Below are 72,089 nucleotides of genomic sequence, written 5' to 3' on the forward strand. Positions count from 1 at the left end.
AACCAGCTGGGATCTGCTGGTGACAACGCAGGGAGCCTGATCCGTGTGCCGGTCCTGGTCAACGGGCAGCCCGTCCACGCCCTGGTGAACACCGCGGCGAGCCACTCCTACATCACCGCACACCTGGTATCTGAGACGGATCTGGAGCCGGGGGAGGAGGATGTCCTCCTGGCCACTCGTGGGACCCGCGCGCTCATGTCTGGGCGCGCCCAGGTAACGATCACCATAAGAGACATGATCAGTCAGACCACCGCCCTGGTAATGCGGGAGTTGAGGGACGACCTAATCCTGGGGCTCCCGTGGCTCATCCAGGAGGACGCGTCCATCGACGTCAAAGACAGTAAGGTGCATGTGCATCGGTGGGGACAGGCCACTCGTGACCACACCAGCCATCACTGTAGGGGAATTGCGCAACGAGGTCCCTGCAGAACACGTGGACAGGTTCAACAAGGTTCAGGCACAACATCCCCAGGTGTTCGCGGCCGTCGACATGTTACGTCGCACCACGGTGACACAACACACGATTCCTACTCGCCCCCATGAACCTAAGTTTGTAAAACCTTTTATTTTCGGACCCTAATAACGTGAGGCCATCCAGGTACAAATATCAGAAATGTTACGTGACGGGGTAATATAGCCGAGCGAGTCGCCCTGCAACTGCCTAGTGGTGATGGCAAAGAAAAAGGATGGCTCGCTCAGGTTTTGCTTCAACTTCAAACCCATTAACTCCGTCACCATTCCAGCACCACCACCTCTCATTAATATAACGGATGCTCTGGCAAGACTAGGGGACGCCTGCATCTTCACATCATTAGACCTTAAGTCAGGGTATTGGCAGGTCCCAGTATGCCCGGAGGACAGACACAAGACCGCATTCACCGCTCCCGATGGCCGCAGGTTTCAGTTCTGGGCCATGCCGTTCGGGCTGATGGACGCCCCCGCTACCTTCCAGACCATGATGGTCCGCGTCCTGGATGGGTTCGTGGGCAAGCTTGCCGCGGCCTACCTGGACGACGTGATCGTCTGGTCGCGGACGTGGGAGGAACATGCGCAGCACTTTGCAATGGTCCTCGAGTGGCTGGCCAGACATGGGCCGACCTGCGCACCCCACAAATGTCACGTCGGTGCCACGGAGCTAGAATACCTGGGTCACGTGAGTGTGGACGGATACCGACCCCTGCCAGCGCAACTTGACCTGATTGAATCTAAGACCACACCGCGTACCCGCAAACAACTACAACAGCTCATAGGCCTACTCAATTGGCTGAGGGGCTTCATCCCCCACTTCGCTACAGTCACGGCACCAATGACAGCCCTTCTCTCCCCTAAGAACAGGTTCAGGTGGACAGATGAGGCAGACCGTGCGCTGGCTGACGTGAAGCGCTTGTTCTGGGAGTGCCACACGCTCGCCCGCCTCCGCCCCGAGGAGCACATGTTCTTGCAAACTGACGCCAGTCAGGAGGGGATGGGGACGGTGTTGTACCAAGTAGGTCCAGAGGGGGAACGGCGCGTAGTGGAATACGCGAGTGCCAAGTTCAGTCCAGCAGCGCGCCGCTATCACGTAAATGAACAGGCGTGCCTCGCGGTCGTGTGGGCAGTAGGGCGCTACAGACACCACCTGGAGGGTAGGCCCTTTACCCTTCGTACCGATAGCCAGTGTCTCAAGTGACTCGACTCGGTACAGGGCCGCAAGTCGAAATTCACGCGGTGGGCCCTGACACTCCAAAGCTTTGACTTCCACGTCGAGCACGTTCCAGGGCGCGAGAACCAACTGGCTGACGAACTATCACGACACCCCGATCCTAACACCGAATACCACGACGAGGGCAGCTGGGAGGAACTGCTACCACCAGTGGGGCACACAGCATACACTCCGGGGCCAGGCGAACCCGCGGTCCTATACGCCACTGTTTCCAACGCGAGTCCAAACACGTCTCTCCCCGACACGCTCATGGCCCTACATTGTGTTGTGCTGGAGGCGCAGCACGACGACGAGTCAGTAAGGGGGTGGGTGGCCAGATGCGGGGAACAGGTGCAGCCGTACCACAGATGTGTTGACGGGGAGCTGCAGACACGGGTACCGGGGAACGTGGAAACCTGGAGGACGTACGTACCCGTAACTGCCCGTTCAGCTGTCCTGAGCTTTTACCACGACCACGACCTGGCCGGCTACCCGGGCGCGGAGCATAATCAAGGGACGCTGCGTCTCGAGTTCCATTGGCCTGGTGTTCCTAGGGACGTCCGCGACTATGTGCGGAGGTGCCAACTGTGTCAGCAGTGCAAGTCACGGCGGGCCGACGGGGTAGAGCCACAGCGGCCCCGCAGACCAAACGAACCTTTTCACACACTAGCTTTAGACATCATGGGACCGTACCCCCGCACAACACGCGGGAAAAGGTTTTTAGTCGTCATAACCGACCTTTTAACCCGCTGGGTCGAAGCCTTTGCAGTCTCCAATGTCACTCCTAGAAACTGAGGTCTACCCACGATTCGGCTTCCCAAAGATACTGCTAACAGACAATGGATGCCAGTTCACCGGGGGGCGCTGGCGGGCCGGATGCCGTCGGTGGGAAATTTCCAATCACACCACACCCACATACCATCCCCGGGTGAATCCCACGAAACGAAGGAACCAGGAGATAAAGTTTCAGCTCCACCTCCGTCTCGGGGAGGACCATTCAAAGTGGGACATACACCTGCCCAAATTATTGTATTGTCTGCGCCGACGCACCATTGTATTCACGGGCCACTCTCTGGCCGAACTGCTCCTGGGACAGAACCTGGCCCTCCCTGGGGAATGTCGGGTAGCCGCGGCGGCCACCGAGGACCTATGGGGGGAGGAAATCGCAGCCATGAGGGAGCAGGCACGCGCTCAACAAGAACAACGGGCGACCGGCCAAGGTACACCGGGACGACTTGCGCCTCGCAGTCCACGACCTGACCCCAACAGGGGCAGGACCCCCGGGTGATAGGCCACCAGGCACACCTCCGAGCCCGACTCCGGGCTCGCCCGAACCGGACGTGGCTGGCCCGCACAGACACTACGATGCCCACGCGACTACCCCATCACCTACACAAATGTTAGATACTGTTTGTTCCGTGCCATGGACTCCACCCGAGTCCACAAATATCATTGATTACCCAGTTCCCGACTGCCCCTCACCCAACATCCTTCCTCTTGCAGCGGACCCTATTTTGCCAAAGACCAACCTAACACCGACCTCTCTGGCTGAGGAGGAGACGGCTCACCTTGTCTGACAGCCGGACGATGGGGACTCGAACAATGTAGAGGACGATGTCGACGAGCCCTGGTGACCGCTGGATGTCAGCTTGAGCGAGTCCACTTTCACCATGTCCATTGAGGAGCCTACATCAGAGGGGGAGGGGGAAACAGCGCAGAGGCGGTATCTGCAGAGGCGGCGGCAGCTAATGACCCGCACGTGCTGCTCACAGCCACGGCCGAAAGCTGACTGCTCGACAGGCCCTGGGGAAGGGCGCGCAGCTAATAACACCGGGGACATGGGTGAGGGGGAGAACAAAGCCATTCTAGATATCAATGCTGGTGCTAACACCATCCCTTTCAGACGGGCATGGCACCCTCCGGTCCATTTGCGGGATTAAGTCACCGGAAACATCCAGAATCAGGGGAACACGAACGTCCAGGGGGTGACCAGTTCGCACCGGGAAGGGCGACTTATGCAGGCAGCACCAATAATGCATCCTATCAGAGTATTACACCACGTTCCACAGGTACCAACACATTTAAGGGACTACTTTCTGGGTCGAATCTCGATGGCGGATTCCCAAGGGATGAAGGGGCTGTCTTTGACTCCGGAAGGGAGGACCCACCCCCATTTTTCAATCCATTCGTAGGCTCGCAGTCGAGTACAAGTCAAAGCCCACAACACTCACTAGTTATGCCCTCCAGATGGGTCATGCCAGAACCACCATTAATTCAATTGTAGAAACACCTTTACTAAGTATGCCACGCCCAGGGGCCCCACCACACTTTAACCCCTTAGTGCGACGAACCAGTGCACCACTTCCATGCGTGTGAAGTGTAGTGTTGTTGAGCATAGCGGCCTCGTTGGAGGGGGGCCATTTGACGCCAACCGCCTGTGCTCCCTCTGGTTCGCACAGGCCCTTATGTCACAATAACACTTACTCTTAAGTGCATCGAACACGCCCGAGCGTTATGTCTGCCGAGTGAGTGTAAGTGCACCGCGACGAACACCAAGTCGATTACAGTGCTCGGCCGGGTGTGGCAATGCTCTAAACTAAATCATTAATTATGCTTTCAAATAAAAAACAACCAATTTAATAACAATTTAAAAGATAATTATTTCAAGGGAAATTATGTACAATTGTCCAAAAACCATTTATTGTGAAATATGTCTTTTAAGTCCAAAACTGGTCGGAGCTGTTTTCCCGCGCTTCACGTGCCTTGGCGCGGAGGCGCGCGGCACGTCCGCGCGAAGTTACCATCGGGAGCACTCAGGGGTCGGTCGCTTCGCGAACGCAGAGCCTTCAACTTTCGCGTTACATCTAAGTCTCAGCAATAGTGTAAGTTCTTCAAATCCTTTTTACCAGCTCTGCGCCGACCCCACTCAGTCGCACGATATTTCGTGCGACTCTTTAACTAATTATTTTATCCCAACAGGGAGCTTTGCATTTATTACGTAATTTCATGTCCAGAGTTTAAGGACAGCGTAATTGAGTTACGCAGTTTTCGGCTCAAAGTCAAGTAATCGTTATCGTCGAAGACTCTTAGCAACGTGTGTCGAGTTCTTACTCGTTAATTTACGTCTCTTAACTTTCATCGTATATAAATGTGTAACTTGTAACGTGCAATCTAACCGAGTAATAACTGATTAATAAGTGACTGTAACGTGTATGTTTTCATCTTACCGTGTCTACGTACTTTTCGGGACTTTAATATTTTGCCACAGGTTAAATTTCAAATAACTTTAGAACATTCGTTTCTATGTGCCGTTTTCCATGTTAACATAATTGCCTGCATAAGCTGTTGCAGCACAGTAGCTCCGCGACTATCCACCGCATCTTTCACGTTGATAATCGGCCACTGTATAAGTCCGTGCATACCACTTTGCAACCTATCCTGGTCGCGCGCACCGTTTACGCATAGAGACTCGCGTGCCGCAGTGGTCAGACAACAGACGTGGCCAGTACTGGGACCAGTGAGTGTAACGGCTCTGAATAAAGTGCAGTGTCGTGTCAAACAGTTTACCATTTATTTATAAGGTGTCCTGGGTGGCCTGAACAGCCCGGGTAGGTTTCGAACCTCGACGCGCTCCTGCCTGCAGCCACGAGGCCGAACCCCTGTTAAAATCCTTGAGATAACTTTCCAAATTAATAATTACTGCCGTCAGCCGCGGTCTCGCGTTCGAGATCGGGCGCAGGTCCTAGCGGGGTGGCTGGCTTTCTTAGCGTTTTCTGCTCCGGGAGGGCGCCAGGCTAGCTCAGTGTCTAACCGTGTGATGGTCGTGGGTTCGTTGCCCCAGCGTGGTCCGCTAGAACCGTCGGCGGTGGTGAAATTTGTTTCCTAATTTGGTTGGATTTTTTAAGTTAATTTACATACACTGTTTTGGTTGTTCTACGGGTCGCACGTCGCGCACGGGGAGTGCGGGGTGGACTTTTATTGTTCACAATTGACACTGGTTCATTACATTGGGCGCGAGGTTTACTCGGCGGTACATGACTGCCAATGGGGCGTCGGAACACGTAGAAGTTTTGATTACACTATGATTACAATTACACTTGATAAAACGGCACTCTGTGGTGCTTTTAAGTACACGACTACACTGCACACGTTATCTGAGAGGGGCACCTGCGTGCCTCTACGTGCGTTTACTTAAGTCCTCACGCCAGTTGCAGTCGAGGGAGAGCGTTCAATTAGCATCGGCTAATTTCGTAATCTGTAATTGGCGACGCGTGGGCCCACCTGTGCGGACTGCAGCTCGCTACTAAATTAAAACACGTTTAATCTTGAAGGTAGCCTGTGCCTGTGCACTAGGCGATTAAATAAAGTTCTGGGGTGGCGGGAGACGGCCCGTACCGAATACTGCACGGCCCCACGTAATGCTTTGTGTGGGGCGTGTTAAATTGATGCGGCTGGGTTAGGCCCTACACCGGAGAAAGGACGGGGCGCACACGGGGAGTATTAAAAAAAGGTTTTGGTGGTGACTATAATTACCAGATGGACGTTCGGTGAAACAAAGAGATGCTGGCTCCCCGTGGGACGTGCGTCCGTCCCGGTCCGCGAGTCGCGCTGTACTGGCGTGCAGCCCTGGGCTTGAGGGGAGGGGTGAGCTCCCTGTCGCACCAGAGTTTCTAAAGTTCCGTTATTCGTAAAAATGTATATAATTAACTAATTTTAAGTGGCTCTAAATTCACATAATAAAACATAATGATTAATCTAATATCTATATATGTTATAGAAATGACATTTAATAAGTTTGTCTAAAATAAGTTTGAATATTAGAGTCAAGCTGGAGACTGTCTGTTTCTTGAAAACTACTCCAGTGGCGAACGATAATGCTAATTTGGGGTGGTTTGAATTACGTCACACGTTTCACTACTGAAATTAGGCTGAAGGCCGCAAGGGTTGCACTCACAGCTGTTTTAGCGGAAAACTACACGTGAGTGAGCCGGGCACTCCTACGTCGCACTTTATTAATTAGGGGCTTTTGTTTGTTTTTGATTACGTTATTATTACGTGGGGAATTTTGTAGGCACGGTGAGTGCATTGCATGTGTAAGTAGAAATGGTTCGCTATTCTCTACCTTGGGGCTGCGGTCCGCTCACTTGACTTGGGTGGGTCATGGCTAGGGGCGCTTTCCGTTAGCGGAGCCGAGTACTGGCGGGTGCAGGTCGGGCTTTGGAGCGGCCTTCGGCCGTACGATGTCATTACTTAAAAAACTTAGACAGGCAGCGGGAGTGGCGTCAGATTTATTATTCTATGTCTATTTATTTTATTGTACAGGTTATACCGACATACTGAATTAAAAACAGCAATCATCATATACAACAGGATCAAGCAATCAGAATCATGCCATCAAGCATCATGTACCACAGGGTCAAGCAAATAATATCATGACATCAGGATTTGGCCTTCAGGATCCAGGGATAGACTTCAATAATATATAAGATAGAATAAGCGAATTATTAAATTTCCTAAGTTGGCTACTGTTTTGCTAAAAAGGAAATAAACAAATGCAAGTAAACAGTGACTTGCATCTGCAGTTTGAAAACAAAGGTTAGATTTTTATTTGATTTTGTATTTCATTCAATAGACCATACATAATGGTATATAATAATATAATGGTATTGTAATGTAGGCTTTAAAATGTTATTTTTCACGAACCAGTAGGAATCTAAGAAACCATCTTTTTAGGGTACGTTTAGGGACGTGTCTAGTGTGTGAAAAATATGTTTTCTAATCTTTTCTATCCGTTCTAAAAAGCCGCGATGTCCGATAATTACTCTCCATTTACCCTGTAAACTGTGTTTCTTAATTCCTACTGGTTTCTGAAAAATTACAGTTTTTATTTGTACATATTTGATAGCCTATGCAGTGAAGCGACCGCCGATAATGTGGTTTTCCATAAGTACGTGTATATTTTTTATTAGGATATTGTACCGCAATGTAACGAAAATAATAACAAAAAAATTATGAGTCCCCACTATGCATTTAAACCCAGGCATCAACCTTTATCTAACAGTGTTTTTGTTTTAGCAGTATGAAGGGTAAATATTTACTTGGGCGGTATTTCCGAAAAAAAAATGTTAAAAATCCGAAAATACCTTTATTTAATGCTCTTCAACTTCCTCTTTTCATTAAAAGCGGCGGAGATTAGAAATTCCAAATACTTTAGGAGATATCGAATTTTTAAATTTCTTCATATGTAGTTGAGCGGTATTTGCGAAAAAAAATGTTAAAAATCCGAAAATACCTTTATTATATGCTCTTCAACTTCCTCTTTTCATTAAAAGCGGCGGAGATTAGAAATTCCAAATACTTTAGGAGATATCGAATTTTTAATTTTCAGCACAAAACCAGCGCATTCCTGTGGCGTGCGTGCACCATTGTTTCTTGTTTACGTACGAGTATCTGTTTTTTTATTGGATAATGATGTCACGTGATTGTTCGTGATAGGCCAGAATTCAAATGAACTACTTAATACGTGATTATTTAGTTCAATTATTGTTTAAAACGGTGTTTAATTACCGCCTCCAACTTAGGTGAGTTTTTAACGTTTCTAATTTTAAAGTCTTATTTGTTATTTTGATATTGTTGCGCAAGTAATAAGTAACAAAAAAAATTACGTGAGTTGTTACTGTACATTCTTTGTTACGGGTGTGTTAGGTAAGGTCAGTTACATTATAAATAATTTAAGACTAAAGAATAATTAAAATTAATTCACATTATTTTTAATATCACCTTAGTTTGAAAGTATTTATAATGTAACTGACCTGACCTAATCGACCATTTTAGTTTACTGTTCACCCTCTGTCCGGGTTTGTTTGGTCAGGTCAGTTACATTATAAATATTTTAAAACTAAACAGCCATTAAAATTAATTCACAAAATAATTTTTAATGTCGGCTTAGTTTGAAAGTATTAATAATGTAACTGACCTGACCTAATCAACCATTTATATTAATTACGCATTCACGATTCACGTATTCACGAACACACGGCAAAATAACAAAAATGGCGCCGCTCGAATGGTTCCACAGGTCTTGTATTGCAAAATTAAAAATTTGATATCTCCTAAAGTATTTGGAATTTCTTATCTCCGCCGCTTTTAATGAAAAGAGGAAGTTGAAGAGCATATGATAAAGGTATATTCGGATTTTTAACATTTTTTTTTGCAAATACCGCTCAACTACATATGATGAAATTTAAAAATTCGATATCTCCTAAAGTATTTGGAATTTCTTACCTCCGCCACTTTTAATGAAAAGAGGAAGTTGAAGAGCGTCTAATAAAGGTATTTTCGGATTTTTAACATTTTTTTTCGGAAATACCGCCCAAGTAAATATTTACCGTATGAAGGTGCGAATCGCCAACTTATGTGCATTAGCACGTATCCTGTCGTATAAAAGGAATTATTACGTTTTATACACTCAATGACAATTCATTTTATATGTCAGGTTAAGGCCCGTTATACAATGACACGGAAATGGAGATGGATCATGTAAACGGAGACGGATCTCATGGAACAGAGTTTTTACATTAGCACGCAGACGGAGACGGACCCATACGGATTAGTTCGGCCTTGCAGAGCTCTTCGTTTATATTGCTCCTTACGACCAATATTTGGCTGCGGTGGTAGCTTTGTTTGTTTTATGTTCTAAATACATTAAAAATGGTTTGAAGTACAAGCATACCTAGTGTTATATTTTGACTTTGTGGTTTATCATCATAATATATTTAAATTCTGTCCATGTTATGGTCTTGAAGCATAATGTATTTTTTAGTAAAATTAATATTTTGTAACCTTGAAATGCAGTCTCATTAGTTGCCATTTTTATGTTTCTGTACATTGTCGAAGCAACAGACATGCAATAGTAAAATGTTCTGGGAAATCTGTCTCCATTTATATGATCCGTCTCCATATCATTGTAGAACGAGCCTACGTGCTACCATGCTTCGCACCTCCATACTGCTAAAAAAAATCCCTTTTAAGGTTGACGCTTGGGTTTGGATGCACAGTAGGGACTATCGTAATTTTTTTAAAGTTATTATTTACGTTTCATTGCGTTACAACATCCAAATCAAAAATATATACGTTCTTATGTATGAAAAACCATAGGATCGGCAACACAATTAAAGCACAACATGGCGGCGGCCGCTTCACTGCATATGTGAAGTATAAACAGTAATTTCTAAGAAACCAGTAGGAATTAAGAAACACTGTTTACAGGGTAAATAGAGGAACGACTTTAGTGTTTGAGAAAGATATTTTCCGAATTTTATTATTTTATTTACGGAAAAACCGTGATGAGAGAAAATCACCTAAAACACTTTACACAATGAACTAACATGATAAAATAAAAATAAAAAGAATTTTAGGTGCAGTACTTGTAGTGTTGGGTTGGGCAAGTCAGGTTCAGTGTGTGTAGAGCAAGGGGGAGGGCACGTGGGTTACTTGGCAGGACCCTGTGTATAGCATAGAGGAGGGTAAGGGAAAAGGCATACTCCATGTTGGTAAGGCCAATGATGAAGTATGCAGCTGTGATGTGGGATCCTTAGCCAGTGACTGAGGTAAGGGAGTTGGAGAAGGTGCAACGTAGAGTAGCGAGGTGGGTGATTGGTATAAGGGCTGGGCCAGGGGTGGGAAATGTACATTCTGTGGGAAATTACTGAGTTGGGGTAGGAAACTTTTAAGTGGAAAGGTTAGTCAGTCTGCTTAAGGTGATATTGGTTGAGGGGGGAGGGATGGTGACAGCTGGGAACTGGGTGGGTATAGAGGGCAGAGAGATCATGGGTGTAAGCACCAGAGGATATACGGAAAGAAGGAGGTACGCCTTCTTTGTGAGGGAGTGGGATGGGCTGGAGGAAGGAATGCTAGGGGTGAGAGATGCAAGGGATCTGTGGAGGTGACGAGGGGGGGAGGGGGGGTAGTCATTCAAGCAACCAAAGTTATAAGTAGCCAAAGTGGCCACTGCAATCACTTTGCTTATGCTTTAGGAAAGCAAACTGGTAAAGTTTTGTACGATATATTATTTACATTCAAAGTTTTCTCTACTTTTATATTTCGTAGAAAAGTTAATTTACAGTGGTTTTGGATAATATTTCCTTTGATGTAATGGAATTTCACGAGCAATGTTTTTATATTTAATTTGCTACTAAAAAATATTTTTTTTAGGCATTTTATGTTGTTTTCAATGTATTTTAAATGTGGCTGACCTCTGTTAATAACACTCAATCTTTATTTACATGGACAACAGCATGGGAAACCTACCCATGTCTACACTTATGTAGCCAACCCATTAAATATCAAGAACAATGTTGACCTAGACTTTGTCAAGAATATCTATAAATTACAGCAGTGCACAAAAACACAAGGAGAAAAAATTTCACATATTTCTGAGGTTCTGTAAATCCTTAGCATGGATTGTGCTTGTATTTCTTTGAATTCAGTGAAATATTCAAATAATTATGCAATATCATGCTAATTTACATGGTCACTACTTCATAAAATCAGTACAAATTTTATATTTATGAACAAAATAAAAAATGGTATGGGCAGTTAATGGCCACTATATTCAAAAGACTGATTATGGATAAAAGTAAACGTTCAAGGATCCATAACTTACGCATACACCCATATCTACCCCTCTAGGATTCATAATCTCCTCCCCCACCATAAAAAAAAAGCTGAAAAGTCATTGTTTCTATAGCCAGCAGTAATTGCAAAATCTCTAAAGTTGCATTAACGTGATTATGAGATTATTGGCAAGTGCAAAAGCTGTGATAATCAAACTTCACATCCTCAGCTTTACTCACCCCTGTATGGATGTAAAAGAGCTGCTTAACCGTACAATTACAGCCAGAAAAAAAAATTGCAAATGTTCCAGATCTGTTTTGAGATCAAAATCACTGATTGGAAAAATATTATTACTATTTGTCATAGTTATCCCTAAACCTGTGACAAGTCACAATTGTGCTTGGCGAAGATGACGATCATTCCATGCACATACAGAAAACTCTTTTAAAACGTTGCATCGGGTTTGCTGGTAGTTGGGGGTAAAGTTCTGTCTTATGATTATTAATTTACTCAAAACTGTTGATGATTGTTTTCAAATAAAAGAGTTTCAAATTAATTTTCTCCTGATAACTACATGTCTGACACATGATTTGGCTGAAAGAGAACACTCGCGTACTTCTGCAGATCGCTCATCAAGTTCTGTGCTTTAACGAAAAACTTTCCCTCAGCAATTTCGTTACCTAGGTACTGGAGGAAGGGGAACCGAGCCTGAGTTTGGACGTGTGCCTCGCGTCGGGGGCCTATTTCTTAATAAATGTCTGGAAACCCCATATGTGAAAATGTCCTTCTCTTAGCACTCATAATATTTTATGGTAAGCCACCAAATGTGCGTCCTATCGACTTTAGCGCTCGAACAATGACTGATGAGGCTACACAACCACACAGGGAAGTGGCAGCTGTGTGATCTCACTGACCAATCACAACACCGCTTCTCTGTAGAGGACACAAAAGGATAAAAATTACCTTACACTTGCATCAAGGCTTTTCTGTAAAAAAAACATACATGAAAATTCACAAAGCTCTTTCTGATTGACTAGCACAGAACCCTGGTAAATTTTACCTTCTCCTGTGAGAGTTAAAACCAGCCGATTTTCCCGTCATAAGAATACATAGAGAAAGCACCAGAACTTCTCTGTAACTGATAAAATGGCTAGAAAATAGGCGCAGAAGTGTCATGCACCGGTCTTGACCTTCCTTTTCCCAAAACAATACACAATGTTTTAGAAACATAACAAAAGCTTCTAATAAACCCAAACGTAATCTGTAAGTAAATACAATACTGAAAATAATGAACTCTGCAGAGATAAAGCAACATGTTGGCTCAAGAGAGGGTGGCTATAGTATTTGAAGGCTTGTAAACAAGTATTTTTTCTATAGTATTACACCTAAGGTTGGCTGATTTAACCACAATGGTTTAAACCACAGTTTAAACCTTGGTTTAAATCAAGTGGTTGTTTTTAAAAGTAAAAATAAATAAATTTAATATTTTAAAAAAATCCTATTTTGTGGAAATTCCCTGACTGTACTTTAAATCCCCTTTCTCTGGGAAACACCCATCCTATGGAGAATTCTTCTTATGTGGGGAAATACCCTTTCTGTGGTTAACTTCCAGTCAGATGTGCAGGTTTGCTGGGCTTCAGTTCTTTGATATTATAACTTTTCTGGTTTAAAATGAGTGGCAGAAAGCGGGATGTTGTATGGCTTTCATTTGTTTATGCTGAGAACCAAAATAACTGGTGTAATAAAAAACCAGTGGTGTAAACAAAAAACAGATTGTTTCATTTAAAAAAAAAAAAAAAACTTTTTTTAACCCTTATTACATCATAAAATTGGTATTATTTCGACAGTGTTTACATCAACAGTAAAGGTACATACACATACATATACACATACACATGTATACATATACATACACATCCATACACACATACACACACACACACACACACACACACACTGAAACACTTTTAAGTTGGGATTTCCGGAAATAAAGAAGTAACAAATTATTAATGAAGTATTAAATTTACTTGGACTGATTGCATTAGGTTATTAAACTTCATGTACACTGCAGTATAAATTAACTAGTTACTATATGCCCAAGCCAACTGTGGTCCCGAGGAGGGGAGTGACGGGAGCGCTAGTGTCGCAGTGAGAGAGGGGTGGGGAATGAGGAGAGGTTGGCAGTAGGGGAATACCGTTTGCTGCGGAAGCAAGGAGTATACACATGCATTCATAAGTGTACGCAACATGTAAGGATGATTACCTGGTTGAATCGATGGCCATGAAGCGCAGTCGTGCAGTAAGAAATGTTGTGATAACCTGAAGGTACATCTAGAGACACTTCTGAGATAAAACAATATTTATCGATTTTATTTTAACTGCAGCCAATATCTATTCAAAATCTAGTTTAATAGTAAATTGATGTAATAACTATCAAGTTTTTTTTACATTGTTATAAAATTTCTTTCGTACGTCGATAAAGAAGTATCACTTTAAATTATAAATAAACCAAACTAAAAAGTAGAAAATAAATAATAGTATAAAAAACTAAAAAATACGCTTTATATATAAAACCAAACTAAAAAATAGAAAATAAATTTTAATAAATTTGAATTAAGAATAGTGTAAAAACTTTTAATAAATATAAATTAATAATAGTGTATACAAGAAAATAATGTATTTTATTTAAAAAAAGCTTGGGGTGCATGGTGTCAATAGTTATAAATATTTTATTGACATATATGAGTAGAAGGATGATCATTTCAATAATATCTATAAAAAAAAGCACACCTTGCTTTTTTTTTTAAAAATAAAATACATTTTTTTCTTATATACACTATTATTAATTTATATTTATTAAAAATTTTACACTATTCTTAATTCAAATTTATTAAAATTTATTAAAATTTATTTTTTATTTTTTAGTTTGGTTTTATATATAAAGCGTGTTTATTAGTTTTTTAAACTATTATTTATTTTCTTTTCACCAGCCTGCTCATTTGCTTTCATTCGACGTAAATATTTTCCCCTACAAGCAACAATTTCATTGCATTCCATTAATATTTTCCTTTTATTCTTGCATTTTGTGAACCGGAAACCCAATTTATGGAGGATTTTTCTCAAATTTTCTTTTTGTCCAGGGAAATTGATTTCTTCTTGTAACACTGTAAGAAGCTTATTAAGTATTGGAACCTCTTCTTTCACCGTATAAAATTGTTGTACGGTGCGCCGTATTACCCTAAGGTCAAACTCATCAACTGTTATCTTGTTACTACTTGCTTTTCTTTTCTTTTCTTTCCTGTTGTGCGCAAAATTCCCCCACTGATAGCGGCTTCTTTACTTTCTTTTCTAATTTTGCATATTGTTCCTTTCAATTTCCCTGTCGCTGCGGCCACACGCTTTGTTGCATTACATAATGGATGGGTAAGTTTGCCTGATGCCTTCTCCTGATCACAAAATGCAATCACATTGCTAATCACTTCCCTGCACTGGATATGTATAGTTTTGTGTTTTGTTGTACTGCCCGATGCCATTTGTCAATACATGTTATATTACAGTCACGCACGCTTCGAAAGCTTGCTCCGCTTTCAAAGGATCCGTGAAATACTTGAACACCGATACGCCCGTGTCCGCGCACTGTGTCGTGACTTATGGTAACAACTCTACTTGCCGTCCCACCCGTGACATGACGTGCTTCGACCATTGAGGTGGACTAGGGAAAGGGAGGAGACAGTGTGGCGGAAGGGATGACGGCGGAGGGAGGGGTCCGTCTGACCTTGGGTAGTTCACATTTTTCCCGGGACCACAGTTGGCTTGGGCATGTAGTACCTATGTAATTACTGTTATTATAGATACAAATTCGAGTAGATTAAGCCTAATGGGCAAAGTTGCATATAGTTTATGGTTTTAAGAGGGTAGGATCTGGACCCCGTTCTTGTCTTTATTTGCCTTTCTTATAATAAAATTAAATAATTTAAGTGACCAATACTGAACACAGTAAAGAAAGTCTTACCTAACACATGCCAAGCTTACCAGCTTATTGGGTCATATGTTTACAATGCTGTATGAAATGTAAAATTCTTAAGGTCGTAGAAAGATTTTTTTTTTAATATTGCAAAAGTATTTAAATCAGTAGAATGCATGATTGAATGCATTATGGTCAAACATCTTGTTAACATAATCATTAGAGGAGATGAGGGCATGGGTGGTTGGGGGGGGGACCCTGATGCCCGGCCGAGCATCAGGGGGGAGCCGGTTGAGTTCCGAAATATTTCTTTATGCTTGTGTTTACCCTGATAGTCTTGCAAAAATTTTAATTCTATGGCTAACAAAATTCATTCGAAACCTTACAAGTTATGCAATTTTTTCCCAGATCACTTTTTCAGCTATGGCCATGGTACCTTTTTAGTCTTAAAAAAAATTTTTTTACTGTGGAGTTTGAAAATTTGTACATTAGGTGATGGGGAAGGGGGCCGACAAAATGTTTTGCCCTGGGTCCTTAGTTTCCTAGATATGCTTGGATGAGGGGGGATGAAAGATGGTGGATCATTCGCGGAGTGAAAGGGTGGAGGAAATGTGAGTACCCCAAGAAAACCCAGTCACCATGTGGGTGTGAGGTGTGACCTCACCGGACATTGAATCTAGACAGCTGTGGTGGAAGCTGGATGATGTGACTTTTCAAAACTAACTTGAAGTCTGTAGTGACGTGACCCTGGTTGCTTGTGCTGTTGCAGGCTACAGCTCGTGAAAGACCCATACTAGACCACTACTAGGGATGGCGTCAAGTTCCAAGTTGGACGTGGTGGTCTTTGGAGCCAGCGGAGTCACTGGCGGGTTTGCCGTGGAAAAATTGCTGGAGTTTAGCCAAGAGGTTGGCAACCTGAAATGGGGGGTTGCCGGTAGGAACGTGGATAAACTGAGTGCTGTCCTGTCTAAATTATCGAAGAAGACAGGTAAGCAGCTTCTGTAAAGATTCCTCTACAATCGACATAGCATTAAAAAAATGTTTGAAAAATAGTTCAATCTAGCTCATTAAAATCTGTGTACAACTAAAGCCAGTGACAAAAGGCTAAGCTGATCTGGCCATTTAAATAAGGGATAAAACTACCACATAATAGACGTGAATGACTTATACTTAAATCATTTGTGGTTTATTCTTAAAATCAACATTTGTAGCAATTTACAACTGAGTTGTATAGTTCCAAAAGAGCCCTTTCTCCACATTATGGGTTTTCATGATATTTGCAACAAAAAAATGTTTAAAAACTTTGGCACATTTGAAATGTTAAAAAGTAGGCTTTCTTTGAAAGTTTATTATTATTGGATTGTACCGGACATCATTAAAATAATCTTCTGTCAGTATCTTATAAAATAGTACATTCATTTCAAAAATGGATAAGGTCTATTTTGGAACACTCTATTGCCATAGGAAAGTTTTGGAACACTCACCTGTGTACAAGTTCACTAATGGAACAACCAGAGACTTGAATTATTGTGTATTAACAAAACATTTAAGGAACAGACATAAGTTAATTCAATACAAGCAGTTACATATATTATTTGGTAAAATTAAAGTGCAGTTATAATATGACAACAATATAATAATGCCTGAACAAAATATTGTACAATTGTGGCTCACCTTTTCACAATGGGCGATAGCACACGTCCCACATGGACAGCATTTCAACATCATAATTGTTATATTTAACTTTTTTGCAAAAATAATAAAATACCATTATCCCTATTTATATTTACGTTATCCTTCAGTGTATGAGCAACAAAATTTATTGATTTTTTACTTTTATTTACTTTCCAAAACTTTAGGCAGAAACGTCTAAGGAAAATTGCATGTAGGTGATTGCCAAAAAAACGGGGTAGAAACGATGTCCTTCTGATTTTATGATGTCAAAATCAAAAACATTTCCTGATAAAATTACCTACAGTAGTAGTTAATTATGTAAGGAATTGCATTAATCCTATATTTTATTAAAAACAAATAGTATTTACTTGAGAACACATGAGAAAAACGTTTTGATTGTCCACTCCTTGGCCTGTCCCCTGTATAATCTTTCAAAGTGTATTGAATTTTATTTAAAATATGTGAAGCTATAGAGTAACTTTCTTATTTTTATTGATAATACTGAATATCAGATATCTTATGAAAATTTCAATACTTCTATTTTATAACAATGGTAACACAAAAATAAAATCAATTGTCCGCCAGTATATATTGGTAACACCATTGACTGAGCTACCAAGTTATTTGTCTGCCACTAGATAGCAGCACTGATGCCATAAAGCTGCCGGAAGTTCAAATGGAAGCCATATTACTGTTTTAGTATGGTTTGTTGGATATGCTGTTATGATTTAGCTAGCTATTACACTTTATGTTTGTGACTTTGACCCTCTGTTATATGGTCATTTGACCACTATCCACACTTTCCACTTGTCACTTGTCACTTGTCACCTGTTTCTCTGTACGTATGTGTCGTGTCCATAAGTATGTGTTGTGTACACCACAAAAGCCTCCGGCTATTGGTGGGCATGTTACAAATGTAAAATAAAATTATATTAAATATGTTCTTGCTCTTTTGTGTATTGTAATGAAATTTATAGCAAGTGGTATCTCTGACAACTACATCACACTTTTCTTCCTCAACATATTAAGTAGTTTGTGTTTTCTTTCAGGGGTTGATCTGAGCAAGATACCCATATCTGTCGCAGATGTGAAGGATGACGAGTCCCTGAGGAAGATGGCCGGCCAGGTCCGTGTTGTGATCAACTGTGTCGGGCCGTACGTCTTCCACGGAGAGGCAGTTGTGAAGGCGTGCGTTGATGCGGGTGCACATTACGTGGATGTCACCGGGGAACCACAGGTGAGATCCATGTTTGCGTTTCTTGTGTTTTATCTGGCCATTCGAGAAAAGTTTTGCCATTTAATCTTCATTTTATGTGCTATCTTGTAAAGTTTGGCTCCACATGTTACTTGGTCCATTTGAACAACAATTTAATGTGTACACCATGCACAAATTTTGGGTTGCTCTTAGTTCAATTGTACTTGTCACATCATCGTTTCTGGCATATAAGACATCAGCTTTTCAGTAGTATCAGTGTATCTATTCTGGTCACAAAAAAGTCACAAACTGCACATATGTAGAGCTGGATGTAAAATATGCAGTAATTTTATTGATAACTTCCTAATATTTTTGAACACCTCACTTAAGTAGGTTCACATTAAAAATAAATAGTTGAGACTTCTTAAATCATATTGTTACGAACGCAAGCAGGGCCGCGGTGCGTGAAGGTTCGGAACTGGCTGGCGGCCCCACATGGCCTCTGACGTCAAGTGGCCGCAGCTAACGTGAGACATGCCACGCGCACCTGGCGGATTACAAGGGTCATCGCTACCCCCCTCCTCCCCTCCGATCCCCGTGCGGTGCCCAACCTCAGCGCCGCTACCTGTCACCTGGCAGTAATTGGGAATCCCGCGCGAGCTGCCGATGCTTTTCTCAATGCTTCGGGCGTCGGGTCGGCGCGGGATAATGCGGCTGGCCCCAGCCGCGCTCGTGACTTCTGTAAGGGTGTGGGGCTCTATATAAGCCCGGGACGCCGGCCTCCGCGACAGTTCTGGGGTGATAGTCTGGGTGGCGATAGACCCGCGGTGTGGCGGAGTCTGGGCGACAGGCTGGGCGAGAGAGTTTCTCGGCGATATTTGGGTGGCGATAGTGCCGCGGGTGCGACGAGAGTTCCGAGCGAAGCGTCGAGCAGAACCTCGGCGAAGGGAAGTGCGTCGGCGGTGAGAGTCCCGCGACGGAGGTCCACGAAGTGTGCTGCGGCGAGAGTTGCGCCGGAGGTGCGGTCCAGCGAGGTGTGCAGTGTGTAAAAACCGAGTGACTGGGGAGTAAACATTTTTAAGTGTAATTGATTATTAGGCATTCTAGAAGATAATTTGTTAGTGATGTAAATGTTGGTAATCAATAAAACTGTGTAGTAAAAACTTTAATTGGGTTATCCATTTACGAACTCAGTAGTTTTCCCACAACAATTATATTTAATAATCGTTTCAATATGAATGAAAATCATCTCTTAAAAAATTTTAGCTTTCTAACATAACAATTGTTACATTCTTGTAAAGATATAGCTCATTTAATACGTCATAACTCAAGAACAGCCAGTTTTGAGTTATTTGTACCAGTGTAGTAGTTCTTGATGCTCTTTTAACTGGTAGAATATCAAAATTTGAAGTTCTACTACGCAGCAAGATAGAGCAGCTGTATCGTTCTTACCACTATTTATTTTGTTTCTTGCGCACGCAGCATCATAGTACGATTTGAGTTGAGGCCATGGCTCTGTATGGAGTGCATGTTGTTGTGATTATTCAAGAGTGACATAATTTGAGTTGTGACCCCCTTGTTGTGATGAAAGTAATTATATTATGTCATAGAATATTTCATGCATAATGTATTAATTAGACATAATGTAATATGTACTGAAAATCCACTCAGGTTGTGTAGGTATTATTATTATTTTTATTAGTCTTGCCCCGGGAAGTTATTTTTTTATTTGTTCTGTTTCAACTTGTGATGTTATTGCTACAAATGACAGACATCATTGGATTTTGAAATTTTGTACTAAATGCTGTTATATCACTCTTGCCACAAAGAATCTCTCTTTTTTTTTTTTTTTTTTTCAAACAAAAGTAATTCAATTATTTTTAGTTGTGCCATTATTGTTGGAATAAGTTCTACCCAATGCTGGGATAAGTAAGATAGTAATTCATGTAATCTTGAATGAAGCACTTCTTTTTTTTTTATCTCTGTAGTCCATAACATCTTTCCATGGTAAAGTGTTAGTGAAGCTAGCCCTGGCTGATATAAAATTTACTGAAACAAAGGAGGCTGTTGTAAAGGAACCAGTTGGGACAAAGCAATATAATGGATAATGAGTCTGCAGTTTCAATGTCTTTAAGAGGAACCATAGCTCTTAATAAGCAGCATCTTCATACAGGGTTGCTATGGTCAGGGAAACCTGGAAAATCTGGAAAAGTCAGGGAATCCCATGTACCCTGGAAAGGTCAGAGAAGTCAATTATATTTTTGGAATTATTATACATACTTATGAAACAACATACTTTCTCATTCATTTTTTTGGCAAATTTTGACCATTAATTTATTTGTTCTGCTTGAAGTATAAATGCATATAGTTAAAACACTCATTAAAAAGAGTACTTAAACTGACTCTTTGCTAAGAGATTAACTTTCTGAAAGGACATCTCCTCTACAAATTATCAGATAGTCATGCTGCAAATATACCGGAACAAAATTGCAGTTTAGATTTTTCCAAAATAAGTTACCAAGTACGATTACAATCATGTACAGTCTGGAATATTTTCCATATTGACTGAAAAACCTGGAATTGTCTGGGAATTTTGTATTCCAAACAATGTAGCAGCCCTGTTCATAGTTATAGTGCAGTGTTAAAAATGTGAAAGTTATTTGTTAAAAAACTTTTTAAAAATTAGTTCTGTTATTCCTTTCTCTGTTCTGATCCAGGACATTTGAGTTGTCTGATTCCTGTGTCTGAAGCTTCTACAAGGTATTCAAGTTCTAGAACTTAAAGTGTTGTCACATACCAGATCTTCATCTACCAGTTCTTCATCAAATACGAGAGGGACCCAAAAAAAAAAAGAATGAGAGTGCGCTACCATTTGAAGACGTAGTAGAGAGTTCTCCCGCTAGATGGGGTTAGTAGATACCTTCAGCAGCTGCCCAGACGGTGTCAGTTTGTAGGTTAACATTCGATCATAGTATTGTTTTTCTCTTACTGTTCTCATGTTCCGCCTGTGAAATTGTTATGGCAGATTTAAAAGAACAAAAAGTGTTTTTGAAATTTTGTTTCCTGCTTGAGAAATCGGCAACGGAAGCTTACCAAATGCTTCAACAGACTTTCAAGGAGGATGCTATGAGCCGCACACAAGTTTTTGAGTGGTTTGGGTACTTTAAACATTGTGAGATGAGTGTTGAAGACCATGCTCGTTCTGGGCGCCCTTCAACATCTCGAAACAATGAACACGTTGAAAATATCCGCTAAAAAATCGAGGATCGTCGTTTCACAATCAACAAAATTTCAGAAAGACAGGAGTGAGTTGGAGCTCGTGCTAGCGGATTTTGACTGAGGATTTGTAAATGAGAACTGTTGCCGCTAAATTTGTTCTTAGCCTTCTCAAACAGGATCAAAAAACATTCAATTGAATTTGAGCCAAGACTTGAAAAAAGAGGTTGAAAGTGATCCAAACTTTTTGACCAAAGTCATTACAGGTGATGAGAGGTGGTTTTACTGACCCAGAAACCAAGCAAGCGGCAAGCCAGTGGAAGGAAGACTCGTAACTCCTCCAGACCAAAAAAAAAGCAAGACAAGTGAGGTCAAATGTAAAGACGATGATCGTTGTCTTTTTTGATGTTAGTGAAATTGTGCACTGGGAATTTGTTCCCCCCTGGCCAGACTGTTAACCAGCACTTTTATTTGGAATTTTAAAGACGTTCACGAGAGGATGCAAGGAGGAAACGCCCGGAACTTTGGCGATCAGGTGACTGGTTCCTTCATCATGAAAACGCCCCCCCCCCCCCCCCCCCCCCCCACACACACACACACACACACACGGCCTTACAATTGAACCGCTATTTGGCCTGTCAGGGGTGGTCTGTCATTCCCCACTCTCCATATTCGCCAGACCTAGCCCCGTGTGACTTTTTCCTGTTCCCGAGAATGAAGAAAAATCTAAAAGGGAAGCATTTTGATGATGTGGCGGTGGTAAAAAACAGTTTCGCATAGGGCACTGGAGAATATCAAAGTTGAATAGTTCCAGAGGTGCCTCAAACAGTGGTTAAAAAGACTTGACAATAACATCACATATAATGGAGAGTACTTTGAAGGTGATTGAAGGAATTTTGTAATTAAAGGTAATATATAAATTTTTTATGACAAAAATCTGTTGTTTTTTTTTGTTCCCTCCTCGTACATATGTAGCGCTTCTTCTGAAGACTGTGAAACTTACTTTATGTCAAAACATATTCTCCCAAAGTTGATGGTGGAACTAATGGTGAGGACAGTTCAGACACTGCTATTTCTGGTGCAACCGGAAATTTACGTGAAACCCCTGAGAAAACCCCTACACCAACTAAATTATCTCCAGTAGCAAATAGTACTTTCTTTTTCACTGTCAATATCAATAGTTGTATAGCCAGCATACAGAATACAATTGCCTGCAATTAGTGAGTCCAAAGAATGGTGTGAGATGGCGGAGAAATGTTGCAAAATGGAAGGAATCTTTTATTAAAAACTGTTACTGTTCAAAATTAAATTGTAAGTCCATTCTTGATAATACTGGCATTAGAATTCCCCAATTTAACAGCCGTTTAACTTCTACCTTATGTACATACCATAAAAAGAATGATATAATTTTTCGACTCATTTCTAATTTCAATAAAATTGATCATCTTAATCTGTGAAAGTGTAGCTAGGTAATACTGTAATGTCTATGTTTTGTATTTCTTTCTTTTTATGCATTTTATATTTTGATGTTTATTTTTAATAGTTATACTCATTTTAACTTTACTTGTTTGTTTGTATTTTGTTTGTATTGTTTATATGTTGTCCTTGTATATATGTGTTGTGCCCACCGCTAAAGCCCTCGGCTGTTGGTGGGCATGTTACAATATTAAATAAATAAATAAAAATAAATAATTGACAGCAATCTGAAACCTATTCATAAAGGTACGGCCCCAGAGGCACATGAAGGATGTAAAGAAAACTGCAAGCTTCAAAGCTCATTTAAGTTCAGTAATGAGCATAGACTGTAACTGTTTTCAGCTTACTGGTCATTAGGTGATACAGATCTCCAGAGGCAATTCATTCCCAGTTCAATGAAGCCTATTGTTCTTAGGTATTGCTATACTTGTGTTGGAGGCAGCAGACCTCCATGGAAACGTACATAGTAATGCATTTTATTTTTGCATTAATGTGAAGAAGTTCCGATTTTGCGAAACATTTTTTTTAAAAACACCTTGATATTAATGATTGACCAACCCGAATGTTAATGGAAAAAACGTAAAAAGGTCGCGGAGACTCTACTTGAGCCAGATCAAAGAGGAAAACACTGGATCCATGTGTATGTGCAGGTATTCGGCAGCATGCTGAAGCTATTCCTAAAATTGAAAGCAGTTACACGAGGGCTAATACTTCAAGACAGTTTATAGACAGGAAGCAGGTCACTTGCTGATATTCATAGGGATTATATTGCCATCTGCGAAGGAAAAAAAAAGGAACCACAGTGTTTCATCATAGGTTCACTCAAGAGCGCAACATATCTTTCTTTGTACCTAGGAAGGATTTATGTTTAAAATACTGATTATTAAGAAAAGGAACATCTGAAAGCAAAATATAATAAACATTTGGTTGTTAAAAATTCTCCAGGCCAGAAAAGAGATAACTTCAACTTAACTTATTAAGAAAAGGAACATCTGAAAGCAAAATATAATAAACATTTGGTTGTTAAAAATTCTCCAGGCCAGAAAAGAGATAACTTCAACGGTAGAGTGGCAGTACATGACCTTCATGCTGTTCTACAGATACCAAAGGGTGGCATTTCTGCATTTTATTAATAAAAATGAAGTTTCTTAAACTTGACTATTTATGACCTCAAGACAAATGCATGTGATTGCTATTTGTGGGATGAGTCAAATGGTCATCAGGAAATGAATTAATTGGGCTGATGCTTGTTAATGTAGTTAAATCAGAAAGCTAACACAACAGATGGTGAAGTTATCATCTACTCTAATAACTGCGCTGACCAGCAAAAACATAAATTTGTGGTTGGCCTGTATTTTTATGCTGTTGGTTCTCTTGGAATAAAATCCATAACCCACAAATATCTGATCAAAGGCCACACCCAGAGTGAAGAAGAATCCATGTGTTCGGTGATTGAAAGGCAGCTGAAATGCCAACTGAGAGGTGGACCTATTCATACCACTGAAGGGTTTATAGCTGCAATTCGAGCTACAAAGAAACAGACTGAATCGATTGATTTTGTGGTTAGGCCTTGTAATCTGACAGCAGTGAAACTGATGGATGTAAAGACATCAATGTTAAAGAGTGATTCTCCATATTCTATATTTTTTAAGAAGTTGTACAGAGAGGATTTTCAAGGAGTAACTGAAATTAAAAAAATGAGATAATTGGATACCTGCCCTAAAGCCAGCATTTATTTTTAAACCAGGCCTAACTCCTAAAGAAGACCGACGAACTTCACAATTTACTGGCAAAGAATATTATTCCAAAGGCTTGCACACACTTTTATGTCTGTAATCTGAGTGATAGTAAACCAGACATGGGTAAACTTTTTAAGGAAAGGGCAATATAAAATAAAAAATTATCTAGGCGGGCCGGAAAAAGAAAATTGAACAAACCACAATTTTATAAGTGATAATTTTGATTTTTGATTTTTACATCACACACAACTTATATTATATGCAACAATATAACTGGCATCTGCAGTTAGTGTTTGAGAAAAGCTTTGTTTTTTTAAAATATTTTGCTGACCTGACAGTTTTTTATGTAGAGCTCCTGCTTTTTGCTTCCGTTCTTCGGTCATTGTTTCGTTAGTGGCGTTATGTTTTTTCATGAAGTGTCGTGAGAGGTTTTATTCCTTGAATACAGCTACAGCTTCATTGCAAATGAGGCACACAGGTTTATCCTTAATAGGCGTGAAAAAGTATTTCCAGGTCCACTCATCTTTAAAAACACAACATTCTGAATCAACTTTGCATTTTTTACTTGCCATTGTAACAATCAAAAATTAAAAAAAAAAAACACTACCAACAAAGCAAAACTATAGAAACACAAGGAAGACACAGCCGCAGAGGTGACTTGACACTGACTATGTAACTGTCCGAACTACACTGACCTTGAGAACAGACGAAACGAAAATGGTATCGCCCTATTTGTTCCGAACTTAGCCGAGCGACACAGGTGCGCTCTACAGGCAAGGCACTGTGAATACACCAGTGTGAACACTGCCACACGCATTGTACTCCACTTCGCCATGCTACCCATCTACAGACATCTACTGCAGCACTACGCCTACGCGAGGTTGTGTGCAGACTCAGGTAATATTAGATGCGATAATACCGTACTTAAAACGCAATGAGAAGAAAACTGTTATTCTGTTCTAGCTACGCAGAAAATAAGTACATTTTGTCTTATGTGTAATGGTAGGAGTTTTCAAAACCATGTCGCGGGCCGGACTGACTAGCCTGAAGGGCCGGACTTGGCCCGCGGGCCGTACTTAGCCCGTGTAAACAATCACAGAAATCATCTTCAGTTTAGTTATGCTGACCCACAGATGACACCTGTGTTTTGTTGTACTGCAAGATACTATTTCACTATTTGGGGAGAGATGGACACCTGCAGGGCCGCAACTAGAGTCTCTGGCACCCGGGGCATGAATGGATTCATGCGCCCCCCCCCCCCCTCTTTTTTTCCACATACCACACCAATAAAGCGGGGGGTCCGGGGGCCCTCCCACGGAAAAATGGTGCTATTTAAGCATTTTCCATACCTACATGTAACAGTTTCTGTGCTACTGTACCTTCTTCCATGCATGAACCCACTATGTCCATAAAGTAGTCCGTATAATCACTAGACTTGTTCATTAAATATGTTGAGACGTTATATTGTAAATCAGATTAGACATTCCTGGCATGCAAGTTAAAAAAACTTTTTACCAGTTACCAGTTGTAGTAGGAATTACAGTGCAAGCGATTTCGGCGCCCCCAACAGCTTTGCGCCCGGGGCGTATGCCCCGCTTGCCCCCCCCCCCCCCCCCTAGTTGCGGCCCTGGACACCTGTGACATAACTATCACCAATATGATTATAATTTCTGTCAAGAATGTCACATTTTGATTTGTGTCATACTTTAAGCATAATTTTTGTAGTAACAAGACATAAGTGTGCATGAAGGTTACTTTGAGGCTCATAATATATATTTTTGTTAATAGCTAAAATAAGTTTGGTACACTCGTAACTGCTGCAATGGTTTGTAACTACTGCAATGGTTTATTTTTTAAAATATGGTGTGTGGAAGTGGTTGAAGTGGTAGTGGTAGTGTTGAAGTGGTAGTAGCCCTTTAAAACTTTCAGATGCTTCCCCTGAAAAATAACAGTTTTGAGTCATGCTGTATTTAATAAGCGATACATATATTTTGTATTATGTTTAATTTATATGTGTGTGTATGTATGTGTATGTGTGTGTGTGTGTGTGTGTGTGTATATATATATATATATATATATATATATATATATATCTTCCATGTGATATAAAAAAAATTTGTAAGGAAGTTTAATTAAAAGGTCCCCAAAAAGCTAGGTTATTGGTTCACCAGTTATTTTTAGACACCTGAATAATATGTATGACATGACAGGATGTCTACCAGGTTTAACAGCAAAAATCGGTAACTTTTTGGTGACTTTTGGGGACCGCTTTACGACCTGAAATTTTAAGAATTGTGCATTAAATTAAATTTTCAATGTTTTAAATATTGTCTTAAATATTTTACATTAGGTTAATTACTAGCACTAAAAACATTTTATACTCTTATATTGAGTTTTTTCAATTCCATCACTATAATAATTCTCCTTTTTTCTCTTCGAGCAATTTTTTTCTTTTTCATTTTGAGTAATTTGATTTTGTGTGTTGATTTTTTTCTTGTATTTAACACCTCATCCTGTTAATTCATTTTCATTCTTAGGTAGGTTTTCCTCCCTTCTTGCTGAGGCATTGCGAAATTACAAAATCAGTTTTTTTTTGTTATTTGATGAGCGAGAGAAGAAACTCCATCTAAAAAACCAAATGGACCAATACACAAAATAGAATGTACTGCGATATTACACAAACTGCATTGTAAGTACTATCACTCTAGTCCAAAACACATTATGTAGTCTAAAATTAAAATACTCACCTGTAAGTGAAAATATGTGGTCTAGAACCAATCTTGGAGCTACAAGAGATTTCTCTTTAAGATTTTCAACCAAAAAATCTTTGTTGAAAGAGAAACTTCTCTCTTAAGAAGTGCTGGAAGAATAGGATTAACTGTTTATGTGCATCTTGCATCAATGAGCTGACGAAATTAAAAATGAACCTGTCAAAGCTTTCTCTTCTTCATTATTTTATTTTATTTTTTCAATTAAAAGATTTTGCACCTTTCAACACCTCGGGATGTTCACAAAACTTAGTGAACTCTCTAAGAATAATCTCTCCGTCAGCAGGTGCCAACTGATTGTGTAAGATAGGTTACTGAATGGCAAGCTTAACTCTAAGAGCTCTAACCGAGTCTCTAACCATCACTGAAGGAGACAAGTAAGTTGAGCCCAACACCAATTCTTTTTCTCAGAGGACTCTTTTCATCAAGTTTGGCAAATAAAGATAACAGAAATTTCCTGCAGTCAGCCTTAAATTTCAGGGAGTTAAGCTTCTTCACCTTTTTGAGACTGGAAGTGGCACCAAAATCAATCTCTATGGAAACAGTATGTCGTAAGATATTCTCATTCTTGATTTCCAGACACTTCAACCGAGATTTGAAATATTATCCTTACATTTTGCTTGAAAACCCTTCTTCCTATGTTTTTCATCAAAAGAATCAACTGTTGGTGAATGAAAGGAAGAAGAGGATCATTTCTCTGGAAGTTTGTCAGAAATTCTTCCAACTCCTCAGCAATCATAGCATAAAAATGCAGTTTTGCTTCCAGAACTGATTCTTCTAACAAAGCCTTTTTTACAGTGTCAAGGTTCTGGGTGTTGGGAGGGTTTTTCTCAAGCTCTTTGTCTGCGAGGTATTTTTTTCAGAAATGGAATCATTTATTAGAATTTTTTTTTATTATTGATGAGTTTTAAGTCCACCGCACAGCACAAAATTTTTTTTTTGGAAAAACTCTGGAACCAGTAATCTGAGATTAAACAGCAGGTCGAGTTGGATAATTCTTAAAAAGTTGATACAATTCTCCAAGAAAATGATTAAGTTGACAACCAACCTTTGTGTGTGCACTTTGTATGAACCATTGATAATGTGCAATGAACAAGTACCAATATCCGAAGGTTCCTTTTCCGTATCAAGCGTAACTTGTAACTTTTGAGATCAGAAATCAACTTCAGATTTACATTTGGTCCATCAGTAGATAGTTGAATTAAATATTCTAGGGAAAGGTTGGCTTCACTAACACACACTAGCACTTTTTCAAGCAAATCTACAGCCGTACAACGCTTAAGAAAAGCAGACGTTAAGTATCAAGTACATGATATACTGTTTTCTGAATCCCAATATTTAACAACAATATCCATTTGCTGTTTTTGGCAAATATAATTCAGACTTTCATCAACAGATAGTGCAAAAAAAAGGGGGGGGGGGGGGGCTTTTCTGTGCGCTATCAGACAATAATAATGCAAAATGAGGCCCAAGACCATATTTGACACTATATGCTACTTTGTCCTTGTGTAATTTTATTTTTGAAGCTATAGTACTATCTGGAAACATAAGTGGAAAAATTTCCACTGCAGCTGCTCCTAAGCGGGTTGAAGCATTCATAGACGCAATGAACAGCCCACACTATCTTTGCTTTGGTTGCACAATTATCTCTAACAAGGAAAGTGAAGAGCTTTTGTTCTAGATGTGTCTCTCCTGGAATAGTACTATAAGATGTATGCTGTTAACTGGGGCTAGGTGTAGGCTGAGATGAATAATAGCTTTGATTGTGGGCCCAAGCTCTGATGAACTAGTTGTGGGCCTAACAAGGGTCACAGGTACCCGCCAGTTGTCAACATAACACTTCACTACCCGTCATGCCACACATAACAAGACACTTGCATTACAAAACATATTTCATATTTACTTTGTTTGATTAAAGTATTTGTTTACATCCCAGTAGGTTAGTTTTCGCTGAGAAGTTAAAAAAATAATAATATAAAAAAAAAGCTGTAACGTATGATACAAAAGCCTATGTGTTGCTGACAAGCACTCACAGTTGTAGATTGAAAATAATTTCTCACACTGTAATGAGAAAAAAACTGTGACCAATATGGGAACTTCCGTGACTTATCTGTGACCATGAGTTCAATATCGTGACTTTTTCGTGACTTCTGTGACCGGTAGACACTTCACATAGGGCCACTTGTTCTTGGGCATAGAAGTGGCACAGCCTTGCTCATCCACATGCAATATGTAAAATGTTTTCCTTTGTCTCTTTACATTTCAAATAAAAATCTACAGGTAAATCTGTCAGTCAATATATCAGTTCTCTTCTTTTTTCTTTTTTTTGATTAGCTTGTATTGTAAGATTTTTCATCATGCAGTTAGTAGGTATTAATGTTAGGCTAGAATCTTATTATTGTGCCATGTTTTTTTTTAAAAATATATGGCAATATTTATGTCTGATGGTTATGATTGCATACATGTACATTGTGATTAATCTGCTTATCCATGCAGAATGCACTGCTGGTATTTGGAGTGTTCTATTGTGATACTTTTTTTTTTAAGTTATGAATTGAACATTTCTGGGAAGGATGCTAAAGCATTGCATTGGTACCTTAAATACCTTTAAGTAATATGAGGAATCTAATTATGTAGGTATATAACTATGCACAGCATAAATCATGTTGTTTATATTTACAGTTTATGGAAAAAATGCAGCTCCAATATCATGAGCTGGCAAAACAGAACGGTGTTTATATTGTCAGCTCATGTGGCTATGACAGTATCCCGGCAGACCTGGGGACCGTATTCCTTACTAACAACTTTCAAGGTTGGTAGACCATTTTATTTTACAACAGGAATGGTTTAAAATTTAATCCTGCATAATTATTCTCTTTTTAACAGCTCTTGAAATAATATGTTGTTACCCTAATATGCGTGTTTGTACAGTAAGTATACTGACAGTAGGTAACTGCTCCCTGATGATGGCGAATGCAATGTCAACCGAAACGTCGGTGAATTATTCGCCAAGGACACGGCTACAACCCAGAAGCCAAATTACTTTATATCGACATTCTCTGTGTCTTGAACTTAAGTCTAATATCACTACATCTCTGGTGTGTCAATCGCAACTGCAAGTACGTGTGTGTATTTGTTAGTAGGCCTACTGTTTTAGTGTATCTTTGTTTATGTTTATCTTTTAAGGGTTTCATGTATTCAATTTTATTAATAATATTGACTTGTTATTCTAATAATAACATTCAAATAGTTCAGCCTTAAATATCTTTTTATTTAATGTTGGCCCCTCTGCTATGGAGCTCTCCACCTCAAGTGGTGACGTTTGGGTCTCAGTGACTGTCTCAGTGCAAGACACTCTTGGTACCGGAAGTGTGGCCAATGTCAGGACAGCCACGGGTGCATAGAAAGTTTGCCTGCTTTGGACAACTTTTCACATTGTTTTACTATGGAAATGTTTACGCTCAAGATCTGGCTTGTCAGGATATTGCCTGAGAGGTCTCATGAGATATAAGCATTGAGAGCACATCTACACTTTGGCTGCTGCTTCTGCAGTGCCAAGTGATTAAGGAGAACAGACAGGAGCGAGGAATGGCCTAGGACTGTTCTGCAGCAGTCTCTGTACGTGCCGGTCACTTAATTCTGCAGAAATGCATCTGGAAGAACACAGAGGGAACTCTGGAAACAAACGGGAAGCAGCAAGCCAAAGAATCATAAAAAAAAAGACATTCATCCTGTTGAATAAGTGGCATGCGGTGGTGGTGTATGTGGGTTCTTGCAGCTAAAGGTTGTAGTTGGCTTTAAGTAGGGGCCCCGACACCACACCAACATGTACCCTGGTGCTGATCCACACAGTGTGCTCTGTTCTCTTCCTCTGCAGCCGGACCACATGCGTGACCTTGGCCTCTCGTCGAAGCAGGGTACAAGCTCTGTGTCTAGTGTAGTGTTTGAGTGGAAAACTAAGTACGTAAAGTTTAATTGTATTGTCATCTTAAAGTACAAGGAAGTGTGCGCGAGTGAAGGCAGGTGAGATGCCTTAAGAACCCACTAGTCTGTGGTGTGTTGTAATGGTCTTTGTGCAAAGTTTTGGGTTTCGAACAGCATTAGGAGAAAGTGAGGTAAATCAACATGAATGATGCCAGGCCCTGAGAGAGTCACCAGCCAGAAGAGGCACCCACTTAAATTTACGACTGAACGTACACTTTCTCACTACACCCCATTGTCAAATTGGGTGTACTAGTCCCGTCATGCGATGAGCATCAAGTTACACTTGGTCAAAGGGCAGAGAATACCTTTTATAAAAAATATATATTAGTACTTAAATCACTGCAAATTAATGTTCTGAATGCATAATGATTTCAAGTGACATACTGTATATATTTTATTTTCCTAGAGTGTCACCAAACTAGGTTTGTTATTGGAAACCTACTTAACTTAAATATTTGAAACCAAAAGGACACTACTAAAATCAATTATTCACGCAGTAGTACTTGCTAGTAAAAAATATTCTACCTAAGTACTTGAATTAATCACTTCCTACATTTGTGTATACATGTTGTAGGTTTTATTCATAATTTTTTTTTCTTTCAGGGGAAGTTAACTCCATTGAAGCATATATGAAGTTTACCATGAAGAAATTTAAATGGGTGAGCTTTACATTTTATTACATTTTAATTTTTGGGACTACATGCAACAAATTTTTAACAGCTGGGCAATGAAAATACAAAATAGGTACCAAGTTGTTTTAAATCCCGTCGTTATTACAATCTTTATATAGCCAAGCTTTATTCTGGCACAAATTTTGATTAGATTTGTCTTTTATTTAGAAGAGTTGCTTAGTATTATATTCAAAACTAAAATTAATGAAAGAATAAATTAATTTTATAATAAATAGTGATTCTGGTCAAAAAAACTAAGACAAACAAAAACATAAAAAACAGAAACTGAAAAACAACAATGCAAGAGTACAGAAATGTGTATCCTAAGAAAGATGACACAACCAAAATTAGCAAATGAAACAAAGTAGGGCAGAAACCACAACATGAGACTTTTCAGTGTTATGGGGCCTGGAATCTATTCTCTTCTTCAGGGCAAACACTGAACGCAAAAGATAATTCCAGTATGTTAGTAGTAACACATCATACCTTCAGTTCAAGAGGTATTATCTTACTTCCTTTTAGACAAATTCTCATGCTTTTTTTACAGCTCATCCCACCTTTGACAAGTAGAGCACTATGTAAGTCCTCGCTGATGTGTGGCACTTCTAAACAGTTTTCTAAGAACTCAACTATGAAAACAATCTTTCAGCTATTAAGACAATCACTAGAAGATTGGAAAACAGTCCTTTAATTAATTTGGAAAGCTTCATGGACCATGTGAAAAATATGGTTTGATTTTCAATAGGCAATTTGGCAGCAAGCATCATTTGCAACTAGAATTTTTATTGAAGCGACGGCTGCTTTCGGAGAGAGAGAATAAAAAGGGTTAGGAAATTAAGAAGCTAGTATTTTAAGGACTATGTCAAGTTTATTTGCATGAAATATTGGCTACATCCTAGGTGTTGTATTATTGCCACTGAAACTTTTCCATATATTGTAGTCCAAAATGATGTGTGGTAGTAAGAGAGGCGATTATGTTCATTAGGTCAAGCGATCTATAAAATTTTTTCAAATATCCATAACATCAGAAAGCACCAATTTTGCATGTAATAAGATGGTGTTACCCAATTTTATTTTTAAGAATAGAAGGGAATTTTGGTAAAAAATTTTGTTAATATGATGAAAAAAAAGGTGTTAACAATCCAGACCTTCATAACAATATATTTTTTCTTTAACGATTAATCATAAACAAAATAAAAGGAAAATTAAGATCAATGGGAATTCACACCAATAATTATTTCTTTAACACAGAGAATTAGTGAACCTCCCTTGAAATTAATACCGGGCATTATCCCATGTAGTCTGCTTTCTATTTTGTCTTCTATCAATTTATTCCATGAACATGGATATTTCCCTACTTCTTCAATAAAATTGTTTGTCGACATGCTTTGGTTTATCTGCCCATGCACAAAGTCAGTGAAATTTTATAAACATAGCAGAGAATCAAACACCTGGCAATTTCACCAACATAGCAAACATAGCGAACACAGCTTTGTGTGGCCAGTGACACCTGAGATGCAGCTGACTATATTTTACTTGCATAGCGAATATCGCGAACATAACGAGCATAGCGCCCTGTGGCTGTAGCTTAAGGGAAAGTTTTTTTTATTGTAAACTGTAAACTTTTTACTGTAAACAAAATAACCTTGTGATGGGCAGGAAAGTCACACATTGAGCTGTACCCCCAAAATACGTCCAGTGATTTTTGTTCTAATATTTATATTTTTACTTGGCAGGAATACATTTTCAAACAACAGGTACATCTTCTTCATTACTCTTCCTTTTTCTGCTTCTACTAACTGAGGACAGGTGAGAGCATTAAGTATATGAACTCTACATTTTGAATAATGCTTTGAAAAGACCAAATAAAATAAACATGATAAAAGATAAAACACTTAGTCTGTCGTAACTTCAGAATTAATGATTTGGTATCACATATTTTACATTTTCTTACAATTTTGATTTAACCATTCAAAATATTGTTTCCTTTCAAAACAATTGCTGTCAAGAATTTTTTATGTCTTGTTAAGATATGAATGGCATGGTTTAAGATTATAGTGCTTGCTTGTGAACAGTATTTTGTAACAAATTTGAAAATTAAATATTCTGACTGGCTGCTGTCATTCCACTCATAGACCTGTCATTTCCTGCTTTCCCATTCCTTGTAAGTTGTAAATAATTTCAGGTTGTGCATGGATTGTGGATTATATTGCATAGAATTAAAAATTCTGTGGTAGCAATTTTATAAGTGTTATTGTATCCTTGGTGTTAATGATGTTTTTCAGAATTTTTTTTGTCTTGAAAATTTTATCCATCATATTTTTACAGCATAGCTCTGTCACTTGTATCTTTTGTACAATACCCTTGCTTGCACATCTCTGTACAGTTGTCGAAGACAATTGTTAAAACATTAATGAGGCTTTATCTGTAGGACTAACTTAATTGTTTCAGGGACCGAGTGTTAACTATGGAACACTACACTCTGCTGTGTATCTGCTGAGTGAAGTGCATTCTTTGAAGGAGATACGGCAGAAACTCTTTCAAGAGCAACTGCCACGTCACGCACTACCCCTCAAACACAAGTACGTATATAGGGTTCCTGAAAAGGAGAATCTGGAAGACAAAGAAAACTCAGGGAACGGAGGAGGTTTCTTCTAAACCTGGAAAATACAAAAAAAAAAAAAAATTATAATATATTAGTTACAACACAGTGTTAGTAATTTTTGTGTAGTATGTAGTATCATTATGTCTTAAAACCTGTATGCATTTTAATCGTGAATTTGTGTCTTCATTAACAATCCGCATCACTGCCGCTCATTAAACATAAGTGATGTATTAATTTGAGGTACAATCAAGTTTTTAGTCATTTGTCTAATTACAGTTAAAGTATTGTTTTAAAGTTTGATCAAACAAATACAGTGCAGACTGTATATTGTGCAAGAAATCATTTCTAGTTGACTGCATGTTTTATATGTTGAGTATTTTGTATTCATGCTGTCTTGCGAGATTGGCCTAAAAATAAAACCACAAAATCTTGACTCAACTAATCAGTTTCAGTTTTAAAACAATGAATTTTGGTATTATTGTTTTAATATTTTATGAATTCGGTTTATTCATAATGATAGCATATTATTCAACAGATATAACACTTAAATGTTTCATATTATTTATTTCACCCAAAACAGTGTCATTTTGACTAATAAATTAGGCAAAAAATAAAATAAAGTATTTCTGTGTTTCGAAATTCTACCAAGGTCATAATGAGTTAATTACAAGTTGCAAGATAAAAAAAAAGTACATCTTTTTCCAATCTCTTTACAAACTTAATGATAAATAAATTACATTCATTGAATTTAAAACAATATTAAAAGATTATGTTTTTGTCATTCAAGTGAAGTATTGGCTAAAAATATTGATTAATTTCGTGATTTGGTATGCATTTCAGTGCTTTATAGTGCATTTATTAACTTACATTTCATGGTATATTGTATTTTCACATCATTTACTGTGTTATTTTGGTTTTATCGTGATTCACCATATAATCTTGTCCCTATTGATCAACAAACCACACAGATCAGAGATGTTGGAGAAGGAATCCACAATGATAGCAAGGAACCCTCCAGCATTTGCCTGAAGTGATTCAGGAAACCATGTAAAAACCACAGTCAGGATGGTCCGGAATTGGAGCCCAGGTTCTGTGGAATGTACTACCTGTATGTCACTTCACTCCATAGGGAACATGGGGGAAAGAGCTAGCTAGTAGCCACTAGGGATCATGTTAACTATGTAAGTTACTATATAGTTGCAGGCGTCACCAGATTCACATGTGTGGTTATTTAAAGTCTTAAATGTTTTAAAAATGAAGTAGTCAATCAAGGTCGGCAGTTGTGAACTGGCTAGAGTTGAAGACGCTGAAGATGGGAACAGTTGCCAGCTCAAAATGTTTCACATTCTCATTAGAGAAATCTGTATGTGCTGTCTTAATTAAATTGCCCTAACTCAGTGCATACACTTTCCTGTATCTGTTGTGTTAGTCTGTGTTGTCTTCATTGAGTATAGCTTGTCAATACTGTACTCAATTGTTTGTTTTTATAATTTTTTAGCATTCATTTTTCCATTTTTCTTGTCTTTTTTTTATAAACTACTCCACCTTCCAAATAACAAACATGTGTACTAGTCAACCATTCTATTTATGTCCGTTCCATTTGTTGAGCTCTAGCTTTTCTGTAACAACAAAAGCAATGCAATGCATGAGACCATTCATTTATGACCTATCTATGAGTCATACTATTAATTGCAAGAATCAGTATAAGATCAGATGATTCCAATTTATTTTAACGACTTGTGAAAATAAGTTTTAATTTTTGTTTTTCTCATATTTTTTTTAATGTTTACATAATGCTAATATTTTATAAATGTGTTAATATATTATTTATTTTAAGTTTTTTGTCTGATGTTTTTTTTTGCTCATAAAATTTGCCTATGGCTGATCTGCAGCTGTCTTTCAGCATGTAAGTATTCTGTTTAAAATAAATATATTATTCAAAATAAATATTATAATGCATACTGTTTGAAGGTGGTTTGTACATCGAAATGAAGATGTTGGAGGCTGGAGCGTACCGTTCCCAGGTCCCGACCGATCTGTGGTGCATCGATCCCAGAGGTACTTCTACCAGAATGAAAAGCAGAGACCCGTGCAGATGTGCACTTACATTACATTCCCATGGCTTTTGGTCGCTTTGACTATGTGGCTGTTCGGAGGTTTGTTCCTGTTACTGATCAAGACTTCCTTTGGAAGAAACCTAGTTCTTAAGGTAATTTTTTGAATGTTAGTTTAGTTTTCTTTACAATGCAGATTTTACATTCAAGCAATTTTTTTTGCACATACAGTAAACTCTCGATTATCTGTGTAAATTGGGCCTTACCACTGTTCGGATAATTGAAATCTTGTAAAAAATCGGCATAATCCGGACCGCCCTTGAATTTGGGTCTCACCATATCTATTTGTCTTCAGTAGAATTGTAAGCTTAAGTGAAGTCTTTATGTACGATGTCTCATCTGATTGGGATGTAAATAATATGGCATGTGTCGCCATGCAGTCTTTCTCCGTCTGCTGAAGAGGCTGCAGTCACCCACCCTCTCCCCCCTCCTTCCTTGTATTTAATTTTCCTACCCCTCAGTGGCAAGTTATTCTTCCTTCTCAGTTCCTTGTCCTTTCATAAAACTGGTGCACAGATAAACTTGTGCCAGGCTGGAGAAATATATAAATAGCACTTAAATAAACCAATTCTCAGAGGCGTAGACATGGACCTAGCTTACGAAAGTTTGTATAAATCAAATATGGTTCCAGTAAAACATGCACATCTTGCGGAGCCATTCTGCAGTGCTAAATAGCATAAAAAAATGATGTTGTTGTCGTCACAAAAACTTGTCGTGATAGACACGCGATGATTGCCTTCATGTACATTGCTAGTTCACTGTCATTTACAACAGCCAAAGAGGGAAAGGTAACTCAACACTGCTCAAGATAAGATCGGCAAACTGTGCTTACAAATTGTGGCTAGTTTTTTTTTTCTTTTGGAAAAACTTCTTCCAGCCGAATGCCAGCCAGTCACATCACTCCCCGGGCCTTGCCAGGCGGAAAGTAGCATAACGGCACGTTAAAAACAAACAGTACATTCCGCTCTGGTTTAAAGTGTGATAAATGTGATATCTTAGAGGGTGCGCGACACTGTAACAGAGTGGTTAAAAATATAAAACGGCCAAATGAAGGAGTGTACCGAAACAATGCCATTTTTTTACAGATTCTAAATATCACAAATTAATAATTTAACTAACTTTAGAGCACAGATAACCCAAGAAACCGGTAATCCGGACCGGGATAATTGAGAGTTTACTACAGTAGAATCCCGCCGATGTGACCCCCCTCTGATGTGTTGATTCCGTTTATACGACCGTTTTTGACAAACCGTGAAAAATTTGAGCAGAGAAAGTCGAAAATTTGAGTAATATCTGCTGAAAAACAAGTCGGTTACACTTTGTTGAGCGCTATGTGTTCACGCTTATCTTGGCGAGCACTGTACTGTAAGCAGTCAGGCATACAAAAGACGGCTAAAAATAGATACCACCCCTCTAGACTGTCCACGCTAGCCAATACCGGTAAACTGTGCGCATCACCTGATAGCATCTACGCGCACGTCTATTACCGTCCCGGTCCCGTGCCGACGTATTAGGTGCTTCAAGTGTGCGTGAGAGATAAGATAAAGAAGGTGAAGAGGGCGAGACCTGCCAGCCAATATATTTGTGGGAGAGGGAGACAGAGATAAAAGAGAGCGAGCCCTGCAGTTAGCGGAAGTGGTCAAGGTCGACATTTACTGCCACACTCTCGCTAGCTAACAATGCTGCTGGTCGCCAGCCTCTCACACACACACACACATGTACTGCAAATATTTATAAATTTTATAATACCTTTTAAGCAAAATTAAAGAATGCTGCAAAAACATATCCGCAGAGGTTAACACCAGTTCTAAGAATGCTAACTGTGCTGAAGTTAGTTCTATCCTCTGGATCTATGTACCGCCTGGGTGCGTCATTGTACAGAGAGTTTGGGACAACAGCCTAAGAGATTACATGCAAATAAGGCAAATTCTGTCCTGGTTTTTACATGAAAATGTGCAATGATGTAGATAGACCTAAGGGACTTCCTACAGGTGTCTACTACCATTAAAAAATAAAATTCAAGAGGCAAACACTTTACAGGTTGCACCAGAGTCTCCTGAGGGTCTCCAATGTGTGGTTTTCATGGTAACTTAAAAGGTAATTCAATACATATTTTAAATAATTATGTAATTCCATAATAAACATTTAAAAGTAATGTGAGGCTTTTAACCAACTACAAATATATCTGGTAATAGAATCTCTAAAAATGGTGAATTTTAAAAGAGAAAGCTGAACAAACAGTGCATAACCTAAGTACTTATGTAATTTTTATGATTTTTTTTATGTAGCGACTATCTTTACTATTGCCCTTTCATGAAGTTTTCCCTGTTAATAAGTTTTTATCATCCAGTTCCTTGAAAAACGTCTTAACTTGGTTTTACTGTAATTTAAAATTTCAAATCACAGAATCTCACAATTTCATGCTTTCTATACATAAAAATTTGCCTTTCAGTTTCTAGAAACCATTAAATAAGGAGTTAATAAAACCTTTCATAAACAAGTAAATGTGGTTGTATTTTGAATTTACTTAAAATCATGAGCATAAACACAAAATCATAGAAGCAAAATAATTTAGGAAACTTGCCCCATAAAGGTCGTTCACACTGTCAAATGTACACTTTCAACACCTTCCAGTATGTTCGGTCAAATAATGTTAAAGGGTTATGACATCGCTAGAATCATCACTAGTGCAGCCATGTTTGTTTGACTTTTTTGATGATTTTAGTTTCCATAAAATATTTTGAATAATGGGCTAGTTATAAAATATGTTGGACATTGGTCGGGATCAGCAAGTCAGATTCTTACCCAGAAAAAAAAACAAATGGTATCTGTTTTACGAATCTTTAAAATGGCATTGAACACATGGTTGATTAAAGAGGTTTCAGACATGAAATACCTTGAGTAATTCCAATATGATTGTTTTATGAAAAATAGTTTTATATAGGTATATAAACTAATGTATCTACAACTGTTAAAATTCATTAGAACATTATTCATTTGTTTACATAACAAGTTTTAATGTGATAAAAACTCAGACTTTTAAAGATTAAGAAATGCAAAAAAAAAAAAAATTATAAGTTAAAATTTTCTATCCAGCAGTTTGATACCTTATTTTAATTTAAATTTAGATAAAAATTTAAAAGCTTCAAGCAAACTTTGTCAGTGTACAAGATTGAAAACAATTTTGAGGTTATCTGTTTAACTTTATTTGATGGAGAAAATGGGAAGCCATATAATTCCTTAATTTCCCCTCTAACCCTGTTGTCAAATATGTTTGGCGACAAAAATTTGTTGTGTGACAGGTCCTTTACAGTTATGTATCAATAGTTAATGACTACAACTACTGTAATGTGTTAGTAATTTCAGTTTATTATTTCCATAATTACAAATAAAATTGTGCAGTTATGTATGTATTTTGCTCAGTTAAAAATCATTCCTGTGGTACTTATAATAAATCTAATTCACTGTTGTTTTATTTTTGTTCAACAGTATCCAAAATTACTGACTGGTGGATTTATTGGTGTTGATGAAATCTCTGAAGAATGTGCAGAAAATGTGGATTCTTCATTGTTTTTGTGTGGCAAAGGTTGGAAAGACAAGGCACTAGAACCAAGCGACCAGCATTTCAGTGCTCCAGACAAGAAAATAATTGTGAAGGTAATTTTTTTTAGTATAGCTTTTTGTATTCCTCATGTTCCCTTTTATGGCAGTTGGTTTTGCTAGTTTTGTTTGTAGTTAAAGGACCTTCTGAATATTTGTTGTAAATGTAGAGATAAAATGGAGAAAAGGAATAGTGAATATGTTTTATACATGTGTGCACATGGGGCTGCCTGGGTGTGATAAGTGTTTAATATGTAGCTCTATTAACTTAGTTGGAAGAAACGAGTTTTTTTTTTTGAATGTTTAGTTTATTGCATATTTTAGATCTTTTTAATTATACAAAAGTACCCTCTTTTATTGAATAACCGTTGCACTCACATAATCGTAGCACCCATATTTTAGGGCGTCAAAATTTGGGTAAAAAAAACTTCTAGTGTAAACGTCGCATGATGTTTTTGGTCCCGCTATTAGACTCAGAGCGCTTTTTGTAGGTATCTTTTCCGTCTAAAACGGTGTATTTTGAAGTATAAATCTAATATTTATTTGGAAATTAACTATTTTACTTATTTAATTAACGGAAATACGAAGCTGCCTGATGTGTAAATTTTCTTTTAAAGACATTTTTAAACGTTGTAACCTTTATCTGTTCGTCTACGTCGCCGCGGTGTACCGCTTATAAAACTTTAGCCAGCGCTAGTTGGCATCATTCATATTTGGTTATGTTCCTTCCTGTATAGAGCGCGCACATGTAGTCGAATATCGATATCTCGCCGATTGCATGCAACGCGCGCTATCTGTCGAGTGCTGAGTAACTACATTTGATGGCACGCACTCTTTCGTGGTAAATGTGTACTACGACGTTAGTTATGCGTTAGTTCACGTCACATATTCAAGTGGCTTGCGTTCGGGTCATAGATTTTGTTTTTCTATTTAAAGTTGAAGAAAGGTTTTTGTTGCATTAAATATTAATATAAATTGTTTGGCATGCTCTTATACTCCACCATTTTTTAAATAAATGTACTTTCCATGAACAGGTTTTGTTTTTATGAATAACTTTACCTAATAAAAAAAATTTCCCACATAATCATCGCACCCCTACTTTTCAAACTTGATTTTAGTATAAAATGTGCGAGAATTATGCGAGAAAACACGGTACAATAACAATAAATTCAGTGAACAAATATTTCTTTTCTTCTGTTTAGTTAAACCAATGCTGGCTCCGTAGTGAGTGTGGCTGATAAGCAATCTTCACATTTTAGAAAAGTAGCATTTTAACGGAACTATAATAGTTTATAAGTATGAAAGGTACTAGGATCATCACCTTCCTCCATTCTTTATGACATACAGAACTTCAGTACGTGAGTTCACTATAGACAACACACCTGTTTGGTAGAAGATAGTATTAATGATATTTCAATAATGTTTCATTATTTTCCTAGACCAAAAGTGAACTATTCACCTTTTACAAATTTGAAATTAGGTTTGAGTCTAGTACTTAAAACTTGATTTGATTTGAAATTCAGAGTACTTGTGGACACTTAATGTATTTAATGGTGTGTGTATGTATATGCATAAAGTAAGGTTGATGTTCCTGTTTGAAATGATAAATAATATATATATATATATGTAAGGACTTCAATAAAATTAAGTTTATAAGTAGGTAATTTTCTTGGTATTGTGATGTTAATTTGGTGTAATGTTTTGTATGCAGGTTAGTGGCACCAACCCTGTATATGGTGTTACCTGCACTGCTCTGGTTTGGTCAGCTATCACAATCCTACATGAAGCTGATAAAATGCCAAGCAGGTAGGTTGATAAAAGTTCAAAGATTTACTCCTTCTCTTTCAGGATCCTCGCTACTTTGGTTATTAATTGAAGAACTCGGGTGTAAACAGAAATAACCCTCTAAAGAAAGAATTTTCCTTTGCAAGTATTGATTGTGAGATATGTATATTAGTTATGATTTGATTATATATATAGGTTTAGGGTATAAAGGTGGGTTTATGTAATGCTAATATCACCTATTCCAAGCCACCATAAAAAGACAGTCGCTGGCGGGCACTGGCGTCGGGGAGAGGAGATTCTCCCACCCCTGGTCGTCGTGGAACTCGTTGTCTGGGTCCGGATTTTTTGACAACTCTTCAGCCAGCTGGTTCTCTGTTCCTGGCACATGCTCAACAGAAAAAGAGAACCCCGTGAGCATTGTGGCCCAACGAGCAAACTTTGACTTCCGGCCCTGTGCTGAGTCGAGCCAGCCCAAGCACTGGCTGTCAGTACGTAGTGTGAACGTCCGGCCCTCGAGGTGGTGGCGGTATCTCTGGATGGCCCAGACCACTGCGAGGCATTCTTGCTCGTTCATAATGTACCGTCTTTCGGCCGGGCTGAACTTGGAGCTGGCATACTCGATAACCAGCTTCCGCCCCACATCGTTGACCTGGTGATGACCGTGCCGATCCCGTCCTGACTGGTGTCAGTTTGGATGGAGAGGAGGTGGTCTGGCTGCAGGCGCGACAAGGTGTGACAGTGACGAATCAGGGACTTGACTTGGCAGAGGGCATCGTCCGCGGCGGCTGTCCACCGGAACTTGGTCTTGGGTGGCAGAAGGCCGGTCATCGGGGCTGTAACCGTTGAGAAGTGTGGGATGAACGCCCGCAGCCAGTTCAGTAGTCCCATTAGTTTCTGGAGCTGCTTTCTGGTGTGTGGCACCGGCTTCTTTTCAATCAGCTCCAGTTGCACAGGTCTCGGACTGCATCCCTCAGTCGTCACGATGTGCCCGAGGTACTCTATCTCCTCTGCCCTGATACATACCTGCCAACCTTGGCTAGTCAAAAAGAGGGAGGTTTTTAGTGGAGTAAATACTTGGTTCCCCAAATAAAGTGGGGGGCCCGGGGGCCCTCCCCCGGGAAAATTTTGATTTGAAGGTGCAAAATGGTGCTATTTAATCATTTTTCGAAGTAAAACTTGAAAATTAGATGGTGGAAATTTTTATATTTTTATGGGGCTAGTTGCTATTTTTAAGAACTATTTTCTGCACCATTTTTTACACCCACTGGAGCATTGTGGAAAGCAATGCTCCGTGATCTAAATTAATCCAATACAAGTTTGGCAATATTTAAAGCAATGAAATCACTATTCAATATAGAAATTCACAACACAGAACTCTTAATCTTTTGTATCATTATTGTCGCAAGTAACCACCACAGCATACAGTTTGGCATTTCTAGAGGCAAGTTTGTTTCAACACCAAACTCAAAGAAAAACACACAGGATACCAAATAATGGCAAAAATTAATTTAGATAATATAACTCTTAGTTACTTACAGGTAGTTTTAACTTGGTTGATAAATTACTTCTTCAAGCTTTCTCTGGTTGCAGATTTAGCTTTCTTCAGGAAAGCAGAGTCAAATTGTTGTTGATAGCAGCATCCCTGTTGCCTTTATTTTACCACCATCAATCTGTCTAATGTCTCATTAGACATGGATGACCTAAACTGAGTCCTTGACTTTCGTAACTGGCTGAATATTCTCTCAGATTCAGCATTGCTGTGGGGAATTATCAAAATTGACAGAATAACCTTAGAGAGTTTTTCATACTTCAAACTTCCAGATGCACTTTTAATTTTTCCCACCAAACTCCACTGAATATCAATCCTTTCTTCTTTCTTAATGGCTTCATCAAGATCTTCAAGTTGAAACTGACAAAACTCCGACTGCAAATCATCAATGGCAGAATCTAAAACCTGGTCTTCATAACTTAACATGAATGGAAATTTATTTACAAGAAATGTCAAACTGGAGAATGATGCATTACAAACATTATTAATCTGGGCTACCTCAGCATTGATTAAAACTTATCATTGAAGGGAAATTTGTGAAGCATGTAATCACATGCATGTACAAAATATGCCCTAACAGACGAGTAAAAAATTGACTTTTCTTCAGATTTAAGGTCACACACTGCCCTAGAAGTAGAATTTCCAATTGTAATGTCATTATCTTCGTTTTGGTTCATTCTCTTGTGATAGTCAACCTCCAACAATGATGAAGAGTTTTTAACAACAGTAGGTTTCACAAATCCTGTAATGACATCTTTGAACAATTCTATTAGAATACAGCATAACAAGTGAATTTGTGGTTTCTGCGATTGCAAAACCACATTTGGTTTTTCAAATACTGGCAATGTATTCTGAAGGAACAGACAAAACGATTTATTTAGTTGCCGTGTAAGGAACATCAATAATCTCTCTTCTCTTGAAAGATTACATGAACTATTTCCACTTTTTTGTGCAGGGTGGAATTTTGCTGCTTTTGACTCTGGAACTGGTGATTCAGAACTTCGTTTCAAGCTAGAACATTTAACTGAAGTTTGGCTATCAGAAGAGGCAGCTTTGGACATTTTTGGTATCCTGTACGAATCTAATTGTCCCGACTTCTCATGTGGACGTGAAGACTTAACCTCAAAATTGAAATAACTAGCTAGGGGGTCCCACTGTTGCAGCATTCTTGACAACATTTCCCCAGCGGGTGCAAACATGTTTTAACATTTTTTTTACATCTGTGTCATGCAATACTTGAAATTCTTTTAACTTATATTTCCTTTTTGCACTTTTTTCAAGATAAAAATAAATGTCTACTAATATTTCATCAACTTTGCAAGGAAGAGTTGCTACTGCCTTTTCTGCAGCCAAATTGATTAAATGACAAGCACAACCCACAACAAACAAATTGGGCATTTCTTTTTTTAAGTGTGCTGCTGCCCCGTTTTTCAAGCCTATCATTACAGGAGCATTATCAGTGCTGAATTATATGCAATTTTGAAGTTTAATATTCTGTGACCTCAAAGACTGTATGACCAATGCTGCAATATTAACTCCAGTAGAGTCTCCAGACAGTACAGGTACACAAAGCACTGAACTTTCCACCTTACCTGCTTCACTGCTGTAATAACTTACAACTACGGGGTATAATTTTGAATCGCTATCGTTACTCCCATCTGTCGCCAAAGAGAATGCACCGTTTTTTAACGTCTGCACAAGTTTTTCTTCTTCCGTTTTTGCCATTTCAGATATAATTGCTGACGTTTTTGTACGTGCACAGCCAAATTGTTGAGCTATAGCACTATCAGGGAACATTTTGCGAAGCAACAACCCAGCATGATCTGAACAACTAACAGGGAGATTGTGTTCTAAAACAAAACACGTAAACAAGCACTCTGCATTCGTAACACTTTCTTCTTGCCGGCTTGCACTGCCACAAAAGCTTAACTTCTTGTTTGCATCAACACAGCGTACATTATCTTTATGTTTCTTGGTTTGGATGTGTTTCACGACGTCCCGCCTTCCCCCATGTGATACAGCAAAGTCACGACACAGCGAACAAAAAGCAAAATGATCTCCTTTTCTGGAAGTTAAAATACAAGGAAACTCGTCACTGTAAGCTTTCTTGTATACAGTCAAGTATTTAGTCACTTTCTTTTCCGCCATGTTACTTGAGGTATGGAACGTTACTTGCTGCTTTAACCGCGTAATTCATTTCATAAACACATTCGCCGTGCAATTAATTTTGTAAACATATTGATATTTATCACGACACGAACTACCATAGATGACCAACTAAAAAAAAAACCCAAGCTGCACAAAGCATGTAAGAAGGTCACTAATGTAAGATTTCTATTGGCGAATTATTTTAAGCGCTGATTACGGGTTGGCTACGCCCTTCGTGTTCTAGCCGAAGTGAGACGAACGTTACCGATCTCCGAGCTGTGAGACAGCTGTGCGAGCGCCACAGCACAGCGCCGAGCACATGGAGATACATAACCTTGAAACCTGATACCGGCCATTTCTAGTGCCACTAAGCGAAAGGAAGCAAAAGCGGGAGATTCAAAGGCAAAAGCGGAAGGGCGGGAGGCTACACACAAAAGCGGGAGACTCCCGCCTAAAGCGGGAGGGTTGGCAGGTATGCCGATGTGACACTTCTGAGGTGCACAGGTGAGCCCGTGCCTGGCCAGCCGTTCAAGGACCAATGCCAAGTGGTGGGCATGGTCCTCCCACATACGGGACCAGATGATGACATCGTCAAGGTAGGCAGTGGCGTCCATCAGACCGAACAGCATGGCACAGAATCGGAACCACCGACCGTCAGGCGCCGTAAACGCCGTCTTGGGACGATCAGCGGGGCTCACTGGCACCTGCCAGTATCCGTATTTAAGATCAATGGTGGTGAAAATCTTCGCATCTCCCAGCCCGGCCAGAGCATCAGTAATGTTTATCAGCAGAGGCGGGGCTGGGATCGTAAGGCGGTTCACAGGCTTAAAATTCATGCAAAAGCGCAGTGTTCCATCCTTCTTTGATGGCATTACTATCCGTAAGTTGTAGGAAGAGGTGCTGGGTTCGATAACCCCGTCGTGCAACATCTCACTTATCTGTCTTTGAATAGCGTCCTGCTTGCGGGGCCCGAACCCAAACACCTTATCATAAGGTGGCTTGTGGGGCACCATAGGAATCCTGTGTTCAGTAACGGTGGTGCGGCGAATACCTGGGGGTGGCCCTCCAGCACACGGTTGATGAGATGAGCATACTCACTGGGCACGTTGTGCCGAAGATCGTTCAGGCAGGTGACTGAGTCGGGGGGGAGGAGGCTGGGGCCGGTGCACACCGTAAACCGTCCGCACGTACCGAGATGGAGTCGCTCGGCACGGACCTCTATGGTCGCGTCCACCTGCTCGAGCCATGGAGCCCCCAGGATGAGTTCTTCCCGCAGGTCAGGCACCACTAGGGCCTCGCTACCATTTATGTTTCTGAAGGCCTAGTTTATTGTTCGGAAACACCCTCCCACCCTCTTAATTGACTCTATTGGGGTCTTAGGTACACCAAAGTGACCCCCCCCTCTCTCTCCCCTCTATTAGGGCAATTTGGGGTCTATTGAAATTAAAATAGAAGAGTTACCTAGGTACTTTTTTTTTAATACTACCCATCTAACTGTACTTGTTGCCTGTTCCTATAAATAACCATGTTTGTTAATGCATGGAAGAAGGAGGGGCCATCTGGAAAGGGAAATAAAGTTAGGGAGTGGTCCTTTGTTTCCACGATAGTGCCGGCTGGATTCATGCGTACCTCCCCACTTAGTTTTCCCCAACCACCGTTCCTCCCCTCCTCAATACCTTCCATCCTCAACTACTACACCGAGTGTGGCCAGTTAGTTAGTGCCTACAGAATGTCGGAGCCTGGGACTTCTTGAGTTTGAATGAGGGTTAAGTAGGGACAGAGAAGGCGAGACTGATACAAACCCTTGTGGCGTCCAGTATTTCATTTAAGAATCGAGAAGATAAGTGTTTGTTGAAACGTATGAATCTGATTTCTGTGCCTACTGCTTGCCAAAAGAGGTACAACCACCCCAATTTGAATTTAGTAGCAGTTGCAGTTGAGGAACACATGTAAAAGTGAAAGATGCAAGATTTACAAGATCTGTGAGTGAACATTTCAATTTCAGAGAACACTGTTTTCTATGTGAAGATAGAATTACAGAACAGTTCATTGCAGTCGTGACGAAATAAATGCAGCAAAAATAAATACCATCATTATTGTGATCAAAGTGGATCAGATCTTGGTGCAACAATCTTGAGAGTGGCATAAAAAACAGCGATGATTGGGCCTTAAAAAATTAAAGATTGCATTTCTGAAGACACTGATTTGGTAGCAGTAGATGTTTGATATCACTGATTTTGCCAAAAGAAACTCTACCCCATCACAATAAGTGTGAAGAAGGTTAGGTCGCAAGAACGACACAATTGAGGATGCCATGGAACAAATTTTTGCACATCTCCAAGAGAACTCAGAAGTGTGTCAGTTTTCTCTGGATAACCTTATAACCTTATAGGAGAAAAGCCCGATAATTGAATAATCAAAAATCGTCTGTTTAAGAAGTATGGAGAGGTTATAATAATTGCCAAAACTGCTTTGAAAAAACCAGTTGTTTGTTTCTGACATCCACTTGGTACAATGATTAACATTCAGATTATCAACAAGAGAGACTGCATGTGGTCAAGGCAGCTGCCGATGTAATACCAGAGGATATCCATGCAAAACCCACCCTCATATGATTCTTCCATGATGCAAACACTGTGATCTCCAAATCTTTGCGACTACCGTTGGAAACAGTAATTCTTAAAGACAAACGATACTGCTTAGATACAAATAAAATGAAGTGTGTTGCTCTCGTACATGCAATAATAGCAGCAGTGAGGCCTCGTCATTAGTTTCCTCGTTATTGCGTGGAGTCAATTTTTTTTATCTTTATCACAAATTTGTATAAAAAAATCTGATTGATGTCCACCCTTGGATTTGCAGCATCCTACTTAAATACCTCAATTCTCGAAACCTCAGCTATCCTGCAAAAAGACAAATTCTGCTTGGAGCAATCATCCTTCTTGTAATTTGTATTTAACAATGCAGATTTTAATGTAAACACAAGGTCACACAAGACAAATATTTTGAAACATCCAAACCTTTTTGCCTTCCATTTATCAATTATCCACCATCACAATATGACACCTACTAACACCTCTCCAGTTTGCCAATGAGAAATGTTGACTCTTTGGGCAGAAAACCTGCATTGTAACCTTTGATGAACCATTGCTCATCATAGCCGAAGAGATCGAGAACTGCCAAAATACTGATTTGAGCAACGTAGTGGTAAGGTTGGGTGGTTTCCACTTACTAATGTCATTCAAGGGTACAGTTGGTGTGATAATGGGAGGAAGAGGGCAAAAATTGATTAAAATCAACAAACACATCCTCCAAATTAATTAAATATGTTAGATTTTCTGATATTTTGCATCTATATATCTCACTTCAATATATATTTTTTATATATAGTAATAATGATCATCATGATAATCATGATCAAGAATTAAGACATTGTAATTAATATTCAGGACTTCTTTTTTTTTTTTCACATTCCCATGCCTGTAAATAAAAATACAAACATATCATTATTTGCTTAATGGGTTGGGGGGGGGGGGGGGCAGTTCCCATAAGGAGGTTCTTTTTAACAATTAACTAGGCTTTTAGAAACATAAATGGTACTGAAAATGATGAAAGTTTGCTAAAATAATGTGAATTGAAACATCTGCCAAACTTTGAAAAGCTGTATATCCGAAACTATTGGTCCTACAATAACGTTTCTGATCTTAAATTGTAGCAAATTTAATTCGCTTTAAAAGTGAATAGAACAGATGTTTCCGTAAAACCAGTCCTTCCAGGTCAAAATCGACAAAATCCCATTGGTGGTTTTGCAATTATTCAGTAAATTAGTTTCAGATTAAAGTAGATGTGAAATTTTGTTTCAAATAAATAAAGTGTCCGTAACATTTTGAAAGGAGGCTCTATATTAATTTACTATGAATTTTTTTTCACTCACTGTTATGTAAAAATTTATAAATTACATGAGAAGCCCCCTCCTCCAAACACCATTTCTAGTAAATGTAAGCATAAGAGCATGTGTGTATGAACACAGCACCTGTATGCTCCGGTGTTAGCTATGTTAGCTAATTAAAATAATACATACAAAAAGGGTGAACATATAAAGCAAAGGAAAAAAAAAACACATTCGAGTGAGAAAATGCAGCATAATATGGAAGGATATTTTTCTTTAACTGGGCTGAAGTTTAAATCTTACTTTGGGGACTGAAGATATGCAGTTTTAAAGATATAACATCACTACTTACTGTTTCGTATGATTTTTTTTTTTTTTTTTTTTTGCATTTTTCTATTTGCAGCAGAAATATTATTTCCTCAAATAATAGTTATTAGTTTAAAATATAATAAAACAAGGCACCTAATATCTCAATATTTTCAGTGGCGGTGTCTACCCTCCTGGAGCAGCGTTCAAGAGAACATCTCTGATAGAGAAGCTGAATAAACATGGTCTTAAATTTGAAGTTGTGTCCAAACAAGAGAAGTGATTATATATCTTCAGCATTATAAGGATTAACTATTATAACCTCTTTCAGCACCAATTATGGTGCTTAAGGTTGCATTTATACTTAATTATACTTGTGTATTCATTATTAATTAATAAATATTTATACTCAGTACAGTAAACTGCTTTCCCTTCTCTTGTTATAAAAAAAAACATAAGTATATTGAAAGACTTTGGCAATTTTAGGGAGCAGTGTCCTGGCATTTCAGCATAATGGGTATACCCTCTTTTATCGCATTATCGTCGCACCAATTTTTTAGGGCGTCAAAATTTTGAAAAAGACTTCTCGTGTAAACGTTGCATGATGTTTTTGGTCCCGCTATTAGATTCCGAGCGCTTTGTGTAGGTATCTTTTTCTGTATAAAACTGTGTATTTTAAATTATAGATCTAATATTTATTCGGAAATTAACTATTTTACTTATTTAATTAACAGAAATACGAAGCAGTATCATGTGTAAATTTTCTTTTAAGGACATTTTTAAACGTTATAACCTTTATCTGTTCGTCTGCGTCGCCGCGGTGTACCGCTTATAAAACTTTAGCCAGCGCTAGTTGGCATCATTCATGTTTGGTTATGTTGCTTCCCGTATAGAGAGCGCACACGTAGTCGAATATCTATTTCTCGCCGATTGGATGCAATGCGCGCTCTCTGTTAACTACATTTGATGGCCCGCACTCTTTCGTGACAATTGTTACACGTTAGTTCACGTCACATATTAAAGTGGCTTGCATTCGTGTCACAGATTTTGTTTTTCTATTTAAAGTTTAATAAAGGTCTTTGTTTCATGACTTATTAAAATAAATTGTTGGCGTGCTCTTGTATAATCCACTTTTTTTTTTCTTCAAATAAACGTACTTTCCACAAACTGGTTTTGTTTTTATGAATAACTTTACCTAACAAAAAAAATTTTTCCCGCATAATCGTCACACCCCTACGTTTCAAACTTGATTTTGGTATAAAATGTGCGATGATGATTATTATGCGAGAAAACATGGTATGTTTTATCTAGTATGTGTGACCAATAGTTTTAATATTTTGTAGGCAACTTGCTTATTACCTAATTAGCACTGTTTGAGCAAACAAGCAAACAACTTCACAGTATTTCAATTTCATAAATAATTTTTTATTGTATTACCTAGGGTTTAAGGGCACAGAAAGAAAATTGAAATAATACATAGACTTGGGAAAATAAACTTCAACCTATCAGGCATATGGAGAAATAAACCAGTACAGCATTCCATGTTTGCTTGTTTTAATACCTCGGAAAGACAAATTTATTGTGAGTTTTCCATAATAAAAATATATATCTTCAACTGTATTTTTTGTACTAAGCTTGAAAAATGCTGTTAGAATTTAAATTTTAGATGACGTATCCCAACCAGCTGTCCAAAGCAGCAAATACTGGTAAGTTACTTATTTAAACATTGATTGTATTATGGTACATAAAAATTTAACTACACAATGTTAAAATAAGCATGAAAATTATGTTCCTGGTTCCTGTTATGTTAGAAATTTTACTGCTCTTATGGAAAATAGTAGTAAACACCACAATTAATGTGCGAATTCCGTCTGTTGACACGTAACACAAGAGAGTGAACCTTGAAACAATCAAGAAGAATCAGTAAGTCCAGGTTTACTTACATACCACCCAAGAAACTCAGATGCAACACAAACTTTGGCCAAATTTCAATGTCTAATGTTTTGGCTTGTGTTTCTACCTTCCATATTTTAGTGTACTGAAAATTGTTAAGAGACAAGGCCATGATGATGTTTTAATTATAAACATCACATTTTCAATATTGAACTTATGCACAGTGGTAAAAATAACTTTTTTTACAATATGAAATAGGGTTGGTGATGTCTTACAACTTTCTTGCTTTTTAAACAACTATGATTTTCTTGGTTTGGTTGCATTACACCACTGCGTTCCTTACGAAGTTTACATACTCAGCTTAAGGGGCCCGCCTACATGCAGTGCAAAGTGAGCTGCAGAGGTTTAACAATTAGTTGTTTTTATCGAAACTATTTGACATGCGATTACCGATTTCAGGTATAAAAGAGATTAAGGTACCGGGCATGATCCTAAAGTTGTTTAAGATGTCTCAGACATATAGTCGATTAGTAAATGCATGCCGAATAAGCCTAATTAGCGTATTTTCAGAGGCACACCAAGATCACAGTTTTCATTACTATTGCGTAAAACCACTTTTGGATAGTGCACCAATCCTTTCTCTTTCGCTGCGTATATAATTTGCACTAGGTCACAATGGAAAATTTTGAGAAAACCCGTGATTTCTACGACGTGTGCTGCGCGAATGTTCTTCCCGGTATGTGGCGCCGCCACGGCCGCTTGACCTTGGATGACGTGGCAGGAGGAAGGGGGGTCTCAGCGCTGCCTTTCTTCCTGTCCTCTTTCAGTTGTGCTTCGCTCGCCCGGACTGAATACTCACCCCGGCTAGGGCGGGCCTGTGGACACCAGACCGGGCTGAGTACACGTGTATCCCACAGTTAGTTGTGTTGAGGCCGAACAACATTAGAATTCAGCGTGACTGCAAGCGGGGTCATAAGGCAGGGTTACGACAGAATGCACCTCGGAAGAAGAACAAAACCATTAAAGGAAGTAAACGCCAAATCGTTGGGCATAAGTAATATTTCATTATACAAGTGATATATTCAAATCGATTTTATATGGCTTTGTTAGTTACGTATTTATTTATTTTATTTTATATGTGGCCATTAATATTTTTAATGGTATAAATTTATATGCAATTAACACTTTTAACCAAAATATGCATTTAACCATTTTAAAAACGTCCAGTTGAAATAAAGAATTTCACGTAACATTAAAAAAAGTATTTTTTTTTAACTGCAATGGCGAATAAACGTAAGAATAAGAAGAGCCTTTGGGGGGGGGGGGGGGTGTTCTTATTTGGTAAGCAGAATTTGGTGCCCAAAGCAATTAGCTACAAACTGTTCGGTGTGTGCAAACATGCATAAATATTGCAGTATTTCAGACAGTGTAAGTTTAATTTGGACATAGAAGCTTGTCATTATAGTCACAATTAAAACAAATAGTATTTTGCCGGCTGTCCATGGCTGACTGTGATAGTTTGTAGTGGGAACACCTCTACACATTTGAAAAATTTTATACAGCAAACAAGAATAATAAGTCATAAATAGCATTTGTTGCATGTTATTAATGGCCGTACGATTAGTACACACTTCTATGTTTTTTCCGGTGATTCAAACAATAAACGTCGGAGTCTAGCAACATACGTGCGGTTATGGAAGTTGGAAGTGTAGGTATGCGTTCGGAGACGTACACGTGTCAATCTCGCTAAGCTCAGACTCACAGTTGACAAACGGAACTCCGTGAGAGCGGTTAAAAAAAAGTATCATATTGCATTATCGCCGCTGCTACTTGTAAAACCTTGACGAATTCCACAGGTTACTAAGAGACGTGTAATGTGTAGCCGCCGCTAAAATAAGAAAAAAACGACGCTGTGTTTATACTAATATCTCGTGTCACTTAAACCTCTCTGTGCGCTGGCGTGTTACTACGCATTGCGGAAAAAAGTTATTGTCTGTGCACATACCGTTCCACTCGTCTCACGTCACATTCTCATCAAGCACCCGAGCCCGGCAGTCGGACTGCATTCCTGAGTAGATTTTTGTCATTATAGCCTGCATAATAAAACCATTTGGATATAAATGTTCAATTTTTAGTTTCTTTTGCTTACGAAGAGGCGACGCCGGACGTTTCGGCGTCTAGGACCTTATTCACAATGCGCAGTCCGCAGTTTGATAACTTGCAACCGGCAGGCGGCAGTCGGAGATAAACTGTTCCACAGACAGCAGTCCAGCAGTCGCCAGTCGAGCATTGGGATATCATCGAACTTCATTTCGGACTGCCAGACCGCCAAGCTGCCAAAATATTTTCACCTATCAGAAAATCTTTCGCGATGATGTGGTTTAATCAAATACTCCCTTGGTCATGTTATGTAATTTTGACTGGCGACTCCGGACTGCTGACTATTGTTGCCTACCGATGCTACGCTAACTGCAATCCTAAATTTTGCCTTGGAATTATACAAAAAAAAACATTTACCACCTAAAACCCTGCAATGAAAATATTTAGCAAATATCTCAAATTTTAAAATTTATTTTTTATATTACCTTCTTTAACATCAATATTCATAATAATAACAATTTTAAAGCTTTAATAAAACCGGCCCGTTGTCGTATATCAGGTTTTTTATATTTACGATATTCATGAACACTGTCGTTTTTACATGTTTTATGTATAACGTATCCTATATAACTAATATTAAACATTCGAAGGATTATCAGCATTTGTTGTGAAACTTTCCTATAATGTAATAATAACACGTGTAGGGCCTATTGACGAAACAATAGTTCGTTAAATTATTGTAATACGTATATATGTAAATTTGAGGCAACATTCCTTTTAAACTTGCTGTGCTTATTCAAAGGAAATGTGCAATTAAAAATAATGCATCACTAGAAATGAAATTATTTTAGGAATGTGTATCTGATGAAAGACGATCCAAGGATGAATCTTTCGCACATACTGTATGCTGATGTAGAATGTAACGCCGACCCTAGTTGTTTCATGGTACGGAAAACTTAAAATTTTGTAATGAAAATTTTTAAACTGTAAATGGACCTTTATTTTCCATCTACAACGATGCGTCTTCACAAAAAAGAATTGTTTTTGTCAAAAATATTTAGTTCATATTTTTTTCTTAAAATATTCTCATAAAGATATAACCCTTATAATATCGTCGAATTGTATTCTTATTTCCATTTTTTTTTTTTTTTTTTTTTTTTTCCACTTATTGTGACATAGTAGGCTATTCAAAAAATATGACGAAGTTGCATACAAATATATTGGGGCTCCTTGCGTTGCCTAATGTTTTCAAAATGCTCTCGCTGAAAATAATATAATGACTTCATCTAACTTAAGAGCATTATTCAACTTCTTAAAATCGTACTTTATTCATAAGAGAATAAAAAATAACGTTTATATTTTAAAAAATGTATTTCACTGGGTGCTTCATTCTGTATATTATTTTTGTTTTTATCTTCTGCCAGCCATTTTACAAAACAGATAATGCGCGTTAGATATTTTGACCTTGAGTGCTTTGCCCTGTGTCGTGCATCTCTGCGCCCAGCAAGCCGAGCCAGTCGCTCGGAGAGAGTGTTTATTAGGCTAACGCTATGTCACGTAAGTTAATACTGTGAAATGTTTTGTAATTTAGATTCTGAATTATTATTTGTTTTGTAATTTAGATTCTGAATTATTATTTTATTGTTTCCAAGTTAATCTGTCTATATGCCGAGTTTGATGTGCACTTAATAATTAGGTACAGGCTGAGAATCTCGAACTATGCTATTTTACACCTCTGTCGTGAGGCACCTCTATCAAGAAGAGTGTGACTGAGTGGTATGTTTTGTGATCGAGTTGTAATTTTTGATGTTTAACATCTTGGCTCTCTGTATAAATGGATTGTCCGCAACCGAAATTGCTTTACATATTGTTACAGTAAAAAACTATGCCTGTAAGTACCATGAAGAAATTCAGTCAGTGTATGTTGGAGGATTGCGTAAGCAAGTAACTTTGCATACAGCAATATTGAACTACTTTAATTCTGAATAGGTAAAGCTTAAGCAAGTTTTAATATGACAGTGACACACAAGTTCCTTTCCTTTTGATTCGGGCTAAAGCATACAAAATAATTACAATTTATCTAGCGTAACCACATATTATATTTGTCGTTGTAGCAGTTAGAACCATACAGAAATGGGACCTGTAGAGTGTCAGTTATGTAGAAAACTACAAAACAATACTGCCACATACATAATGAAACATAAATTTGGGCAAAGCATGAATCATAAAAATGAGATATGCCATGACTGATTTCCTACTGTTTATGACGTAAATTAGAGGTGTAGTAAATCTGAGTGATACTTTGGTCTAAATTTGGTAGATTTAAATTTAATTTGAACTTATTGTACTGTAAGGTCCCTTGTTTAAAATCACTGGTTTTCAACCAACTCCCACAGTTGTACAATACATGTGAAAAAAATGAACAATAAGAAATCTAGTTTTCATGCACACACACACACTATATGTATATATGTGTAAATGCATACACATATTTACATATCAAATGTATATATATACATTTATGATTGCGACCACTACGATGCCCATTCCCTTAGCAGTTTCCATAAAAAAAATTTGTTAGCGCGCCTGCTCCCGTGTGGGTAGCATTTCAGCAACCTTTCAAGGGGTTTGGAACTGGGAATAAAGGTTTTCATACCGAAAATATTAGCTAAAACCGTACTAGAACGTGTTAAATTTTTTCTGCTTTACCCACGAGCCAAAGTTGCCAAGATGATTGACCCGCGTGTAAGAACATAAACCTGTATATATTAACTTATGCAAACATTAGGAAACGTATTAGTTTCCCAAATTAAATTTTATGGTATTAGACTATTCTGAAATATATTTGGTAAACTAAAATAGTCACAGCATTGCTCTACTGATAAACATAATCTCCTACTAAAGTTCCCATAGACTTGGTTGTGCGTCTATAAAGCGCGCTATTTTTCAACTTAGGTAATGGAATATAATTTTTTTTTTCGATAAAATATTACTGATTCAAAAAATTTGCTTACAGCAAATACCTACTAAAATATTTGTTTATCCTATTGTTATAATAACATTAAATTTATAGCTTAGTCCTTTGGTTTGATTGTTTAATACAAGTAGTTTTAACAAATAATTAACTATCTATATTTATTAGGAAATTATTCTCCATATATTATTACTAAATAAACTTAGCAAATCATAGAAACCCCACACCTGTTAGTCTAAACGAAAATGTGATGGTTTTCCTTCACTTCAGATTTCAGTTTACTATGCGAACTACTACATTAAACTGAGCGTGTTTATTTGTCTCACTTGTTAACAAAAATTGTTAGTTACAATTTCTTTAAGTAGCAGAATAAGTTAGTAACCAATCAGTATGTACGTGCGTTAAAAATATGTGAATCGGGACCATTTGGAATTAGTACAATAAAAATAGCACACTTAATATTGTGAATTAGTTGAATGAGCTGTCTTATTTATGTTATCTTATGAATATATAATAAATAAACTACATTTGAGCGAACTTCATTAATTTTACAATTGCTCGATTTTTTTTAATACCGCACAAATTAGTTTTATTTTTTGCAAGTGAAGTCAGGAAAATTAAATACCAAGTTCATCCACCAGGTTACATTATTTTTAAATACACCGTGAGATTTTTATATATTTTCAGTAATTGGTGGAATGGACATTAACATGTCTATCCTAGCCCAAAAAGAATGATTTGTCGGCAAATGCGTTGGCTAGTTTTCTATTAGTATTCTAGGTATCGTGTGAATGGAGTAACTAATTATTTCTTCTCTTCTGCTAGATAAACCTTTGCTAATTTTTATCCCCATGGGTATAATTGAAGGTATAGCATAAATTTGGCAGCTGTGTAATGGGCTTAATTTAAATGAAGAATATTCGGTCCTAACCTACACATACAATAGCTGGAGGATTAAATTCTGAAGTGTAAGAAGTTGAAACGCCAATGTACGAAACATATGTTCCAGATTAGGTTATCAACTAAATTAAAAAAAAAAATTTTTTTCTTCAAAGTCATTTAAAAACCAATTCCAAAAATTCTTTTTCATCAGAAATTATGTTTACCTTTTTTACTTGCACATACTCCCCTTTAGAACAAGGTTTTTTAAACCGATATAATTTAAATCTACGCTAAAGTTTAATGACAGGAAAATGTATCAAACTGGGCATGTTTATTGGTTCAAGTAGAGCTAGAAAATTTATCATTCAGTTACCAGTAATTTAATAGGTCTGTACTTTTAGGTAATATTATATCGATCTTAAAAATTGCAAGACTTGTGTTTCTATAATAAGCAGATAGAGCATTATAATTTGGGAAACTGTTGGCGTAATATAGGCTTATACTGTGCGTCTTGTACGAGATAGCCTAGCGTGTAGATTATACAGAACACAAATATGCATTGACAGGGAAGTGAGCGGTCGCCAGCTACACATTCCTTATCACCACGGCATAGCCTAGCGTGTAGATTATACAGAACACAAATATGCATTGCTGTGGACAGGGAAGCGAGCGGTCGCCAGCTACACGTTCCTTATCACCACGGCCTGCTATCATTCTCTCATTCTCTGCGTCTGTCTTCTCCCCTCCTCCCGCTATGCGTTCAAGGTCGCATCAAGAAGAAGGGAAGAGGAAGGTGGCCGGAGCTGTCCCCCCACTCCCCAGCTGCCCTCACTACGCAGTGTTTCTTCGACTCGCCACCCTGCTTGGAGGAAAAACTACAACTATTGAGCTCGAGCAGTGAAAAAATCGGCCACGAGGCGGGCCCCTTAAGGCTCTGTCTGGCATGCCATGTTGAATTTTTAATTTCCTTGTCATTACTAACACTGAAATCTTAACATGACACCTCCCTTGCATTTGTGGTTCTGTAAGAAATATCTACAATAGATATTCATAGAGTGTAATGCAACACATGTAAATAGTAGAAAAAGTCTTTATAATTACCACTTGCACAAGTTTTACACACTTAATATTACATTTAGTGAATTTCAGTTTCATCCCTGGGGTAATGTTATTGAGGCAGGATGATAAGTGCAATGCTTGCTGGTGCTTCTAGTATGGTATATCCTCTAAGCACAAGGATCTGTACTACCAGTCTTCTTGTAGTGCATAGGGTAACTATGAAATTTGAGCAATAACCATAAGATTAGATGATGGAGAAAAGATAAAAGGTGTAATGCAAGACCCTTGGATGCTTTCAAGATTCTTTACCAGACATGTCTTAAAATTATTCTGAAAAATGTGTTTCAGCCATTCTCACTCTTCTAAAAGTAAAGTTTAAAAACAAAATACGAAACAAAACTACTCTTCAGTCTTCAGCAGATTCTTAAATGCTTCTCATAAATAAACACCACTCTGATATCTGAGTAGTTTTCAAATCGAGTGGTTTCTTGTGAAGCTCTGCACACCATGTGTGTGCTCAGGTAGGCAGGCTTCTACTTTGACAATAGAAATGATGTTCAACATGAAGTGTGAGACAGCCTTATTGCTAGCAACTCAAAGAGCCACAGTATGTAAGCTAATCTAACCATGCATGAGTCAGTTATATGTCCAAAATGAAGGAAAAAAATATTATGCTCTGGGACATCAAAAAGTGTGATGGAATGGTCCCACCATGTTAAAGAAATAATTGGTAGCACATTCCAAATGATGATGCATGGAACCCATTTTACAGCAGACAGGAAAGTTCTCTAAACCTCTAGTGTTTTCTAAATTTGATTTCTTGATACTGTCCCTCATTCCATTGCTGATTTCATGATACCTATAGAAATTATCTTGTGCTCTATTTTGAACATCTGGCCAAAATAATTATGTATACATGATGTATTGGTTAAAAGTCTTTTCAATCCTACATTGCTTCCGAAAATGTTTTTTTTTTAATTTCTAAGTCTTAATTATAAACCAAGAAAATATGCAATAAACTAAAAATAGGTTGTTAAATTTTTTTAATTGCATTATTTAGCTTGGGTATTTTTGAACAGTAAAAAAAAATTTGCAAGAAACCATTAGTGTAATTCTCACATAATTTTATTAACAAAGATTACAGTGGTGCTAATGGTCAAGTACTGCAAAAACCAACCATGTTTGATCTTATATACATTCCAAAACATTGACAATGTTGCTATTCTCCGTTCACTCTTAGCTGAGTTCTGAAATAAACAAACACCGCCGTATCACTGCGCCGCGTCAGCAAGTGATAGGCTGAATTCATCTGGCGCGCCAAGCACTAGTTGCAACACACACACTTCAGTACAGTCGGTGCTAATAAAATAACGGAGACGTAATATAACAGGAAGCACCATAGCACTTTGTTCAGCGTAGGTGGTTCATTTGCGAAGAAAAAACTATGCAATTTACGCCTAATAACCGTCTTCACAAAATCATCACAAGTTTTTATAACAGAATACTCAAGTTTCCTTTTCTTCCCGGAAGATGTTAATGTCCCGGTGTCCTGTAATTATTTCCTTGCACGAAGCACACCGCTCTTCGAAACACGCCTAAATTCCTCAGTTAAACTCGCGATATCGTTCACACGACAATCCGTATATTTGTCTGAAAATGTTTTAAAAACATTCAACACAATAGTTTTCTGTGCACTTTTCAAAGGCTTTCCTGTTCTGTGTTTTACAAAACTCGGTCCGACGTCAGCCATAACAAACCGTGCGCGCGCGAATCCGAAATGCAACTGTTGCGCCAGGCATCAACTGTACACTGTACAGTACCTTTTGTCTATGCCACCGTACACACGGCGTCTGCTAACATAATTGTAAGTACATACTTGCTGACACATTAAACTGTATTGGAAATTAATGATGAATCGCTATAATGCTATACATCAACAATTGTTATAAAAAGACAGTGTAAAAATACTTACAAATGGTACGTAACCAAGGGACTATTTCTTGCGCACGAATAATGTGCGCAGCGGCCGGCAGCCAATGAAAATGTTTGTTTACAAGAGGCTTTGTTTATTCCAAAACTCAGGTAAGAGTGAACGGAGAATAGCACAGAGTATCAAGCAACAAGTAGCTATTGTTAACTATTAAGAAAGTTTTGGATTAAGATGGAAACATTCAAAAATGCAAAAACATTCAACTTCCAAAAAAAGTGTGTGCTCTAATTTGTTTTTATTAATCAAAAGTCCCATAACAGAAGAAAATTGCTGAGAAGTTATTTTCAAAATGTTACTTACACAAACTTCTATAATAGATGTGTAATTTGTACTATAAACTAGTCAGAAGCTGTTCACGAAAATCAATGATGTAGGTTATGCAAAAAACTAAATATTTCCAAATTTTGTATTAGGTAAAATTAGCACCTCGTAAGCAAGATACAAACAAGTCAGATGCTCTAAGTATGTACAATTGTATTCAATCGTATGGTAATAAGTCACCAATATTCAATATGGCTGAGGTCATTAAAATAAGTAGACAAAACCACTGGTAATTAAAACTCCAAACTATTATTATCAAATGGTAAAAAAAAAAATTATTTTGTGCAACATTTAATTGCGGTTCTAACAACCACACACTAGGTTTAACATAGTCTGAAAATATTAACAAAGATAATTTGTGCAAGCAAGCATACACAAAATTCCTGACAGCAAAAAATAATTCAAGCATATTTTTATGTTTTTAGCATGTGATTCTATTCACTCATCCACTTTTCCCAAGATTCTTAACCCCAAAGCAGTACCCATTATTGCAATACCTGCTGTTTTGGGACAATTGGCTATTGGAGACAGCATTGCCATACAAATTCTCTTAGTGTTCTATACCACTGCAACCAAAATCATCACACTTTGAAGACTTTAAGGGCCTTAATAAAAAAACACTACAGAAGAAATAACTATTTAACTGTTGCAGGCTTTTTAAGAGTGAGTGAGTGAGTGTGTGTGTGTGTATGTATATATAATAATGCATTTAAAAGATAATAAAAACTCCATCAATGACTTGTCAAATAATTAAAAACAACTTAACTATTGCATAACTGTTCATTATGTTTATTTTTAACTATATAAAACTAGACTTTTCCATGCAATGACTGTATTTAAATACCATTAATTTTTTAGTACCTTGTCAACCAACCACAATTTCTTCCTTAAATGCAATAAAGAAAATGCAAGGAATTTGAAGGGTTCTTGAATATCAAATTGGGAATTTTAAAAAAATTATTTTGCTAACCATGTACAAAATAAATGGTTAAAATTTTATTTTGCAATTGTGAAAAATCAGACTGAAACATTAATATGCTTCACTTGGTATAAACTTATGATGTAACTCCAGGGTATTTACACAAAACTAGTATTATTATTAGGGCTGGGCCAACGCCGATTCAGATTCTTAAGTATTGGCCGATATTCAGAGTATCGGCATTGGCAACATCTGTAAAATATTTGCCAATACTTCGTGCCGATACCTCAGTTCAAGTTCTTAAACTGTGTTATGTTTTTTTAGAAAAAAATCACTAAGGAATAGTATTTCACACAACTGGTTTTTTTGTAAGTCAAAACTAATTTTTAAAATAATTGCCTAATTTTTTATGTATACACTATTACCCTAAGTTTCCTTCCCATAGCGCTACTGTTTTAAGGGTGTTCAAGGGAGTCGGACATGTCATTAAAGGCAATGTTATGTTAGATATTAGTCATATATATGTAACAAGTATGTGTTAAGTGCATGTTTAGTAACATTTCGAAACCAAAACTACTTTTATTAAACTTTTTAATTTAAGTTTTAATGTCCTAAATATATTCATAAATATCGATGTACTTATATTTATTTTTAGTAATGTTTGAAGATATATTTATTGCAAATGTTTTCAATATTATCCTCTGGAAATTTAATTTGGTTAGAGCCAGAAGATTATTTTTTATATTCTATTAAGAATTATGGTCATTTGAACAGAAAAAAATATGGTTGCAGTTTACTCAGAAAATGAAATTATAATAGGGGTATTATGGAATCATATTACCAGAGGATATAGCCATGTCTCTTCACTTTACGCTGATACATGATTTGTATATATACGATGAAAAATACAGCTGTGGTGTAAGAATACATGGAGACGTGTGTCGCTCTCGCGCGAGTAACCGACTTCGTATTTCGTTCCTGCGCGACCCTCGTCTCGCGTGTCCGTCCGCTGGCGCTCGAGGTGTCATTGCTTGGAACTACGTCCAGGAGCTCCCACCAGCCGCACCGCGCTACTGCGCGTTCGTCAAACACTACTTTCGCGCGCATTTTGTGTTTTCTTTCGTGAAGTGCATTAGTTAGTCGTTGAAAATATTCTTCCGTGCGCCATGCCGAGGTCTAAACCACCTCCGAGCTTTATATGGTAAACATAAACTTAACATTGCCACGTCACTTTATAATGGCGCGTTGTGATCTTCCCCACTCGGCTACTTGCTAATATTATTATGCTAGATAGGTTTGACTGTTTGTTACTATTACTTTCTGTCGATATTGATATATATATATAAAATTTGTAATAATGTATAAGGGTATGTCAAACAACACAGATATTATTCAGGTTCCGGTAATTATGTGTAGCTAATATTTAATTACATGTGTGGCAATTTATTACCTACATCGGCGCCTACTGCTACACAAGGGCCTAACCCACTTAACACAAATGAGCATTAGACACAACACAAATCATAGGTTAATATGACAGGTTCATTCATAACTCGGGAAATTGGTAAGGAAAATTAACATACGTTGAAACTTTATGAATTACAAAAATTATTAAATAAAAATATTTAAATAAAATTTATTATCAATAAATTACTGAACTGGGTTGTGGAATGACTATTATGTTCGTTAATCATCTGGATATTTATGTCGCACACATTATTACGATACAACAGTTCATTTAGGTCCATTCAAAAATACGTAATATTATGTTGCACTTTTACGTGATCAACGAGTTAGCAATCCACAAAATCAATTATTTAAATAACGATTTCAGTTCGTTGTAGAGTTCGTGTACCTAGGCTTTAGCTCAGTTTTTACGATCGGTAGAACACAAAACTATCTCTCTCGTTTCACCTCTGGGTTATAATTCATAAATTAGATTTATAATTACAATAATCTTTACTGTTTTTGGTTATTTAAAGTCTTTTAAAATGTTGATAATATAATTTAAACTCAATGTTCTTTCAATTAGTGCGTCGCTATATCAAATTTGGTATGGCGTTGTTTCACATGGTATGGAGGGTTTTTACTTACATAAACTAATCACTCCTGGGTACATATTCGTCAGAATATGCCCTAACAAACTAGTAAACATTTTACAACATGACGAAAAAAACTCATCCTTTGTTGCAGATGGTCTGAAATAGCTAATATATTTTTTTCTTTTGAATTTTTAACAGGCTCCGCGCCTTTGCATCTCACTGGGACGCCAATTCTTACATAACTCTTTCTCAAATAGAAACGTTCCAGACGCCTTCTACTTGAAACATGGCCTCTGATTGGCCGGGCTGGAATGCCGTTAACGTAATTTACAAAATCACATCTTGTAAACAAAAGGTATTAACAAAGTTGCAAACGCAAAAATTAATTAAATTTAAAAACAGAATTTCCAACAATGCCACATCCTTCGTATATAACACGTATAATAACACAGTTTATACGTTTTGTTCAATTGGTCCTTAGAGGGGTGTATCTAATTGCCGGTCCATTTATGTCTTCCCCCACTACATAGAGCATAGCTCTCGTAGACAAACACTTAAGTTACAAACTCAGGTAATCAAGTCCTGTGGGGTAAAACAATATTTAAAACAAATAATAAAAATACAATATTCTTATTCATAAGAATGGAAAATAACTAAATATATTCTGTACGTTAAATGTCTAGGCATGTAACGGTACAGCGTACTAAATGAACTGTGGTATTGTAAGTATTTAGATAATTCTCAGATATTGCGCAAGGAAAATTTTTATATATGTTCATGAAAACAAAATAATGACAATTTTAATCATTTTTATCATGTTTTGCAGCGAGGCTCGAACATAACAAAAAAATTTCAGACATATTTTTTTGATAATATTAAAGTTTTCAGTACATTTAAATGGTTTTGATATAGTTATGAATATTTTTGTTTTTCAAACTCTATTTGTTCCACATATTGAGCTAATGGTGGTTGTAAAATAAACATTGCAGACAAAAGTACAACTCTAAGGATGTGCCTTGTGGCCTTGGAAAGATAGTGATGAAATAGGCACTGCGGTTACCTCCTGGGGGATGAACTCTGCCTTGCTGCATCCCCTGATGGTCTTGTTTCTCGAGATGGTTTAGTGGAGGTCAAGTGCTTATTGTTTGTGAAGGACAGACTTTTGCGTGATGTCAGTCAAGAAAAAAAAACTCGTTCTGTCTAGAAGTGAAACATGGATCTCTTCAGCTGAAAAGAAACCTCTGGTACTTCTAACAAATTCAAGGTCAACTGAATATAACAGGAATAAATTTCTGTGACTTCGTTGTTCTAACAGAAAAATATTTTTTTCACTGAAAGACTTTGTGTGCCCGCCCAAAGAAAATTAATTTAAGTAAGTATTTAATTTGTATTCCAGAAATGGCTAACAGAGTACCTGTCCCTTTGATAATCATGTGTGATTTTGTTAATGATATTTTTCATAAAAAGGCCATTTTATCATATCCAATGCGATACAACAGTATGAGAGCTGGCCATTAAAAGTTTTGCCATTGCGAATGTTAAACATTTGAAAGAAATTTATTTTACCCTTCATGTTTGTGGCAGGATAAACGGATACAATGAGAGGAAACAAGCCCAAATAGATGTGACAGCCCAATATATTGGATGAAATAGTTTGTGTGTAGAGCAGTAGTTCCCATCTTATGCACATTTATTTAGATGTCTACAATAATACTGAATGTACGTTCATGCCAAATGTATACTTGAGTCTACAAATACCGTGTGCTTGTCTGTATATTATTCACATCCTCGTTTGTTGTTAACTCCTACTATGTATGTAGGCCTAAAAATTTGCCGGCTTGAACATATATTCACATACTATTAATTGTGTGCCCATAATTAAGTTTTTTTTACACTTAGTTAATATGTAATTAGAACTTAATATTCACATATTTTCATTGCGCGTATTTAGTTCTGTCTATTGGTATATCCTTAGACAATGTGTAGTTTTAAATGTATATTTGCATTCCCACACTCTGTACTCATTAATTTTTATTTTCATAAATATATAATCACCTACATCTAGCCCACAGTGTGGCTGTACACAATTTCTCTTTCAGTCGCCACTACTTGGACCCTTGTGTCCTATTCCTTTGGTACTGCCCTCATGAAGTGTTCTCGGGACCTTGTCTCCGGGTTAGAACGTTTCGGCAGAAATTAACTTTTATCTACCTTTAAAATTCTAGCAAGAAAATGTCATGAACAATTAGCTTTGTGACCTTGTAAACAGCATTATGTAATGGTGGACTGTATCTGCTTTCGTGTGATTCTTCAGAGGTTAAAGATTATTCATTCATTCTGCTTTCAAAAATTGCTTTCTTTAATTTTAAGTATACTTTATAATTTCTTAATTTTTAAATTTCATAAGGAAGGTTATTTATGATTGTATTTTTTTTTTCTGATCGGAGTTATTTTAGGTATTGAGTTGATCGGGAGATTGAAATGTATTCAAAGTTTATAGCATTTCTTTTATTCTTAATTAACTGCACATATGATTTAAGTAAATGTAGGTGTGGGTTTTTAGTATAGTCAAAGGTTTCAATAACTATGACTAAATAAGTTTTTATTAAATAAAAATATAAATGAAGTATGAGTCTTGATTTATTGACGAAATGTAACATTGCAAAACCCAGCAGGTCTTTTAGTTTTTTAAGGTATACTAATATGTTTTATGTTATACAGAAGATTTGCTGATTATGTCAATCTAGGTAATGTTAATTAATATTTGTTTTACATTTTTACTTACAATGTGTATTTACACTATTTACTAATTTTTTCGTATTTGGTTAGGAGAATGTTTAAGGATAAATATTTTACATGTTATTTAAATGAAAAATTTTATTTTATGGATTTGTGTTATATTTGTGATGTTATAAAAGCTATGTGTCGTTTCTGCAATGTTGGTGCATGTGCGAGTGAAAGAATAGACGATAGGCAGGTGTGCACGCGACTAGCCGGCGCCAAGACATTCTGGGGCCTACTGCATGTATTTTTATGATGGGCAGTTGAACCAGTGAACTCAGGGGACTGACTCACGGGGAGACAGTAATTTCATCCATATTTTGTTACAACCAATGTATTTGTGTATGAAAAGTGTTTTGTCTCTCCCTTTTCTCCCTCTGTGATTGGAGGAGTTGCGCCATCTTCTTCAATTTAATATTTAAATTAATATACTAATAATTTTAATTGTTTATGCTAAAAAGATAACTGAAATAATTTTTTCACATATTTAAAAATTGAGTTCTCTGTTTTGCAAATATAGTTTGATGTTTTTCTGTGATATAATTATTTCAGGTTTCATTGCCAGTGGCCATTGTACTTCGTTGATGGTGTTTCCAGGATTTTGTATTTTATATAAATGTTATTTTTGAGGAATACTACCAGACAGCAAACAAGACAAAACACTAAGATGTGTTCATTATATTTGTTATTAATTTATACACTGATGATAAGAGTATTTTGTTTTATGATTAAAATTTGATATAGATTATATATTTTTTTGTCTATTCAATTGGAATAAATTTTGTGTGTTTAGTTTTTTGATGAACGTTAACAGTCTTATGATTTATTTTGAGAATTATTTTACTGGCTCTCGTCCTTGAATACTTAACCATCAGTTCTCCTATCTTGGATTAAGCTCTCAGTGATTCTTGAAATATTTTAAAAATAAATAATACTTAGTTCATTATCTGAATTCTGGTCAAATGAGTAACTTTCCGAGTGAATTGTTAGTAATCATTACGATTTAAAAGACATTTGAATTTAAGAATAGTTATACCCACTGAAGTAGTTCTAATATTTATCTATACGACTGTAACACTGCTTGGTCGGGGTCGTTATTAGTTAAAAAAAAAAAGGTGTTGTACAATTAATGATATCATATAATTTGACAAAGTACGTACAGTTTAAAAAATAAATTAATATTAAATTGCTAAAAACAGAAAAACTCATTAAAAATCGTGCCAAAATCGTTTACATGAATCAGCCTACATAAGTTTCGGGGAATACCTATATATTTTTCTAGTTCTCATTTGCTAGAAATAATATATATATATATATTTTATTTCGATTTTGTTGATTACGTTAGTGAGATGAGATGTCAGACGATTTCCATAGTTTCAACAACGTGTGTGTGTATACACATAGTCTACATACATACATATACATACTTCAACAGAAAAATGGTAAATTTACAGAAATTCACCTAATTGTTATAATAATTTGTCAGTATATTTACGTAAATTTCAAGATAAATATTTACCAATATTTTCCATATATAATATGATTTTTTTTAAACAGCATACCTAAACCCTAGACGATCAACATTATATACTTTATCAACTTATCACATATATATATATATATATATATATATATATATATATATATATATATATATAATTTATAGACATGGGGCTTGTAGCTGATTATTTAGTAGGAAAATGCACGAGTTTGTGTTTTTTTCCATGATGAGGCTTCTACAACAATGGTACAATGGCCGATTGCCATCACGATGCTGCTATAACAATGGAGGATGGCCTGGCTTGGTGGGGAATTTAGACGATTTTTTTTGCGACTTCAAAAATAAGAAAGAATTCAACTTTTTTTAATTTTTCCGCCGGTCACGGGACGAGATCTACCTCGTGTGAAAATTTCGAGTTTCTAGCGTTTCTGGAAGTGGGTTATAATTTTTATAGGTCAGTTCAGTGAGTCGCACAAGGGGATGTAAATATATTTGGATTAAAAAATTAATGCATATAGGCCGTCACACCGCTCACCTAGTCTCAAACCAACGCAGGTTCTGCTCATCGCCGGAATTCGGTTACGTCTTCTGCTTTGTTTCAGAACATAAGGGACAACAGTAAAAATATTTCCATTGTATAAATATTTGTCAACAAAATCTGAATCAAATCATAGCTACTTTATGCTTGCAGGTTTCGTGATGTGTGTAATGTGGACAGTGCTAAGAGTTTTCTGTTGAGATAAATCAAGAAAGTGTTAATAATTTGATGCAGAAATAACATAATGGTGATCTGAGTAATTTAAGTATTGGATCAATTTTATTTTTTCTTATTTAATGGAATGGTTTGTTTTACCATGTCTTTTTAGATGAATACGCCAGTCTTAAAAGAAATATGCACTGCATATGCATTGTGTCTTTGAGTTATAAAATGCAATACCTTATACCAAAATATTTGAGAACTATAAAATTTGTTTCCGCAATCATTGTTCAATTTAGAAACATATTGATGTACTTTAACGTTGAATACCGACAAAAAGCTAAGAGTGTTTACACCTAATAAGTTATTTTTATGCGTATTGTTGAGTACATGTGATAGATATACATAAGTATCGGCATGTGTATGATGCAACAAGAAAGAATGAAAGATAATCGAGAAAGGATACTAAATGGCAGCCATATTATTCGCTGTGAAAGTACGCCGTTGCTTAGCATGAACACGCGAAGCTACGCTCCGTGCTGGCACAAAAAGCCTGGCGGACACCAGGCGAATACGACCCGGCGAGGAGTGAGTTCTGGTTCTGATATCCCAGCTGTTTCTTCCGCTCCCTCCATCCTACCTGCTGCCAGACTACAAACAGTTAGCTAAACCCCCGCTTGGAGCGACAGGGGCGACATTCTTACGCGCGTCGACCTCCCGCTGTTCAGGAGCCGAGCGACACAACCTTCCCCTTCGAAGGCCCTCAGGCGACTGAGCGCTCAGCAGCGAGACCCAGAGTCTTATACAGTGCTCTTAGGGTGTTTAGTGATCAGTTTTTATGCTATTTTGAGTGATGTATCAGTTTGAAGTCATTCGGAAGTGGGAACGTTTTTTGGACCACTGGAACACCCTTAAAGAAAACCGGTCATGTTGATTGTTTTAAAAATACAATGGAGCCGAGAACCATAGAGATATGCATACTGTAATGTCCTAAACTTGAGTTTACACCATTTATGTACCAATGTACTTTATGTCTAATAATTGTACTTGTGCAGTATGTATGTATGTATGATCTGTATAAAATTGACTTGACTTGTTCTATATCCCGGAGCCCTTAACTCCATATGGGATCCACTGAAAAAAAAACTGAATAAATAAATAAATAAACTGCCAACTGTGGAGCAAAGACAGCCTCACGTTACGTTTACCAGAGCTCACGATAAAGTAAATTGCACTCGTGATCACATTTACAGCACTCGCGATCATAGTAACAGTTGCTGAAGAACGTCTGAGTAGCTTGCCCCATCTCAATGTTATTTATATATCTATGGCTTTGCTGATGTTATGTTTGTTTACAATTTAGTATTTACGTTAGCTTGAATTGTTAAAATCTAAACCTAAAGTGATATTTTAAAGATTTTTCTGAGAGTGATGATAAGGCTAAGAAGAGAAGTGAAGTTAGGAAATACTTCACTCTTCAATCAAATGAAGATACCAAGGCTACATGCACTTTCGGCCATGTAAAAATATCACGAGGTGGGGCAATGCTTAAACATTAGGGCTGAAAAAAAAATGTATTGTGTGTGTGTGTTTTATTATTATTGTAAGATACATGTTAGTAAGTGTTTTGACCGTTTGATGGTACTCTTGTCATTTTAATATGAAATTAAAAAATACTTTATAAGTAAAATATCCTTTCATAACAAACATTTCTTTGGTTAGTATCAGTGAAAAGTGGTACCGGCCCAGCCCCAAATTATTATAGACTAAATTTGGCTTGTGTACAATTATTACCCAATCACCACTGCACTCCTAATCCTAAAAGAAATTATTTAATTTAAATTGTTTTACACTGAAATCCTTTGAGACACAATTAACAAAAAAAAATTCTTAAAAAATTAAATTATTAAATGTGGTTTGTACACTCTTGTGCAATCAAATATTAAGGAGCTACAGATCGTTTTGCTTCACCACTGTCAAGTAGAAAACTATATCACTAGATCCCTGAAAAAAATAACGTTTAATAGTAAATGCACAAAAATAATTTTATTGGTTAGTTCAAACTTTCAGATAAGCTGCTACTGTTCAGAATTATGTCTGTAACACACACTAACCCAAGCAGTTTTTTCTGCAATTTGTAACCCTAAAATTTAATTTGGTCACTAATTACATTTACTTCAAGTTATAACAAAGTAAAAACACACATTTTTAGTACAAAGGTTAGATACAAAATACAAATTTACTGTGTTTTTTAAATCTAAAATCTCATCTCATGGCTTGAAATTCCCCGGTTGTAAAGGGGAAAAAACCATTAAAATACCAGCATTTATCCATCACTTGAACACAATCTAAGAGTTTTTAACAACTCAGTAAAATAAATTATATTAAGGAAGTGTACGAACCCTGCTATACATAAAACATAATAGGTAGGACACTGTAAATAAATTACTTTGTTCAGTCTCAACCTACCATTTTTATTTTTTGCTAGTTTAGAATGTTAAAGAAAAATATTTAAAAACAAGTGACAATATAAGTTTTATGCATTGCCCAGCTGTAACTTCTAGTCAGTCTTGACATTTAGTCAAAAAGTGGCCTGACTGCTTGTAGCATGCAACTGGTGACTAAATGTTTAGCAAAAAAATTATACAGTGGTCATAAAATGAAACATTTGTAGGAATAGTCCTACTGCAAGAAGCATGCTGTGTATTAAAATACAGCAATACTAAGAAACAATTATTTTGTTGTACAGTTTGGCTACCAAAAGCATTTTAGAACCAGTAGACAGCTGTACCGCGTAACTTAGAAAATGTATTATTTATTGTGTTAGTTGTGAAAGTTTTACTCTACCTTTTCAGTGGATTATTACAAATCTCTGCACGGTTTTATACTGAAAATTGACAATGCTACTTGATAAAATATTTTGTAAAAGGAGAAAAGAACAAATTCACACC

At 37.6% G+C, this 72,089-nt stretch overlaps 1 protein-coding gene across 2 annotated transcripts; it reads left to right on the top strand.

Moving 5' to 3' along the window:
• Window positions 1-6,886: 6,886 nt before the first annotated feature.
• Window positions 6,887-50,401, top strand: LOC134531721 (saccharopine dehydrogenase-like oxidoreductase). Of its 2 annotated transcripts, none has more exons than XM_063367558.1 (10): window positions 6,887-7,276; window positions 16,030-16,248; window positions 17,984-18,171; window positions 30,011-30,140; window positions 31,916-31,971; window positions 34,435-34,565; window positions 36,560-36,797; window positions 40,192-40,359; window positions 42,014-42,108; window positions 50,157-50,401. In XM_063367558.1, exons 2-10 carry the CDS (start codon window positions 16,071-16,073, stop codon window positions 50,260-50,262), a joined length of 1,290 nt encoding a protein of 429 aa, XP_063223628.1. In that variant the 5' UTR covers window positions 6,887-7,276; window positions 16,030-16,070; the 3' UTR covers window positions 50,263-50,401. The 2 variants fall into 2 exon arrangements, with proteins under 2 accessions (XP_063223628.1, XP_063223629.1); XM_063367559.1 differs by having other exon boundaries at window positions 6,934-7,276; window positions 18,020-18,171.
• Window positions 50,402-72,089: the final 21,688 nt, after the last annotated feature.

Source organism: Bacillus rossius, chromosome 5, assembly GCF_032445375.1.
Source record: "Bacillus rossius redtenbacheri isolate Brsri chromosome 5, Brsri_v3, whole genome shotgun sequence".
Classification (NCBI taxonomy): domain Eukaryota; kingdom Metazoa; phylum Arthropoda; class Insecta; order Phasmatodea; family Bacillidae; genus Bacillus; species Bacillus rossius.

Bases quoted from the DNA above. Each gene is read 5' to 3' on its own strand.
- LOC134531721 (XM_063367558.1), top strand. From the start codon at position 16,071: ATGGCGTCAAGTTCCAAGTTGGACGTGGTGGTCTTTGGAGCCAGCGGA. The intron at 18,172-30,010 runs GTGAGATCCATG...TTATATTTACAG, and splicing joins ATGTCACCGGGGAACCACAG to TTTATGGAAAAAATGCAGCT. The intron at 40,360-42,013 runs GTAATTTTTTTT...TTTTGTATGCAG, and splicing joins ACAAGAAAATAATTGTGAAG to GTTAGTGGCACCAACCCTGT.